This window comes from Biomphalaria glabrata, chromosome 1 (genome assembly GCF_947242115.1).
Source record: "Biomphalaria glabrata chromosome 1, xgBioGlab47.1, whole genome shotgun sequence".
Taxonomy (NCBI): Eukaryota; Metazoa; Mollusca; class Gastropoda; family Planorbidae; genus Biomphalaria; species Biomphalaria glabrata.
The window spans coordinates 75,515,332-75,587,420 of NC_074711.1; the positions used below are offsets into that span (position 1 = coordinate 75,515,332).

Below are 72,089 nucleotides of genomic sequence, written 5' to 3' on the forward strand. Positions count from 1 at the left end.
TACTCTAGATAATTTTTAATTCATAGTTACACTGTATTATAATCACGTTTCTTTTTTTCCACACTCCACGTTAAGGAATTACAAGAAATGTTAGCAATTTTTGAAATCAATTAATATTTTTTTAATAGCTGTTGTCTTTTTATATTACAAAAACCCCATTAATATACAGTTGTACTTAATGTGCAGTATTTTACTTTTTACACTCGTGCATAATGTTCCGGAACTGTGGAACTAGCCTTGTGACTGCTGTCAAATTACAGTCAGTCAAAATCAACCAGTAATTATACTTGTTTAGTTTCCCCCCACCCAAAATATAATGCTTGTTCACTGGATGAGACAATATATGTTCCGGAAGTTAAATGTCGGGACGAGCGAAACTTGCCATTTTGGGGCATCACCAGAGAATGCTGACCATGTCCTTCAATGGTGCATACTAAATCAGAGACCGGAACAGGACTCTGGCCCCAAAACCCTCCTATAGAACCAAAGCTATTCGGAGAACTGCCTGATCCGGAAAACATTGCGCGGTTCATCTTAGATACTGTTCTGAACCCTCCAACATGTAAAATGAGAATAAAGAAGAAGAAGAACAGATGTATGTGTACACAAATAGTGTGAACAGCAGCACATTTTGTAAAGTGTTGACATACAGATTCTGGCACTCATTAGACTCCTGTGCTGTGGAAGTAATGACTGGAAATTCTCTTTACTCGGAGTTATGTCCTCTGGAGCTTAATCAGCTTCTGCGCTAAATGGTGAGGTAATTGTATTGAAAACCGGTTCTTGACGTCTTAAAATTTGCTTTTATAAATTGCAAAATTAAGGAATATTAATAAGTGTTGTACTTTTAATCATTTCACTAGAAATAATTTCACCTTTCAGCAAAGGAAAATGACAAAAACTATTTTCTTTTGCTTGCTTGTAGAAATGGGAAAGCCTTGTTTGAAAAGATTTAACATCCATTTACATTTCATATGCAAAAGACTCATTGCATTGGTAATTATGAAACATGAAATCTGTCTTCCACACTTCATTAGAAATATTGGTAACAAAGTCACAGTCAATGTCCTTCAAGTAACAGAACAATTTCTTCCCTCAGATTTTATCTTGTCTTCGTTTACCTTGCCCATGCTAAGATGGCGGATATATTGGATTATTACTATGTTCATAATCGAAACTACCTGTGGTTAATACACCCTAAGATCTAATAAGTTTGATTGTAATTTTGTTCTGCATTCTGAAATAGAAATTTAATGCAGCTTTGTGCAAACTTTCCTGTTTAAAGTTTATGGTTGGGGTATTAAAAACAACAACACCATTTTACTCAGTCAAAGATCGAGCTGCACCAGTTGTCACCCTTGCCATCTTGTTCCAAGCATACCCAACATTCAACACAGTTCTTCATAGCATCGAATAAATACTGATCAGAGATTGTGTTTTGAATTGAGTGTATTGATGTATATCCAATAAGCATAGTCTTCGTTTGCTTTAAATTTTTTATAATGACAGTTTCAATAATTTATATTTATATTATTTTTAACATATTTGCATTTTTATAAGTATATACTGTGGGCACACCTGACTTCTGTAGGTGTCGGCGGGCCGCATAAAACACCCTGGCGGGCCGCATGTGGCCCGCGGCTCGTAATTTGCCCACCCCTGCTTTATATAGAGGAGATATAATTAATATTCAAACTAAAAAAATGTTAATGACATGACAATCACAAAGAAATATTTAAAATCTTATAGTAAAGTAATAAATAAATACAAAATTGAAGCTTAGACTATATTCCTTTTTTACTGTATTGTGCACAAACAAATTTGATAAACATTCACATTTATTTGATGAAAAAGAATTCAAACCTGGTGTGCATCTCCAGTAGGTATTATATATGCATGTAATGGTTGGCTGACATGAGCTGGGTTGTGCATCAAAGCACGAAGTTTATTCAGAACACTACTTCGATTCATTTCTTCCGACTGAGGGTTACTCCTGTAAAAAACAAACCAACAATGAATTAAAAAATATGAAATGAAACAATTTTCGTTACTACACTATATACAATTTGGAAAACTTACATTTCTAAAATGTACTATTAATGTCTATTAAACCACAGCAGAACATATCATCTAAGAAGCTCAGCCACAATACTTGGTCTAATTTTTTTGTTTGTTTTGCTGATGATAATTATTTTATCTTGCTTATAATAAAAATGCTAAAAAAGCACTCAAGGCAAAACAAGTATTTATCTTAATAAATGCCATATGGTAAAAAAAAAACAGGGCAAAGAAAAAAAAATGTGTTATACTATGTAATGACTATCTACACAAGCCAAAGCAAAGAGTGTATTTAATATGCATTTCAGATACTGGTATGAGAATTCTTGAAAAATTATAAAAAGCAATGGCTAGGTAATTTAAATTATATAATATAAGCTACTTTAATAACAATGAAGCTAATAATTGCACATTTTAATTTAAAAGGCACTCTATTAAAATATACAGATGTAGACAGTTTATACATTGTGGCATACAGCTATGGTGAGTTTAGACTTGTTCAGAGTTATTTCTAAAGAATCAATATCCGTTACTGTTGGCACACAGAATTGATCTATATATTGATTTGAAATTCTCAATAAACTCAGCTGGTACTGCCTAATGTGACCTGTAAATGACCAAATCAGCTTCTTCTCCCTCCTCCCCCATGAAAGAGTTTCAGACATTAGGATAAAATGTAAAGATATATCAAAATAGACTAAAAAAGACCTCAGTAAGATTATGTCTAGTAGTAAATTTATTCAAGATTATTCATTAGACTAATTAGAGCAGTGCTATTACTAGATTTCTACATATTATCAAATAGGTTACAGTAATGATAAAGAGCTGATGGAAGAATAAATATATAATAAATCTATAGTATTATATAGACTTAATTTAGATTAGATCTAAAAATCCCTGTCTTCACTCTAAAGAGCACACAATTGTTTGCAACATGCCTTACAGCTTACACATGCTTCTTGAAGATCTACCAGTAAAATCATGATTATGTTATTGCACATACTATAGATAGGCACCTACTTTTGTCCATGCCAATACATGTTACTGCGCTTATTTACAACATACAGTCTGAAATTGCATTTGTGTATAACATTATTGAAAAGCGCAAAGGACCAAACCATGTTAGATCTGGACATGGTTAAGATTTTATTTCAGTTTTCTCAGCCTCGGCAGAGTGAGTAGCATAAGTCGAAACTAGATCTAGATCGATCTATACAAGAAATGAAATAACATTAATAAATATCTTTCATAAGTTATAATTCTTTACTTATTAAGTTAAGATGTAGATATATCGTGTTAAAGTTAAAGAAACAATAATTTTATAACATTATTCTAGATCTAGACTTAGTCCGACTTTAACTAGCTAGAGTATAGTGACTATAGTACTATACTATAGAGTCTAGATAGTGTATTATGTATAGTCACTATACTATACTGACTATGACTATAGACTATAGAGGTATAGTCAGTGACCAGTCAGTAGAGTTTGAGTAGAGATAATCATAATATAGTCTTAACACATTATCACTATTCCACTAACAAATAACAGGCCTATTGTTTACAAGTCTTTACTGCGACGGATTTAATGTAGATTATCTTCTACAAAAAGTTGGGGCGATTCATTGACAATGCGGTTATTACGCACAGGTTCAGAAGTTCAGGATAAAGGAGACAGAGAGTGTCAGAATCAGAGGTTGATGATCTATTGTGAAGGGTTGAAGGGAGGCTATTCTATGAATTCTTAGTTGTGAAAAGTCCACTGACTAAGGCCACTAAGGTTGACAAGACAGGAAAAAGGCTAGAGCAATTTTGAATGCTGATCTGGATACTTTAACTTATACTACTTATAGTATAGTCTAGTTTTATACTGTTATACTTATAGAGTCTAGATCTACTTATTTATACCTAGATCTAGATGATTGATCTAGTCGTAGATCATCTAGCCTAGATTTAATTTAATTAATTATTTAAATAAAAGTTAATTAAAACTTGGATCTAGATTTACATCTATACTATATTAACTATATATATATATATTATATTAATATATCTAGTCTAGAATTAGATTTAGCTAGATCACAGAGATGTGCATAGTCACTAAGTCAGTCCAGACATGATTTTTTAAATTTTTGATTACACCCTACTTCACTGAGTACTTCTTATTAGATCTAGCAGTTCTAGCTAGATATCTAATACTAGATCTTCTAGAGTCTAGATATCTAGATCTATCCCTAGGCCTAGCCCAAATCTCCTGCATGACGATGGGGATGTTAGCAGGCAGAGTTTGTTGATAAAAAAGTTCTATAAGTTGGGACTCCTCAAGAGGCTCAACTCAAGAAAACTTTAAGAAACTGGAGCAGACACAAAATAGAGCAGTGAGATTCATAACAAACGAATAATCACATTTAACTAGAGTAACACCTTTAGTAAAATCACTAAATTTAGAAAGCCTTCAGGATAGAAGACTTAAAAGTAAAGTAGCAATTATACTGAACCATCATCTTCATATACAAAAATTTAAAAAAATTTAATAAAATACTCAGAAAGACACAAAGAAAAAGGCACATTCCTCGTTCCATAATGATATGCTAGGACAGGACAAATTTGTACAAATGCTCCATCTTCCCTAGCGCTATTAAGGAGCATGGAATGGGTTGCCTGAGCTAGCCAGGAAAACCAGTGACTTGGCAGAATTTAGGTCATTGATTAATATGCATGACTAAATGACACATAGGACGTAATCATCTTCTCTTTTGAAGTAACGTCTGTATTATATAAGATAAGATATAAGTAATCCAATTGGCCACAGTCATAAAAGATGTGGCAGGGGGTAGTTTGTTGATTGGGATCTTAACAAGATTTGTCTGTGAATATCATGTACATGTATATGCTATGTCGGCCTGAATGGTAGCAGGATTTTTTTCACATCAATGTCATTCATTGTCATCAAGAAGATTTTAATTTCAAGTGTAATACTTTACTTATTTAGAAATATGAAACAGTTTCAAAAGTCTTTAAATTAATTATTCATTTAGCTCAAGGGTGGGCAACCTTTTCATATCGAGTGCGCATTACAAAAAGTTAGGGAATGGGTGGAATATATACACATATATAAGTACTTAAAACTTAGAAAAATACATTATCTAATTGTATGTCTTTTAATTCATATATATACTATATTATACACAGACTTTTCCTTTTTCACACTCCCATTTGAGGAATTACAACAAGAGTTAGCAATTTCTGAAACAAATTTTACGATTTTTTTTTTACAAAATTTGCTATGGTTTTTTACATCACAGCATTTTACCACAAATGTACAGTTGTACTTAATGTAAAGTATTTGACTGTTTACACTCGTGCGTAATGTCTTTTTATCTTATATAATACAGACGTTACTTCAAAAAAGAAGATGATTACGTCCTACGTGTCATGCATTTCCAGAATTGTGGAACTAGCTTATTAGTTGTTATCTTTGTGACTGCTGTCAAATTAGAGCCATCGCCATCGACCTGTGATTACACTTGTTTATTTTCAACAACAAAAAAATACTTGTTCACATATGTATAACCCAAATAATGTTAAAGCTTAGCAGCAAAGTTTTTTAAGTGTGGAAATACAGCTTCTGGCACCCATTAAACTACCGCAGAAGAACTGACTTGAACTTCTCTTTCAGGTCATAATTTGCATGGATCGCATGTGGCCTGCGGGCCGTAATTAGCCCACCCCTGATTTAGCTAACCAGGCTACCTAATCGTACAAATACATTATGTTATGTAAAGCCAGTTTTCGATACATTATCAAAAATTAACAAAATAATTTTGAGGATATGCATAATAAATAATTAAATTCCCATCATATGTGAGCTGGATCGTATAGTAGTGCCCAGGTCGATTTTGACACTTAATCCAGTGTTTAATTGATGACTTTTCAAAGGACTTTTGTGGGTAATAATAAGCAAATAGATCAGATGTCATTTTATTAGATTCTCCAAGGCAATTAACAAAGTTCACCACCATAGCTTGCTAAAAATAAACATTTTGGCATTACTGGTTCATTACACCTATGTATTCAGGATTTCCTAAAGTTAAAGGTAGACAACAAACTGTAATAGTAAATTATAAATGGCTCCAAAATCAACCACAATAACAGTAAAATCAGGTCATAGAACGCTCTTAGGCTCACTAATTTACTTCTTATTTACATAAATGGTATACCAGTACCTAATTGCATAAGTTCAGGATCAAACATTAGTCTTCTTGCAGATGATTGGATAATATATGAAACAATAAAAGCAAACACAAGATACTGAAATTTTACAAATAGAATTAGAATAACTACAAAAATGAGATTTTAAAATTTATTTGCTATTTAACCAGATTGTCTACAAGGCAGTATTGATTTGACACTTGCATAAGTGAAGCATCTTCTGAATTTTAAGCAACCTATCTAAATCTGGCTTATAAAGAAATCTAAACATAAAGAAAGAAGATTAATAGTAAATTCAAATAGTTCTTTGTTCTTTTTTTAAATAGATTGTAATAAAGATTTGAAATTAAACTTTGTTTTATTTGCAGATGTTAAAGTTCAGTTAAAATGGCCAAGGCAGGACTCCTTATTTTGACTCAACCATTGTCTCACCTGCACTCCCTCATTTTACCAATCATTAAGCAGGCTTCTGTGGTTGTCAGTGACACATTGTATGTATTTTTACAGCCTGCATTACAAAATCAGCAGCTGTCAAAAAGCACTTTTCTTTACCCTTTGGGCTTTACAAAAGAGTTGCAGTCCTTTGTAAAAGAGTTCTATCTCAACAGTTCCAGGCTTTGTCACAATCTTGATATTAGGATACTACTGTCTCACATAAGTTCTAACCCATCAGCCCACATTGCTGTTCCTTATTCTTTAAAAAAAGAAGTCTCTGTCCTACTGTCTGATTCAGTTAAATTCCAGGATTCTTGGATGCAAGGAAAAAACTCTTTAACAGATATATTAAAAACCTCTTTTAGTAATATAAAATCAGATCTAAGTTTTAGTTTACTCAGCATTGGAAGTGCAGAATCATCCAGTAGCTCTGAGTCTGAAGTGCTTGAGCTTCTGCAAACCTATCCTAATGTTGTTCTGGGAGGAACATTTGACCAGCTGCATACTGGGCATAAGGTCCTACTAACAGAAAGCTGCTTAAGATGTGATAAGAAGCTAACAGTTGGTATAACAGATGGAGAGAGGAATAAAAGTGAGTAATAAACTACTAGAAGATAAAGTACAAATAATTACAGCAAACACTTTGAATTTTTCATCTGTATGCTCAGGGTATTTGGTACATTGCTATGTAGCCTACCTATAATGTAGGATACAATTTTTCAGATCTAAAAGGCATCCTTTTAAGCCATGGCACTTGTTTGAGTTCTGTATTTTATTTATTCTTCTTGAGAGCACAGTTATATTTAGGATGCAGTAGTCTTATTCTTTTTTTTAAGGAATGTCAATGTGTTATCAATTATATGAATTGTGGATATTAACATAACTTTATGATTCAATTGCACTGAAAACTGTTGAACTCTTAATTTAGCATGATATGCTTAAAAATTTATCTTTTTGCTGATTTAATTTTAAAAATTGAAATCAAAATTGTCACAACAGAAAAAGTTTTGTGGGAATTAATGGAGCCATATGAAGTCAGATGGCAGAAAGTTGACAACTTTGTCAAGGAAGTCAAACCAAATATAGTCTTAGAGGCTGTTAAAATATTTGACCCATTTGGACCAACAATAACTGACCCAGACTTGCAATGCATTGTTGTTAGTGATGAGACAAAAGCTGGTGGTGCAAGTGTTAATGAAGAGAGGATCAAACGAGTAGGTACTACTACTACTACTATCATGTATGTTTCTTAGTTGAGACTAAAGGTAAAAAATCAACCTATTTTTTGTGGTATTTTTCATTGAAAGGTATAGTGTCATCAACACATTGACCAAACTACTTTACACTCATTAAAAATGTCTTGTCCTTTTGATAATAATGCATTATGTGTCCTAAAGCATAAATAGAATGGGAGATATTTTCTATTTTTAACAAGCTCATTTCTTATTTCTGATCATTGACTAAGACACTTAACATTTTGGAAAGAAGGTTAATTCCATTTAAACTGATCTATGTCATTCCTTTTTTTAAAACTTAAATTTTCAGAGTTTTGCCTTCACCTCTATCTTGATCTTTTTTCTTTTTTTTTCCCTCCAGGAGTCAAACTTAATTTTTTGTTGTTTCTGATTTAATATAATGCATATAAGTAAAAATGTGAAGGCAAAAAATTATGATTGGCAGGGATTTTCAAGCCTAGATATGGTGACTATTGAATTAATAGAGGACTCTTGTCATGCTGAAGATGAAGAAAGCAAAATCAGCTCATCTTCCTATAGAAAAAGGCTGTTGGGAACATTATTGACACAAGTGCCAGTAAGACTTACAAAAAATATTATCAATTAATAGCTTACAAACTTGTTTTCTAACAAATTTTTTATAATGAAAATATGAAATAGTATTTGGATTATCCCTATCTCTATTTCTTCTTCTGATCTAATCTTAGGTCAAACAACATCTAGATAAATGTCCTTACAGGTTGGCCATTACTGGTGGAATTGCAAGTGGAAAGTCCAATGTTTGTTCTGAATTGGAGAAACTTGGTGCTAAAATTGTCAATTGTGATTTATTAGGTAAATCATCCATTTTCAATAATCCATTTAGTCATAGCTAGGTAAATTAGCAAATTTGTATTTTTAAAAATCATTTTTAGGGATAATGTTTATACAAATAGAAAGTAAACTGTGACTGCAATGCTTAGAAGGTTTGGGGATTTACCTTTAAGAAAAAAAATCAGAGGTGGAGCCTCTTAGGCGTTGGAACTCTAATGACAGCTCCTGCAATAGAGTTGGTGCATAGCATTCCTTAGTATCCCACCAGCAAGTTAGATATCGGTACAAGGACCGTTACCCACTGTTTTGCTTTTTTAATCTAGAGCTTAGGAATGTTTTCTAAAGAAAATAAAGGTGGTGCTACAGAACATCTGGGCCAGTTGTTCCTCTGGTTGCATTGATTATTTCTTGAGATAGAAAGATTCATTATACTCAAGTATAGATACAGAAGTAAAGATCTGTGATAACTGTTTGGATGCACTGAATTGCTTCTATTTTATAGGTCATAAAGCTTATGCCAAAGGTATGCCTGCTTACCACAAAATCATTCAAGAATTTGGAAATTCTGTACTGGGAGAAGATGAAGAAATAGCTAGACCAAAGTTAGGACAAATAGTTTTCAATGATAAGGTATTGGCTCTTAACTAGCAATAATTACTTTATATATATATAAACTAATCAATATAAAAATATATTAATAAATTTACATTTCTAAATAAGTTTGAATAAGAATTCACTCAGCAATAAGAAAGATTATTACTATGACCTTTGTGTTTGTTGGAATTAATACAAATGTGCGTCTAAAATATTTTTGTTGAAATATTTTTGTATCTTAAATAGTCTTGTTTCTAACTTGACATTGAAAATTGTGAATTTTCAGAGTAAACTTGAAAAGTTAAACAGTATTGTTTGGCCTGCCATCCGACAACTTGCTGAAGAAGAAATCTCTGGCTATAAAAAAGGTGTGTAAAATAGACAAACAAGAACTGAAAACCTGTTGCCAGTTAAAAAATTTTAATTATTGAGGCTGTTTCAAGATCTTGAGATTCATAGGGCTTATTTCCAAAGAGTGACTTTGTGTTTCCAACACTGCTAAATAAGTGCAACAATGCAATCATCAAGCATTTACAGAAAAATTTCTATATAGAAATTCCAAAGTCTTAACAAGTCTGACAGGCAAGGTGTCAAATTGTTGATTTAACATCTTTGTTCTCTACTAGTCTTACAATAACCCATTCAAAACTTTAAAGAAAATGTTATTCAGCTTTACCATTTATTAAAATATTTCTTTAACATTATTGTACAAAATTGGTAGCTTTGCCATTTTCCCCCATGCAGCTGGTGCCAAGGTTGTGGTATTAGAGGCAGCAGTTCTCTTGGAAGCTGGATGGGATGATATGGTACATGAAGTGTGGACAACTTTTGTCTCTGCTGAGGAGGTAAGATTTCACAAACAACTTTTACATTAAATGTACACAAATGGCTTGCATTTAAACATTATCCAGACTAACTCTTGTAGATAAACTTTAGGATGGATAAAAACAGTTTATTATCTACAGTTACTCATTTTGTTAGTGACCATTAATATTTGTTAGTTATTATACTTAACTTTCATAAATCAATAGGTTTGGTTTAAAAAAAAAAGTTTTATTTGGCCTGAACTTTTTATCCTGCCACAGCTGGATTGCACTGAATAGTAAAATAAAATATTCAACCTGAGCTGGTTACTTTCTCTAAGTATCGTATTAAATATCTTGTAGTTCTGAACATTTTGCTCAACTTGTGAGTAAAATACCTATGTGAATATTTTTTTATCTTTTTTTTTTAACCTAATTGTTTTACATTCTATCACAGATTGATGAATTAAAGTAGATTAGCATTTATTAATACCACACAATAATACATGTAACATACAGCAGTTTTTGTGCCTCAAATGTAATGGGTGTGCATGGGTTGATTGATGTAGAATATATATATATATATGTATATTGAAAGGTTAAGCTCAATCTGAGTTGTGTAGTGGGTAGATGTATGTGTTCATGTATTTCAGACAATCATTTGTTTTAAAAGGTCACTGACTGCTTCTGGTCCTGACATCAAATGGCATATACTGATAATGGCTAAGTGCATATCCTGGGTAATATTGAGGAGTTACTTGACACTTCTAAATTATTAAGTTGAATATGGTTAAAAAATCAAGACACTCAAAGCAGGAGTAAGATTCAAATTTAACAGAAAGTAACAGAAGTAACTCAACAGTAATATTTATTTGCAATATAATGCACATATATAAAAATATATGCCTTAAATATCCAATAGTGAACATCAAAATTAGTTATCAGACTATGAAATATACTGTCCACATACAAAAGGCTCATAAAATTAGTGTACTCTGATATCCATTATGGCAGGCTTTATTTAATTACTTATATCAGCCTAAACAAATTATCAATATTATCATAGAAAATTACCAATAATTACTTATAACAGCAAACTACAATAATACTCCATATCACTATAGAGGAAACAACCCTAAAAAATCCATGACCAGGTCTGCTACTGATATCTGAACCAGCAGACATTACCTCCCATGAACACCAGAGTCTGATTCCCATGTCCTCACAGCTCTCAACATTAAAACTTTCATACAACTCTTAACACCTTACAGCCCTACAACCCCCACTGCTAACAATCTGAGAGGGCTAGAACTAAGTAAACAAAGATTTGACCTCCAGACAGTGTCAGCATGTTGTCTTAACATAATACCTTAATCCCTTCTGACTGAATGTTTATCTAGAAACATAATAAACTCAATGTGATGGACTAAAAAAATAAAGGAGGGGGAGGAGTTCAGCTCTCCCCATGGAGATAGCTCCGCACTGTTAGACAGATGTTTGGTCAGTGTCACTAAGTTAAGGTCAAGACACACAAAGTAAAAAAAAACAATGTGGGCACTCAAGTATAATTTTACCTTTTCCAGCCAACTATCTTGTAATGATATGATAATCTGTCCAGAGCCAAATATGGCCAAATATCTGACCAGAGCTCAGCTCCGGTGCAACCCTAAGACACACACACTCTTAATAGATAGCCTTTTTCATAATGGTTGCAGAATTTTCAAAAGGGCAGATGGCTTTTAACAATTTTTCTCATTTATTTTGAATTATCCTTAGGCTATAAGACGTTTGATCACACGAAATAAGTTCAACAAAGAAGATGCTCAGAAAAGACTGGACTCTCAGATTTCTAACGTTGACAGGATAGCTAGGTCGAATGTTGCCATTTGTCCAGAGTGGGAGTTTGAAGTCACCAGAAAGCAGGTGAAATATATTTTAATATTGCTCTTTTTTCTGCTTTCATTTTTTTCACTATTCTCTATTAAACTATAATATTATGCTTTTACATGTCTAGCTATTAAAAAGTTATTACAAAATAATTTTTTTTTTTCACAGGTCGAAAAGGCTTGGTCCTTATTACAGAAAAGAATTACTCAGGCATAATACAAAAACTTTTCACAAGACTTCCATGTCAAATTCTTCAATTTTGTCTTGGCTTCGCATTTTAAGCTTCCACCAACAATAAGGTCAAACCAAAATGGTTTGATTGAATTGATATCTGTTAAATGTATGATTTAGTTAAATCCTGAAATTTGACTACCTGATGTTATAATCTTCAAAAGAGGTTGAATGATTTAGATTCTATAAGTAATACCTTCAGTTATATTAGTTTTGTAAGGGAAAAGTAAAATCATTAATGAAACTTTTGAAAATTCCACAAGAAAAAAAGGATACAGTTATTTAGCTAGTAAAAAATCAAATCTTTTTTTTTTGTTGAAATGTTGAACAACAATTAATGTTGGAAAAGTCCAAATTGAAATGAAGATGTTCTAGGATGTAAATCAAGAAACTAACTTGCTTTAAATATTTTTTTCTGGGCTAACCGATTTTTTTCTTGTTAAAACTGCCTTTTAAAATCCATTCTTATTAGCAGATGATGTAATGATTATATTTCTAAATCAGTCAATAATCATATTATCAATCAATCCAAACTGTGATAATTTAATTGTTAAATGTTGGGTATAGAGTATACAAACTTTGAACTTCACCAAGAAAAAAAAATTGCTGTCACCACTACATAGTAATAATGCGTTTTATAATCCCATAGGATTAAAAAAAAACAATGCCAGTGTATCTGTCAATTAGGAATGGCAAACATAGTAATACAAATAAAATTAGATGAAACTTTGCAGAATTTCCATTGCTCTAAAAGCTTAATGTGAACCACACTTTTTTGACACAAATAAAATTGAATTTTTTGGATTAATGTTTATTTCAGTAATGAAGTTTCATTGAGGGTAGTTTATATTTGGGTATCAAATCATGTAAATAGTTCTTCAGCTGTTCCATTCACTTGCCCATTGATGTCAGGTTTTCTTAATGCCAGTGGAAGCCAGTTCATGTCTTTACTGGTCTATTAAGTGCATTCTTATGTAACCTGGTCATCTCCCCTTGATGGTATGCCACTCGCAGGCCAATTGCAATTATTGTTACCTTATGTGAGTAAAAAAAAATAGCAACCCTTACTCTAGCAAATGTTTCTTACTCTCTGGGAAACAGTTTCTTACTCTCTGGGAAACAGTTTATGACAAAGTTGGGACACAATTTTATTTCATAACTAATTTTTGTAATTGATGATTTTTACAATTTTCTCTGTGAAAGTAAAATAGTAAACTTGAGTTTTAGAAAATGCTTTTGTTACAGTTTGTTTAGTGTTTTTTTTTCTAAAAGAAATATTATAGATTTTTAGTGCAATCAATGATTTGAAAAGGAGCCTTTAAATTGTTGAAATTTATTTGCATTTTGCAGTATTTAAGAATGTAAAATCAAAGGCAATGCAAGAGAAATTTTAATATCCTGTACATCATTCCTTTGGCAACAAGAGTCACATATAATTTAATTTGTTCTACAATGTTTTAATCCAGCAAAGATCTAACTTTTTTTCCTATTTTTTTGGTAAAGAAAATTATTTTTTTCATAATATTCTGAATAAACTTAACTTTAACAGAATATATTGCCTTATTGTACCCTGCAATGATTCCTGTACAAATGACTGCAGTAATTACATATGTGTACCTTAGTTTGTTTGCAAATGTTTCTTTATTCATGGTATAATTTGAACAAACGATTACATTTACTTGTTTGTTATTAAGAAGCATTATACTTAACATTATGCAGATTACATATAAATGATGTAATGCACATTAGTCTGACTATTATGTTTTATCTATGCAACACATTTTTTTTTCTGTCTATTCATTTTCCTTTTTTTTTAATATCACATTATACTAAAAGTATATACAAGTTCTTGTATATTGATATTTTTGGAATATCAAACAAAAATAGACAATCAAAATAAATATATTTCAACTTGATATGTTGTTGTTGTTTTTTCATTAGGAAATGAAATAATAGATTTGAGAGAAATTATTTCATTCCCTTACATTAATTGTTTGGTGCTGCTTGTAGATGTACTCCCACCCTTCACAGAGCTGTTCAAGGGAAGAGTCTGACAGAAGGAACATGGGAGAGAGATGGTCACTCAGGGAGAAGAATGTACCGGTACACAAAATATGGTTATGTCAACATTTCAGTGTCTTTGTTTGCTATTACTTTTTGATTTGGTGATACTGTGACAAATGTTTGTACAATTTAATATAATTAGTAGGAACTTTTCTTTTGACATTTTACATTCAGAATGAACGTATAGTTACATTCTACTGTTCATTAGATTATGACATTATTTAATTCAACCCTTTAATTGACTTTCATTATTTCCCTAAAACTGCAATTTCTTAGTAAAAAAAAACAAAGCTTTGTGCAACATTGTAATTTTAAAACAATAATTATCAATTTGTTGTTCACAGATGCATTTCAATGTTACAAATACAGATTAAACATACATTATAACATGTTTTGTTCAATACTTAGATGACAAAACAAAAGTTCGTTTTAAAAAAAGATGCTACATTCAGTTTCTCAAGTAATAAACAAATAATTTAATAAAATGTAGGACTGATTTTGAAAGGCGTATACACATGGGAACATTAGAATTATGTCCAATTGTTCAAGAACAGTTATCTCCCTCTTTCTACATTTTAGTACATGAATTAAAAAAAAAAAGCAAATCTCCTTTGGTGAGAAATTTTAATTGAACTAGAACTAATTTTTGTTTAGAAATATTATTCTAATGCTAGTAACTTCTACAGGTTGATATATGACTATCTTATTTTGAACCAATTATTCCAATGAAAAGGAGGAACACTCAGCTAAACCGATTAATTTATGCTACAGCTTCTCGGGACGTCACGTTTTGGTGCGAGCCCTTATGATGCAAGAAGTGCTGACGATAATTAAAAGCTCCTCAAAGTTTTTATAATTAACATTTATTTTTTCACTCCCCCCCCCCCCCCCAAGTTATAATAATTATAAAGGTTTAGACTATTTCATGACTATGATTGTTCACACTACTAGCATAATTCACTGCCCCCCCCCCCTGAAATTGTAGGTGAACTGTAGTATTTCATGATTTTTCATCTTTCATTTCCTCTCTGCCCGTGGTTCCATCAAAGGCGTATGCCGCCAACAAGCTTCTTCCAGGCGTCTCGGTTCCCCACATCTTGCCAATCTGCTTGGCATATTCCAAATCTCGGCGTCATGTATTTCTGAGCCGTCCCCTCTGGCTTGTCTAGTGAGGTTGCAGTTGAGGACTTGCCCGGGTATGCTATTCTGCCTCAACGTGGCACTCTGGTGGAAACGATCATTTGAGGAAGTGATTAGGCTAAATGAATTGCTAAACAAACTCCTGTGGGAGTGTCCAAGGGAATGCGAGAGCTTTCCCATTGCACGGAGAGGAGTTCAAAGAGAGTTCCCACGTCCCTGTCGATAATCCATGCACCGTTCCTCAGGGGACCGTTACACTAATGGCAAGACATGCACAGTTAGCTTGGTACAACATAGGAAAATGGCGGAGGTTCCTGGTGTACTCGGCCTTAGGCCATGCATTCTAGTCCATGCGCCCGGAGTGCCAGATATATCAGAAATGCTTTACATAGCCATTGACTTGGATCTCTTCCAGACAGAACGGTTGTTCAGGCAGGCTTACATGCCTAGAGCTCGAAGAGCCTTCAGCTCAGCCCTTTTGACAATCACACGGTGAGGATTTGTGATGTTGGATGCAGGCTTGCGAAGAGTTTATCCTTTCCATGGCCTGTGACTCTGAAGGATATCTACTTCAATAGTCTGCTGCTTAGTTCTTTGCCATAGCTCCTCATTTGTGATCTTGTCCGTGTAATATTTAGTTATAGAAAGAACAAATTGTATGGATTTTTTCTAGCATTTCACTTTGGTTTTGTACACTAATGAAACCCACACGCAATTATGATTTTAAGGGACATGACAGAAATTACAAACTTGAATCCAAAGTATAATAGACAAAAATAACTATTCTTCTTCAGATCAAAATACGTCTCGATACAAAGACACTTAGATATGTGTCATTAGTTTTTTTTAAAGACGTAACGAAATGAATAGATATAAAGTATCAACAACATATAGCGCCAAAATGTCAGGCGCCAAAACGACCGCTGCGTCAAAATGTCGAGTTGACAAGAGTCCTGATTCAACAGCCTCCTATAGATCTACTGCTTTATTAACAAAACTCTGGACCTTGAAAGCTGTTATTGCTGTACAAACACTTGTTAAAAAATATTTTTGACGCTCGTTGAGGACAATCTTAGAATGCGGACTTGAGTATTTTAATTGGCTACTTTTGTTTTGTTTTACCTCCCTTTGATAAAGGCAGTTGCACCTTTTTTACCGACTCCGACTTCTCGTTTAGACTTCAGGTGATATCGACTTCTTATCTCAAATTCCGACTCCAGCCCCACATCCCTGGTCGAATCTTTAGACTGTATGCTATGGTTTGGAAAATGTGATATTTTAAGTTCAGTTCTTGCATTAGAAGGCTTACGTCTAATAATTTCAGTGTCTTTCTTTGTCACGGACTCAAGTTCTTCGTAATAATTACTCTTTCTTCTTCTTCCTATCAAATCTGTCTGACTTCTACTCAATTTGTCATTCGACTCTTCCCCTTGGTTGTCTGAAGTAAAAGTCTCAGTAACTGTGTCTGTTTTGTCTGCAGAAGAAAGGGGGTGTTTGTCACCGTCCAAATCATTGGTGACCTTTTGTTTTCGATTGTCTTTTATTTTAGAGGAATGTTTTCTGTTCTGTATAGGTTGACAATAGTCTGGTCTTTTCACAATGGACTGTACCAAACGTGATTTGAACGAATCCCATTTAAGTTGAATCTTGTAAGAGGTCAAAATATTCTGCTGAGATGGGCTCCTAAAGATATAAAGAATTAAAAACTAAGCAGCTTTATATACTAATTAATTAAATATGAAATTACAATAAAAGCTATTGATGAAGTACCCATTGAAATATCTAGATTTTAAATTAACAAGGGTAGAAAATTCGTTGAATTCTGTGGTCAAAAGTTTCGTGCAACCAGTGCAATAACGTTTGACCAAGAAGCTTAAATATAACCCTTTTATCTTTAAAAGGTGAACTGTGGAAGAATTCTAAATGTCGAACATACAATTTTACTTAACTAGGTTTGAATCTTGTAAAAAATTATTTGGCAACCTTTTCAATCCAAAGTTAATTGTTGATGTTTTACAATGCTCATTTTACTTTGTAGTCAGGTTGTGAAAGACATTGCTAAAATATCACCGATAGGCTTGAAAGGTTAGCATCACAACCTACCTTTGTTTACCCAAGGATTGTCTTATACAAAACTTTTTGTTTACTTGTCAGTGTCTAAGTATTGTCCAATACAAAATCCTTTATTTACTGGCTAGTGAACATGTATTATCCAATTCACTTACCTTTGTTTACTGGCTAGTGTTCGAGTATTGTCCAATGCGGCTGGAGTAGCTTGGTCAAAGAAAGCTGCTTTCTTAATGCGTAGTATCTTTGCTCCACTGCTGACTAGCATTAACGTACTTGCGGACTCAGATTCTGGATTCTCCAACAAGCATGGAAGATCCTGCAAAAATATCAAATCATTTTAGTCACTTCGACAATAAAATCAATTCTCAGATAATTCTAATTTTACATTTTTTTTTGTAAAAACAAAAAATAAGGACAGTATGAGTGGAGTTTCAAGAAAAAAAAAACATATGGTTAATACAATATCTTTTTTACTTATAGATCTACATATTTTATCAAGCAAACAAAAAGATATTCTAATCTAATAGACACTTGTATGGTTCTAGTCGCTTATATAAATATGAAATGTATATCGTTAACCAAGGCACAAGGGAATACACCGCACCTAACAAGTACTCACAAAAATCTCTCCTGACTCGATAACTCCAACGTCAAGAAAGACAACCTCCTTCTTCGATTCCATTTCTTTCTTAATGAGCGACGTAAGTGTGGTGGTCTCATTAAGACCAAGGACGGCCCGCTTCCTTTCCCTGGCATCAGTGTTGTCTAGGTACAGCTTCTGAAAAATGTCATTACAAGACAGACTAAGGTTTATGTAGTGCTGGTATAAACCATAATAATGCAGAGTATTGATAAACTCTTCGAGTGTCTGGAGAACAGTTTTCAATTCATTGAACAGTAGAACAAATATCAATCTATTGGGTAAGAGATTGACTAGTTAAACTACATATACATATTATTCACAGGGTGTTTGGGATGTGTAATTATATTGTTGAAAAATAAAATTTAGTGTTTAAACAATTTGATAGCAAACATTCATTTATCAGTCAATGTTAAGTTTTCTGTATGGCTCTCTATTTCATAAAAAAAATGTCCATGTCTTGGTAATTAAAAGATAAGCTTACTGAATTAAAAACATTATTTAACATAGACAAAAAAAAGTAAGCAATAATTAGGACCACACGACCCAAATATTGTTTTAAAGAAAAATGCAAAAGAATAAATTGCCTTATGTTGATTACCAAGGGCCCCATATCTCAAGAGCGTAGAACCTTTACCAAGGGCCCCATATCTCAAGAACATAGAGCCTTTACCAAGGGCCCCATATCTCAAGAACATAGAGCCTTTACCAAGGGCCCCATATCTCAAGAGCGTAGAACCTTTACCAAGGGCCCCATATCTCAAGAACATAGAGCCTTTACCAAGGGCCCCATATCTCAAGAACATAGAGCCTTTACCAAGGGCCCCATATCTCAAGAACATAGAGCCTTTACCAAGGGCCCCATATCTCAAGAACATAGAGCCTTTACCAAGGGCCCCATATCTCAAGAGCGTAGAGCCTTTACCAAGGGCCCCATATCTCAAGAGCGTAGAGCCTTTACCAAGGGCCCCATATCTCAAGAACATAGAGCCTTTACCAAGGGCCCCATATCTCAAGAGCGTAGAGCCTTTACCAAGGGCCCCATATCTCAAGAACATAGAGCCTTTACCAAGGGCCCATATCTAAAGAGCATAGAGCCTTTACCAAGGGCCCCATATCTCAAGAGCGTAGAGCCTTTACCAAGGGCCCCATATCTCAAGAACATAGAGCCTTTACCAAGGGCCCCATATCTCAAGAGCGTAGAGCCTTTACCAAGGGCCCCATATCTCAAGAGCGTAGAGCCTTTACCAAGGGACCCATATCTCAAGAGCGTAGAGCCTTTACCAAGGGCCCCATATCTCAAGAACATAGAGCCTTTACCAAGGGACCCATATCTCAAGAGCGTAGAGCCTTTACCAAGGGCCCCATATCTCAAGAGCGTAGAGCCTTTACCAAGGGCCCATATCTCAAGAGCGTAGAACCTTTACCAAGGGCCCCATATCTCAAGTGCCTAGAACCTTTACCAAGGGTCCCATATCTCAAGAGCGTAGAGCCTTAGCAAGTCTAAATCCAACACTGTTAACCAATAAATAATTATAATTAAGATTTCAATTGAATCAAGAAATTATTAAGTCTAGTTCAGATAAATCAGTTTCTACTTTAAACCCCGGAGAAAATATCTAGTTCTTGTCTGTTTTTTTTTTTAACTTTTTTATTTCTAATTATTATTGATACGTATAAATATAATTACTGACGGATAGATTAAATGGTGGAAAGAACTAAAAAAATTATTTCTGTATTTCTGTGATGTAAAAACTGATGTATAAAACCCAAAATTTGACAGACCATTTGACAGGCGACCATTACATCTGAATGACAGCAAAAGCAAGGGACTAAATCTATCTGGGAAAGAGACCCGGTGGTTGAGCGGTAAAGCGCTTGGCTTCCGACGCAGTGTCCTTGGTTCAAATCCTTGCGAAGACTGGGATTTTGAATTTCGGTATCTTAAGGGCGCGTCCACCCATCTCTAATGGGTACCAGACATTAGTTGGAGATAAGTAAAAGGCGGTTGGCTGTTGTGATGGCCACATGCCACCCTCGTTAACCGTGGGCCACAGAAACAGATGCCCTATACAATATCTAGCGCAAGGTCTAAAAGGGGGAATTGTAGATCTACTTTTGACTCTGATTTTTGCTGGAACCCACGCACTATGTAAACAAACATTTGTACATATATTTGTAAATATCTTCAGATATTAGTGATTAAACCATAAACCAAGTCTTCCCCCCCCCCCCCATCCCAAAAAAAAATGAAGTTCTTGTTTTGTGATTTGAATGAAATGGCTTGCGCAGATCATATTAAGTGCTCCCGTGGCATTAGATCTTATTTTTAAATTACAGACATTCCTTTATTAACAAAAGATAATAAAGCGTATCAATGTGTCAATCTAGTCGTGCATGCTAATTAGAGACTTAACTAAGTCATTGATTTATCCTGGCTGATTCAGCCAAGCCGTTCCATACAATAAAACTTGCACTAGCATACCTTACTAGTCTGAACGTAATCCAGTCCTAAAGATGTTAGCAAATTCTCTTTCATATCGCCTTCATCTGCAGCATGGCTTCCGTGCTGGTCTGTAACATAGCATGAAACAATTCAAAGTAAACAAATCTAGAATGTGACAACAAATGGGCTGTTTAGCGACGCACTTGCCTTTAATTAATAAAAAAAAAATGATCAGAAGAGAGAATATCATGTTGAGAAAATTAAAAGTGTTTGATAAATAATTAAATATAGATACAGAAAGTGGCGCGGTGGCTGAGCGGTAAAGCGCTGGGCTTCCGAACCGGGGACGGGGTTCGAATCCTGGGATTTTTAATTTCCGGATCTTCGGGCGCCTCTGAGTCCACCCAGCTCTAATGGGTACCTGACATTAGTTAGGGAAAAGTAAAGGCGGTTGGTCATTGTGCTGGCCGCATGACAACGTTGTTAACCGTAGGCCACAGAAACAGATGACCTTTACATTATCTGCCCTATAGACTACAAGGTCTGAAAGGGGAACTTTTTTTTTTTTTACAGAAAGATCAATATATACATATAAATGAGTATATGGCACTTATAAATGTCGATTTCTTTTTCTGTGGCATTCTTATGTATTCTTGAATATCATTCATCAACTAGATCCAGGTTAGCCGATATTTGTTTTTATCCAGTGTTTTATGTACAATTTTAAATAAAGGGAAATAATTAAACAAAATAATATAGGGCATTTCGCCCTATTAAGAAATTTCATCCGCTTTTCAATATTGAATCTCTTGTGGCGTAATATTTTTAGTTCGAATTTCTTTCGGTTTTGCAGTATACCATGTGGGCATCTTTCTGCCTCTATTTTTTATTCCAACAGTAGGCATAGTTTTTTTTTTTTTTTTAGGTTTCAGCAATGTTAATTAAATTGCACTTAATTTATTACTGCAAACACACACACACAATAATTTATTAGAAAAGCATTATCTTTCGGCAGCATTCTGTACCAGGAGATGAAAGAATGGTATATTGAAAAACAAAGAAGAGGACGGTTGAGATAAAAACAAACTAACTCGCCCCCCCCCCTTTCCTAACTTTGCAAACTTATTCTCAACTGACTTTTCCTGTGTCCTTATTGTACAGTGCCATGATAGTCATTTTGGTATCTTTCCAATTTTTTTTTTCAAAATGAAAAAAAAAAAGGAAATATTGATTAACATGGCAACAAAGGCTATCTCATATCATTTATTAGTTGATAACTCATTGTGAATTTTGCAGCAGAAATGTGTTTTTATTCTTGTTGATAATATTTTAATATTTTTGTGTGGACGTAAGCTGAAAAATTCAAGGAAAATTGAAATCAAGTCATAAAACAATCTATTAAATAACTAAAATAAATTAAATTTCAGTCAGATGACAGAGTCTAGTTGTTCAAATTAGTTTCGATCATATTCTATGTCACGTGTCTAAGCTGTATTGAATAGAAACTAAAAAAGAATCTTGCTTTCAATGAAAAATCTAGTAGCTTAGCCCACATAAAATAATTGACTAATAACTAGATCTAGTTTTATACAAGTGTATTCCTTTTCTTTTTTGAATCAGTTGATATTGCTCTTATGTGCAAGTAAGTGTGTAGCTATTTCATCCAATTCGACGAAGACCACTTGTCATTCAGGGAGCGGAAGGCTTGGCTCTGCAGTTTTGTGCCTTTTAAAGAGCTGGTGAGATCAAGATCTATATGACACAGGATGAATCTGCTGCACACTGGTCATGCTATTGCTGGAGTTTGTGTGCATTTTGTTTTTCGAGACTATTCTTCCAGAGAGGCGCCACGATGTTTTATCCTTTGCTCCTCTCACCAGAGGTAAAAAGCTCTCATGGACGCTTTGAAGGTGTCTTAGATCCTTGTTCACATTGAGCTCGTTAGCTGGAAGCAAAAGAAACCTTTTTGGGATGGAGAAGTCATTCACGTGATCCAACCATCTCAATTTAGACTACATCAGGATTGTGTGGATGCCTTGCTGCCCCGCTCCATGTTAGACTTTTGTTTCAGATACAATGTCTTGCCACTTTATGTTCAGGTCATGTGGAGGTTGTTAATTAAGCAGATGTATATTTTCTAGTCACATTTTATGGTTCAGTAGTTTGATAAAAATTCTTATGAGTTTTTTTATAAGTTGAATGCACAATTTTAGATTTGTCTATAGAAGAATTACAAATCAATGTAACCAACAAAACAAGTATCAGCTTTCAGCCATTATGATTCAAAGCATCAGCGTCTGTCACGAATGTCGTAATTAATGAATGCCTTTTGTGAATTGTCTACATCAGACTGACCAGACCTGTTTTTTCTTCAAATAATTAAAACGACCACAGTCAGCCGTGATTAGCAGAAACATTCAGGGATCAAATGTGTTATAAAAATGTTTCACTTATGCACAATTTTGTAGAAAAAGAAAGAAGTACTAAAGTAGTGCTCGCATTTTCCTCTCTTCCCTTTGTGCCAGTAGCCAGAGCAGTCCAGACAATTTCGCTGAATGAAATCTCGCCTGAAATTGTATTAGGAACTTCCCTCTAGAATTGAACTAAGAGTAAAATTCTGTAACACCTAATGGAGTTCATCAGCGTCTCACCTCCCCCCACTCCCCCTAACTTTCATTATCTCTTATTCCAGAATCCCCTCTCCTCTTCTCTCGCCCCTCTCAATCACATTCTCCTCCGAGATCTGACTTCTTAATGGACCCGGGAGATATTGTTCTAAGAAGTAAATCTAATTCGTCAATGTACGTGTCGTGTGTGTGTGTGTGTGCGAGCAAATGATTATTTTAATTAATAAATCTAATAAGTGGGGAAAAAACACAAAACACTATAACTAAAAACAACCAACCAACCCCCCCCCCCCCAAAAAAAAAAACCTAGTAAAATAAAAAAATCGGTGTAGTTCACTTTAAGGGTTGGATGAGTTTCACTTCAACTCCGTTATTTATTAATAATAGGTCTAACAGAACTGACATGACATATTGCTATTTATTATATTAAATCTTTTACTAGGTACATTATGAAGCAAATATCTATAAATAGTGCAAATTGTGGCATTTATAAGCAGCACGAATAGTCTGAGACTTCACTTTCAAAGTTCACATTATATCTTGTTACTGGAAGGTTCATTGTTTTAACATTAAACTTTTGTTTTCTTTTTTGACAGAGATTCTTTAGAGCTCAACTATACTAAATAAGACTATTAACCATATATGGATCTCAATCCCGACCCTTAAACTAAACTTTTTCTTAATGATAAACTTGAGCATGACTCTTACCCTAAACCTAACCCTTGCGCAATGCTTTAAACTAAGCATCGTACTAAGCACAAATGACAACGGGCAAGTTGTACTCACTGCGTGACACACAAAAGGCGCGTTCATAACAGTCTACAAGTCATCCTAATTTCTATTATAGCGAGTGTTTTTTATCTATATACCTGTAGCAGCTGCCAGAAGCTGTAGAATTTCCTCCGACAACACAACATCCGACTGTTTTCTTTTGTCTGAGCCTTCATTTGGAGGAGCATCTAAGGACACACATCTTATGATACGACACTTACCCTGCAAAGACGTTTTTGATGGTTTGTGTAATTTGTGCATTTTTATGTCAGGATTAATGTGGGTGTGAAAAATTGTGCATGTGTTGTAATATGTAGGGCGAGAGGTGTGTGTGTGTGGGGGGGGGGATGGTGGTTGAGTGTGTGAGTGTACAAGTATTTGTGTGTGATAATGTTGATGTGTGTATGCGATTTGTAGTTGTGTGGTGTGTAGATGTGTGTGGTTGATTGGATGGAAGAAATGAAAGTAATTTGTTATTGTAATTATAATTGTTATTTTATAGAAAGCTTATCTTAATTTTCAAATTCAAATGTAGGGTTTTATTAGTTATAAAAAAAACTGCCACTAAAACCTATTCATGATGCCATTACAACAACTTCAAATTTTCTTTTTATAATAACTTGTTTAGTCACACATTTTCCCCTACAAAGTCAATTTTGTTAAAAATTGCTAACATTGTACATTTTACTCAAAAAATAAAAATCGAATACAGAACAAGAATAACAACTGCAATGAGCTTCTAGCCTTTCATTGAGGTAAGTACACAGTATTCTGGTGGAATAATTATGGCGCAGTTGTTTTAGTGCGACAGGTTCTGATGATAATTTATAAAACAAATCTTTTATAATAAACATTGTTTTTACACTATACTATAGTAGGCTATATATACTATACATTCTCCTCTTCCATCTCCCCACGAAAAAAAAAGCACTATAGATGGCTGCTTGGTCGTGTGGAATGTGCTCAGGACATGTCGTTTGAACATTGCCTCCCCCGCCATCCTGTGGGCTGTTAGGGTTAATTTTAATAATGTAGTAATCTTCAATCCAGATAACACATATAAATTATGAAATGTTAGATTCCTAGCTGGGACCATAATGTTGACATTCTTACCCCATCCCCATAAAATGTTGGGAAGCTGTGCGAAACAGGATAACATTCATCAGTTTTCTCTTATTTTTAGTTGGAGCTACTTTAAATGAATCATTTACGTGTGCATTGCAGCAGCATCGATTTTTTTCTTTCATTGTTTCAATTTGTTTTAGGACACTATAAAACTCCCACACACACATTATAATGTTAGTGATGTAAGAATAATTACACAACAAACTTAAACCTAGTGGACAAAAATAACTTTTGTTCTTAACATGAAAAATATGTTTAAAACACAAACACAGAAAACATATATGGGCCTATGCATCATTCTTTTTAAAGACATAATCAAATGAACATATATGATGTGACTAAAACATTTTGCGTTAAAACGTCCCATTCCGAAACGTCCATCGCACCACAACAACTGCGCCAAAACGTCTCGCTTCGATTGAGATAAGATAATTTCATAAAATAATATTTCTGCATCGCAACTCACCTCCATACATGCGTAGATCCAGTCTTCAATACAACTGTTAGCAACAATAACTTTATTAATTTTGTACTGAAATAAAAATAATCCATTCTTAACACAGAAAGTGCAGAGTATTCCAACATCTACGATTTATTTTCTAAGTCTTTAAACCTCGATGCCAAGTTGTTTCAGGATGTCTTAACATTATTTTCTAAATACATGTTGGCTCTAAGCACACATTCACCCCAAATACATAATATGTAAGTACACTTCCACCACCAATACATATATGTAAGTACACTTCCACCACCAATACATAACATGTAAGTACACTTCCACCACCAATACATAACATGTAAGTACACTTCCACCACCAATACATAACATGTAAGTACACTTCCACCACCAATACATAACATGTAAGTACACTTCCACCACCAATACATAACATGTAAGTACACATCCACCACCAATACATAACATGTAAGTACACTTCCACCACCAATACATAACATGTAAGTACACTTCCACCACCAATACATAACATGTAAGTACACCTTCAATACATTTACGCACACTCCCACTATCAAAACTAAACATTTAGTTGTAAGTCACATGAAACTTACATACTGCTGTTAGTATCTTTATTTTGTTAAACACATACTATTTAACTATTGGAACCATTGTGTTGATTTTGAAAGTTCAAACAGACCCATTATTATTGATTGAGATTTCAAACGTATCTCAATTTATATTATTAATTTACGTTTATAGTGGAGTCTTATCAGATCTGTATTCATTTTTTTAAAAGTACCGTTCATATTATTCAAGATTCATAGTATTTCAAATATGATTCAAATAGTTTTTTTCCCTTCCTTTTTTTTCCTAAAAAATATTATACACACAAATGCATAAAAACAAATAAGCCTACATCAAGGGAGAAAACCAACACTACGAGGTTATTGTAGATGTTATTACGGAAAATGAAATTAGAGACCGGAGATGAATCCAGTGAGGAAGATCTATTTCAGCAAGATTGTGTTGTTTTTTCACTCAAATTCAAATTAAAATTCTCAACAAACTAAAAAAAAATAAATAATTCACTTTATTGCACCGGTCAGTCATAGAATAATTCCATTGACTTATGCGTGGACATAAAGAAAAAAAGAATTTAGCATTCTAAAACCATTAATATACAATCCCGGGATGCAGAGTAGTTAAGAAAAAGAACAAGAACTATAATGAGGAGGCATGGGGTGGAGAGAGAGAGAGAGGGAGAGAGAGAGAGAGAGAGAGATGGAGAGAGAGAGAGAGAGAGGGACAGAGAGAGAGATTGTTATGATGAGGATGCATACTTATATAGATAAGCAGATTTAGAAAATATTAATTTACATCTGATTTTCTCCTCTAAGTCACACAACCACAACCACACCACCTATTTTGTAGGACTACAAATGTTAGTACTAAAATATTTGTATCAAACTAAACTACTGATTGCAACTACAGTGATGATAGACATTCTCAAAGAAATGCTTTTACCTCTTGTATTTGAGCATTCATACAAAGTGAGTGTAGAGCTTCTGGACTCCAGAAACTGGACGAGAACAGATCCAGAGTGCTGTAGAATGAAAACATGCAATAAACCATGAAGTTCAAAGAGGTAATTTGAAGAGTTAATAAATTAACAAACCTTTTGAGCACACACATTGAATTCCTACTATTAACTCACAATTTCGATATGTTTAAAGTAACAAAAAAGAGAATAATTTGTTGTGACAACTTTTCACTATCTGCCAAATGTGGAGAGAAAGGAAAAGGTTTGAACCTGGGGCTAGCTACTTCATCCTGAAAGCTACAATTGAGGGAAACTATGACCATAATGATAATATAATATGTGACGAGGACGGCCGATTTTCGATGACGGCGTTAGACCGAATTTGACATGAATTCCAGGAATAAGTGGCATTGTCATCAGCGGTCTTAGGACAGACGACTCCATAACGTTAGACTGAAAAGTGTTATTGTAGAGAGCTAGATTTTGTTTAGAATACCATTTTATATTATTACTAAAGTCTACTACATTGAATTCATTTTATCTCAAGTTGAATTTGTTTATATTGTAATAAAAGTGATTTCAAGTTGTATAAGTTAAGTTATAATACGTCTACAGCGGTTTAGTTGTCTACCAGCAGTTTGGTGCTACAAGCCAACCACCGGCAATAACACCGACACGAACAAAAAAAGTCCAATAGGGAATCGAAGCGTCTGTGGGTCCCATTATTTCGTTGACCAGCGTCACATCGAATTTGGAACTGTGCCCGTTGGTTCTAGAACGCGTATTCTTCTGACTTGTAGTGATGTGCTTAGGTCGTTACGTAAAGTTCACATCACTTATATGTGCATATAGGACAGTACAGTGATCGTTTAAATACACAGAGTAAAGTTTCAGACATTAAGTTTATTCATACATAAAAATGATAAAATAAAATTATGTTTGCATGAACTCCAGCCATAGGTGCTGGGTATATATATATATAGTAGCTCATAAAATAGTATACTAACACAAAAGCATGATGAATATTATAATTCAACAGCAATCATAAGATACTATCCTCAAATATACAATACTTAGAAAATACCACAAGGCGTATATTAAACATGCGTCTACTCTCTATCTAGTAAGATCAAATAACAACTGCCCAATGCATTCATTTCACTTCCTTTCTAAAAGTTCAAAGGTTATCTCGTGATTTGCCACAGATTAAAGTTAGTAACCAAATGTCACAACATGCCACAAAGAGGCTGTGATAACCAGTAGGAAGGATTTCTCCAAACAGACAAGCGTGGAACGGCAGCTCTTCACTCCAAGTCGTAGTCGTAAGACCAATTTTCTATTGGACCATGGGGGTTGCGTTGGAAAAAACAACAACAAACAAACTATTCAATTCAGAGTGTGTTACGACCTATGGCACATGAATCAGATTAAAATATTCGATATTTTGATTTCAGTGTCACGCAGACGATTAGAAAATGTTCTGTGTATTCACTTACCTAATGAAATTTTGTTTTTCCTGTAGTTCCTTCTCGAAAATTTTCGGACACACGCTGGCGAAGACATCTTTGTCAACTACTAACAGCTCGCACTTTTCTCTGACAGAGATGGTCGCTGTCCTTCGGATGTCTTGTAGCAGAGCCAACTCCTAGTATGTGAATTCATGGTTTTTAACTCCTAATACAGATCACATGGGTACGGTGGTTTTATAGTATAGTATCTCTTAATTGTGATAAAGATAATGAATCATATACTAATGACTCAAAAAAAACAACTGTGTATAATGTATTGCATTAACAGGTGGGCTTTATAAACAATCATTCATTAGTTTAACAAAAAAAAATACATAAAATTATTTACTACAATTTATTTACAGGCTAAAACTAAAACAAAATAAATGTTATAGAAAAATAAGATTTATTTCATGTATATACCACAATAAATATGTAAGTTATAAAGTATATTTTCCCCTATTGGCCTAACGAGCAGATGAGGTAAAGAAGAGGATGTTATAGTGATGTTATGAAGATGCCATTTGTTACTACTTGCTAAATATTTAAATATCGTCTGGTTAATTGATGCTATTTAAAGCTGCAAGGAACGAGTGTACAACCCATTTCACCAATAAAAACTGCCCCCAACTGATCTGCCAGTTAAGCAATTGTACTTATCTTTAATTTCAGCAAACAGAATTTAAACAAAACATACTTTACCCTGTTATGGATGGTGATTACTTTATTAGTACAAGCGTTGTTTAGATAAAAAGTATTTATACAGTCCACTTGCATGATTACTAAGTACTACTTGCCCCAAAGGAATCGCCTCTGCACAGTAAGGCAACAGTTCTCATAAACCTATTACCATCCACAGTGACGTCTTCTGAGTTGACAAACACGGAACCAGAGTAAATGAAGTAAAAGTTGATGCCTACATGCCCACTTTTGAGAACCACTCTTCCTTCTTCAACCCTGTATTTAGATAAGTTGCAATACACTCTCATGGGATCTATCAATATTTAGTCATCATTCAATGTCATCAATTATATCACATATATCAGTCCTGATATTCTTTTATCTTTTGATCTTTTCTATAATCGATAAATCGTCTTGGTACTTAATTATTAAGTCGTAAATAGTTATGGTCGATTTAGCTACCAGTTATTTAAAAAAAAAATTAAAATGTGAATCAATAAATTCAACAATTTATCTAATGATGAATAAACGAATTTAATGTGATGTAATTCCCAACATTATAAAATCACTATAAGCTTATATTGAAACAAGTATTGTTGGGAACCATTGCTCTGTAGTATATCAATTCAAAGCTATTTATTTTTAATCTGTACTATACAATATATTCTATAGTCATGAAAATGTTCTCGGGATGTAAAAGTTCTTTTAACCAATAGTTCTAAATAGCCATAGAAATAGTGCACCTGGTAAAGACGAAAAACCATAGAACATGAAATCAATTCTTATTTTATGTTCAAATAATAAAAGTATACATTCATTGTCTCTTTTGTCAATCTGATCGAATCCGCAAAATTCGTGGTAATAACGCGAGGCTATATCACCTTAGCTATCCAGCCACAATACCATAAATGATCACACATTTTATTGAGTCTTTGACCAACTTCCACCTTCCTTAGTGTCACGTACTAATAAGTGTCTAGCAGGATCAGTGGATAAGTTTCATGCATGTAAAGTTTACTTTTTGTAAATCTATTATCTGGTATCTCCGACGAGATGTTATACGTCTTCATAGTTTCATAAGTGAAATCGGAAATCCGATAACCCAAACCTCAATGTATGCTGGGATACCTTATTTAGTTAATGAATTAACAGTTTTCCTCTTTACCAAATCAAACAATTTAGTTCTGCAAGGTGAAATTATCAAAATACTGAGCACATTATTAACTCACAATATAAGTTTATTTCAATAATAGATTCACAAAAGTAGACTCAACATGAAGCTTGAAACTTGTTGACTTATCCGGCTTATTGTCTTCTCTTATATATATATATATATACCTCCTAGAATTAGCTTTTCTAATGAATCCAGCTTATTTTTAAACCACTTTGCATTTTTTTGTAGTTATTTTGGAAAATTACAGTTGTTTCTAGAAATGTACACATGCTATTTGTTGTTTATACAATAAAAAAACAACAACTTTCAACTTGACCCAATGACCCTTAATTACTACGTGACTTTTAGCTATAAATAGTAATGGACTAAGAAGTGTCATGTCCCCACATCGTGAGATGATTGAATCAAAGACAAATAAAGAATCGAACCTCTCCAGTGTGAACGCCCTGCATAACGACATCTGCATTTCTTCCGTGAACTTGTCGAAGCTTCTCAATCCTCTGAGCAGAGCGTGCAGACGTCTGCAGTGCTGCTCAGTGCGTTCTTCCGGCGGTAAGTTAAATATGCTTAACGCCCAGTCCGGTACATGAGTACTGACCTGAACACAGAGAACAATGCATGATTATATTATGTAATCTAATAATGTATGAATCACTAAATCTTATTAGTAATGGAGATTAAGATATAATAATATTAATAATAATAATCTTTGTTATCCTTGAGGTTATTTTATAATTTACAATTGCAATTTTACAATCGTGCATTACAAAATGCAATACATGATTAGAGCAAACATTTGCACAACGGCACACAAGATATACGTCCATACCTCAGTTTCTCTTTAACATGACATGCGAAATTTACATCAGTAAGTGACAGTTTGTTCAACGATTTAATTGCTAAAAGAACAAAAGAGTTTTTGTATCAATTTGTTTTTATCAGTGTCTTCTATCTTCTTTGTGATGGTCAAATGTTAAAATCATGAAGAAGAGGGTTTTAGATGACACAGTGACAGCGCTGGTTTTAAATAATTTTTAGATCTGTAAAAAGAACATAAAAGAAACAATCTGAAGTCCAAATCTTAGTACAAGAGTACAAGAACACTCTCTGCACAGCTTATCAGATATAAGAACGCACTTGGTGCAAAAAAACAATAATTAAAAACTTTTTTTTTCAAGGATAATTAAAAACGCTTCCTCTTCCCTTCTTGAACAAGGAACCGTAATCAACGGGTTGCCTTTGTCCGACTGTAAGTCCAAGGAACAAGATCACTAAAAAAAAAATTTATTCTGGTGTTGGAGAGAAAAACGTACTCTGAAAACTGTCTCTTAAAGTGTACGTGATCAGACCATCTGAGATCTGCTTGATAGAGACGAGCTCTCAGAGGATCAATTGTCCTTAATGCAATCTAATCCCCGTCTCTGTGTGCAATAAATCAGACGTTGCTGTAATATTTCACTCCTTATAGAAAACATTCTACTACGGGGAGCAAAGCTTTGCGGGCGTCAAGCCATTGTTCTAGCCTTCCTTTACAAGCGACCGATACAACAGGAAACATGAATACAATCCCAAGGGGCGAGAACTCGGTGTCGGCAGCGAGGGAGCTCTTTTGAATTGAAATTAGATTACACTTCTTCAAGAAAGAAAAAACAAACATGTCTATGTAATCTTAAAGCGAGATATTGATTTCCCCTCCCCCCCTCCCTTTTTTTTACTTATAGTCCCATCAAAACATAATGGCGTTGATTGAAGCTCATAATAGGTACAGTCATAAATCGGCAATTGATATTCTTACTGTGAGGTCTCCTAATCAGCCACACAACGATGATAAATTCTTTACAATATTTATAGAACACGAAAGTACAAAGTGGTTGTATCAGAATTACACAGTTAAATAGTATAGCTAAAACTTATAGAATGTTAAATAAGCTTATAGAATGTTAAATATTACAAAAGTAAAAAGCAATGTTCCCCATTCCGACCTCGCGGTCTAGTATCTATAGTCTATAGGGTAGATGATGTAAAGATCGTCTGTTTCGATTGCCAACGGTTAGCGAGGGTGTCATGTGGCAAGAACGAGTATGACCAACCGCCTTTACTTACCACAACTAAAGTTAGGTGCCCATTAGAGTTGGGTGGACTCAGGGGCGTTCTAAAAAATTCCGAAATTCAAAATCCTATTTTTCATTACGAGGAAAGCGCAAACAGTGACACCCTAGTACAACTTGGCACCACACTTTCATGCAGGTCCACAGAGCAGGTGGGAAGAGGCTTCAGACATTGCCAGTGACAGATTTTCGTGGAAGCAAACCCGGGACATCTCGGCTCGAAAACCAAGCGCTTTACCATTCAGCAATAATGCACATGTTAAGCTTTATTATTATTATTATAACTGTCAAGTATTATAACTAACACGTATGTTAAGTATTATAGCTAACCCTTATAAGTAAGTTAACAATCAAACAAAAACCATACACGAGTTTATTATCGGAGTAGATAACAGCTTTTAAAAGAGATAAAAAAGATAACAAGGAGACTACCACTTATCCGATTAGCAACAGCTTAAAAGACTAGCGCCAACTCACACCCACAAGTTGTATCTTTGAACGGACATGTTTGACATTAGCCGGACATATAAAAAAAATAAAGTTCTCATATATTGTTTACTCGGTTGCCATGGTAGCTGCCACCATTTCTCTCTTTCTTTTTTTTTTTGCATTTAAATTTAAAATCTACTCGCCTTACACTTTTTTCCCCCGGAAACACCGAAGGTTTTGTTCAATGCGCTGGAAAGACTGTTTATAGGATTTCCAGTTACGTATAGGTGTAGACTAATTTCTGCTGTTTATATTTTGCTTTAAATGTCAACAATGCAAACGCCATGACACATTTGATGAAATGTTTTTAATTCAATGAAAAACTTTTTAAATTTCACAATTAATAATTAATCATTATTATTGACGTGGTTGTGGTTTATTTTTACTTCTGAATGAATCATCAAACTAGGACTGGCGTAGAGGACGAAAAGACAATGAAGATAGACATCCCGGCGGACAAGGACATTCATCTACGTACTCGAAGTCAATGTTGGACAAGGACACATTCATCTACGTACTCGAAGTCAATGTTGGACAAGGACATTCATCTACGTACTCTAAGTCAATGTTGGACAAGGACATTCATCTACGTACTCTAAGTCAATGTTGGACAAGGAAAAGTAGATTTCAAGATCAAGTGTCAACATGTTGGAACCTTTCAAACTTTGTTGTCACTTTTTCGAATAAACATTTCTTATTTCAAAGTACGCAGTAACATAATTTGTTTTCAAGTACGCAGCAACATATCTTTTTTAAAGTAAAAAGTAAAATATCTTACTTTAAAGTACGCAGTAACATATCTTACTTAAAAGTACTCAGTAACATACCTCTCTTAAAAATATGCAGCAACATACCATACTTTACAGTATGCAGTAACATACCTTATTTAAAAGTACGCAGTACATTATCTTATTTAAAATTACGCAGTAACATATCGTACTTTATGGTAATCAGTAACATATCTTGCTAAAAAGTACGAAGTAATATGCCTTACTTAAAAGTACGCAGTAACATGCCTTACTTAAAGTACGCAGAAACATACCTTACTTAAAGTGCTCAGTAATATCCCTTACTTAAAGTGCTCAGTAACAACCCTTACTTAAAGTGCTCAGTAACTTACCTTACTTAAAGTGCTCGGTAACATACCATACTTAAAGTGCTCAGTAACATCCCTTACTTAAAGTGCTCAGTAACATCCCTTACTTAAAGTACTCTGTAACATCCCTTACTTCAAAGTACTCAGTAACATCCCTTAATTAAAGTGCTCAGTAACATACTTTACTTCAAAGTGCCCAGTAACATCCCTTAATTAAAGTGCTCGGTAAGATCCCATACTTAAAGTGCTCAGTAACATCCCTTACTTAAAGTACTCAGTAACATCCCTTACTTCAAAGTACTCAGTATTTTGCTCACCCTGTCCCTTGAATAGAGATGTTTATTGAAGGCCAGACTCTCGTCGTGGTTCTCCGAGTAAACAGCCATCCACTGCAGCTCGGTGGCTGACCGCTGGGTAGTGCTGCACGTGTTGCTCGTGATGTCCTGCATGATACGCCGGAAGTAGATAGCCAGCCTGCCAACTTGTCGAAACTTGGCCAAAAGCTGTGGAATACATTCACTTTAGACTAAGACAAGACCAAGACAAGACAAAGACAAGACTAAGACAAGACAAGACAAGACTAAGACAAGACTAAGACAAGACCAAGACAAGACTAAGACTAAGACTAAGACTAAGACAAGACTAAGACAAGACCAAGTTAAGACAAAGACAAGACTAAGACAAGACTAAGACAAAGACAAGCTAAAACAAGATTTAAAAAATAAAATATAGAGCAGACTTAAGACAAGTGTAGACACATCTATGATAAGATTAATTTTCATTTCTTCTTCTTCTTCATCGTTCTCATTGTTATGTTGGAGTGTTCATATGACTAGACCAATACATTAGATGAACTGCGCAGTGGTTTCCAAATCAGGGAGCTCTCCATATAGTTTTCTTTCTATTGAGGTGATTTGGGGCCAATGTCTTATACGGGCCTCTTGGTAGAGAGAGCAGTTTTGGAGGACGTGGTCGGCATTTTCTTTTCTTTTCATTAATATGCTTTATTTTCATTGACTTTTACAAAGTAAAAAAGTATTTCAAATAATGAACTGTATTCGTGAGTAAGCCTGAGTGAGTGTGTGTGTGTGCGTATATATCTGTGTGTGTGACAACATATTCATGAGCTTACTTTGATGTTGACGGTCTACAATAGTTGTCTATTGTTTCTAGAAGGCTACAACAAGTTAATTATGTTACACCCTTTTCCAAGGTTAGGGGCACCTGAAATCTTTGGGCCCATTGTTAACTGTGAATTTATGTGCAAAGCTGGGCACTAGGAAGCTTATAGAGTTGGATTTCTTCCATACCTTCACTTTTGATTCCCACTTCTATTGTGACAGGAACCTTATCTACTTCATAGTTTACCAGTTCAGAAGATCACAGGAACAGTCTCAAATAATAGTCTATACTGTGAGAGTTACAATCTTTAATCCGGTGGCACTATGGGAATATTTTTCATTTTCCCGACAGGCTAGTTTTTAAAGCACTGTCAGGGTTATGTTAAGGCCTTAGCTCGTTTGCCCGGGCCCCTGACATTTAACCAGGCACCTTCGTGCTTACAATAAATAAATGACTCACTGGTAACAATGTAAATATTTAATGATATAAATATAAGTATGATGACAAACTAATGGAGTAATGACATTGAATTTGGAACATTTTAATGCTTTGAATTTATTAATTAAATAATAATTCTACCCCTTGCTGTCCCACAACGTACACATTAATGTTCGAAAACACAACACACTCTGACACTGCTGTCTTTAGTCACCAGCGTAGACTTCCAATCCCAAGCTAACTCCCTGTAAAGACAAAGTAAAGACAAACTAGAAAGGTCTAGTAGACTATCACTATGGCATCGAAACAACTGCGAAACGCAGTTATGCCTTAGATACTCACCCTAAACAGGGGAACACAGAAGAATCTCAACAAACGTTACACCAGCAGAACAAAAACACTCCATTAACTTACAAGCAAGGCAACAAAAAGAAAGTGCGTTCAAAAATAGTGCACTTAATACACATTGGTGCTAGAATGCCATAATCTACGCACCGACAAGCACAAACCGCAATAATCAAATAAATCTTGCTGCATTGTTCCTTACATGAAACTACAAGCAGCAGGGCTCCTCCATTTATTTTTGCTCTTGTTTCTCTTTCAAATCAATGTTAACAAATAGCACACTTTTGTTAATTTCTGTTATCATAGTATTTAAAAAAAAAAACAGTTGACCCTTAAAACGCGTGTGGTAGTTTAGCCCCTAATCATCAGAATTGTAATTCCATTTTTATGCCCTTTTTGTTAAACAGCTCAGCACTTTAAGGGTTTAAAAAAAAAGCAAGATTTTAAAAATATTAACACAACTATAAACAAAACAGGAAATTACTTTGGGATAAGACCCAATAAAAACACTACTCATTTCTTTTAAATTAACCCACAACAATTCTAAGAGCAGACGTCTCCTGCCGCCATTGTTTATTCCGTGTTCCTTACTTGCGCTCCAAGTAAACAGGAAACGGAGCAGACGACACTCTGAAGCCAGAAAATGTTTGAAAGATTAGCACAGATTTCCGTACTGAGAAACAGTCTTTAAATCTTCCCCCCCCCCCTTAAGAAATGAGATAAAACGATCGCTGATAAAAACATCACACAATTCAATTGTTAGTTCTTTGTTTCAGATTTTCTCTTTCTTTTGATTTCATTCCAATTTGTATTGCCGCGAACTTTTGTAAACGTTTCTTTACCAACTCCCTGTCTTTGTAATGGCATAGACAAATCTAAGCAAATACCTTTAACCTGTAAACTGGGAGGAAAATGCAGACTTAAAATCTAACAGTATTGACTTTAAAAATAGTGCAAAAGTTACTATAGTTAATGTTTCAATTAACGGTTAAGTTTACTAATCTAAACTTAAGTTTTGTTGTTTGACATGTTTCGGATTGGTCACGTGATGTTTCTGCATTCTTATAACTTGTCAAATTCAATGAATTTCAAGACTTCTACTTTCTATTCCAACCAAATCTTTGGGTATTTCCTCATGTAGATATTATTCATTGAAGAGTTTAATAAATTAATATTCAGGAACATTTTACGCATCATCTTCTTAGTCTAGTAGATGTAGGCCCTATATAACATATGCAGAACCACGAGTCTTTCTTGAAAAAGACGGGGGGATGTGACGGGGTAATAAATGTTTCCTTATTTGAAAATCTAACAATCACTAGTGACTCCTGTATACGTTGTTTAAAGAAAGTATCTTTTAAACACAAACACAAACACAAACAAAACGTTGGTGAAAAAACACTTTAGGTCATCTACTCTCCTGACTTGTTCACTTTGAAAAACTTTGGTAGGAGCTTCCTAGCCACTTTTGTCAACTATCTTTTTTTATAAAGCATATATCAACTCCCTCTGTCTGGTACAACTCTTGTACACGTCATTTCTCCCACTTCATATTCTCGGATCAAGTTAAAACGTTGCATAATTTTCAATTTTCGATGACAACACACGAATCATTTAATTAAAAAAAAAGATTAGTTAATAAATAAGTGGTAGTTTTGTTTGTATCTATAAAGGAGATAACTATTGAAGTATTGAAAGATAAAGCATTAGCTACGCGGTTCTTTCCCTTCCATAAACTAGCCGGTTTTTAAAAAAACTTTCCCATAATTATTCAATGCACGATGTGCAAGGCGTAAAGTCAAGGTCAAGGGTGACGTTTCCAGCTTGCGGTGTTACTCGATCGACCCAATGTTTACTTTCGATGTCTAAAACCAGGCATTCAGTATACCAATTAATGCCTGCTGGATGTTATTTGGTCAGGTCTTTTCAATATGCCCCCCCCCCCTTTTCTTTCTATTTCCCCAGGAAATGAATAATAGAAATTAAACGCTACACAAAAATTTAAATTTTAAAGACATTCTTTAAAACTGCTTAGTTTCTTTCTATAAGGCAAATTCTGGTGTAAGAAAACTATGTCGTTTTGTTTGAAGATTATATAATTCCATTTAAGAGATCTCACAAAATAAAGCCACTATAAATGTACAATATATTTGAATAATTGAAGCCAACTGATTATTGGAAAGCCAGCAATGTCAAAGAAATAGTGCTTGAAAGTTTATAAATTACTTTGTTCTTTCAAATAGTAAAATTCCTTGAACCTAAACATTATCGGCATCTTGATGAACTAAAATAATGAAAGCATGCCCACTGGCCAGTCGCCGACTGTCAGAGACGCAAAAGTCAGGTAAGACAAGAACCAACAGAAGCAATATGACAAGACAACCCTGCAATGCGCATAGACAACCCTGCAATGGACCAAGACAACCCTGCAATGCGCATAGACAACCCTGCAATGGACCAAGACAACCCTGCAATGCGCATAGACAACCCTGCAATGGACCAAGACAACCCTGCAATGGACCAAGACAACCCTGCAATGGGCCAAGACAATCCTGCAATGGGCATAGACAACCCTGCAATGGGCATAGACAACCCTGCAATGGGCATAGACAACCCTTCAATGGGCCTAGTTAAAAACAAGTAACGTTCCCCTTTCAGACCATGCGGTCTATAAGGCAGAAGATTCTGTTTCTTTGGCCAATGGTTAAAGTGCAGGGTTTCATGTGGGCAGCACAACGACCAACCGCCTTTACTTTCCTCAACTTAAGTCAGGTACCCATTTAAGTTGGGTGGACTCAGGGGCTCCCTAAAAATTCTGAAATGCAAAATCCAAATCTTCACCGAGATTCGAACAGAGGACCCCAGGTTCGGAAGCCAAGCGCTCAACCACTCAGCCATGGCAATGGGCAAAGACAACCCTGCTATGGGCCAAGACAACCCTGCTATGGGCCAAGACAACCCTGCAATGGGCCAAGACAGCTTTAAAATGAGCACCATAAGAAAGCAACGATTTCAAGGTAGAGCAGAGCAAAGAAGATGGTTGTCTGGTCATGTGATGTCCGCTCTGGGCTCTCGTCTCAATGGGCCGCCACCATACCCCGCCCTGGTGCTAAGATGAGATAATCTTCAATTTTGAAGGAAGATTCGAATTATGTAAAAAAAAATCTGGAGGGAACTTTCAAAATATGTAAAATAAAAACCAAATAAACAGACGGAACACTCGATGACATAGAAAGGTCAAGAGCTGCTGAAATGGCGCGTGGTTGTTGATGTCCCCTACGCCACATGCACATGTTAAGGAGAGCACGCTATCATGGATGAAACAAGGAAAACAATTTCCACTGTTATTTATATATTTTTTTATGGTATAGACATTTACAAATCGTTTTTGGAAACTTTTTGTTTGCTTGTACTGGGGATAAATAGTTGGCTCCTTCTCTACAATCCATTGCTCAACTTGATACAAGAGATACTGAATGACAGTGTTGATTCTGTGACAATGTTGATTCTGTGACGTTGTTCGTGACACATCAAATTTACAACAGCAAACACGATAGCGAGGCTATAAATTGGCTTCCTTGATTGGTTTGGTGTTGCGACTCCATTAATTGCTTGCTTTTCTATCCATACAAGACAATAGTATTAATAAACGTGTCAGCCCAAGGAGCCAGGGGGTGACATCATTACCAGTAGGGATTGAAAATATCGATAGACTTCGTGCAGGCCTGGATCGCAGAGGCGTCATTTTGAATAGAACTTGGCCCATGGCAATATCATTTCTACTATGAACTGATTTTATTTCAACCATTATCTCCCTTGAAACTTAGACCCACGGAGGCTACTTTAATGGTGGCAGGAAAAAGTTCAGTGTGGCACAAGGAGGAGGGGAAGAAGAGGGTAAAGGGATAAAGCGAAGTTGCAATTAAGATCTTCAATCATGATTGAATTACTGCCATATCCAAATGTTATTACAGTGCTTTTTATGTATATAGTTTGCCCATCGAGTTGGATGTATGTGATGATGTATATAGTTTGTCCATCGAGTTGGATGTATGTGATGATGTATATAGTTTGCCCATCGAGTTGGATGTATGTGATCATGTATATAGTTTGTCCATCGAGTTAGATGTATGTGATGATGTATATAGTTTGTCCATCGAGTTGGATGTATGTGATGATGTATATAGTTTGTCCATCGAGTTGGATGTATGTGATGATGTATATAGTTTGTCCATCGAGTTGGATGTATGTGATGATGTATATAGTTTGCCCATCGAGTTGGATGTATGTGATGATGTATATAGTTTGTCCATCGAGTTGGATGTATGTGATCATGTATATAGTTTGTCCATCGAGTTGGATGTATGTGATGATGTATATAGTTTGTCCATCTTGATACGGGAAAGATATAGAACACTAAGGTGTAATATAGTTGAAGGCACACCATAGAATACTCCATACAGCTGATTATACACAACAAACAAGGTGTCAACTTAGCCTTAAAAACTATCAAGTAAAACGCATTTGGTTTGTCCATATATAATGTATCTCTACCATGTATAGATTGTATCAAAATCATTTAACTTCAATCAGAGATACATACAAAAAAAAATCACTCCTACACAATTTATTTCTTTTCTTCGCGTATTGATTTCACGACTCACTCCACACCATTACATTTAGTTTTGATGAAATAATTAAAATCATTTTTTAATTACACTATCCACGTAGTTTATACAAACCGATAAAGCCGCAAAAACGTCTGGTAAAAAATTGATGTCTGGCATTTAATCATATTATATTACGTCAGTAATCAGAAAAAGGGAAATAATTGTCATGTAAAAAAAATGAGTGTCTGGAAACTGATGAAATTAGTACTCACACGTCTGGGGGTCAGTCCTTCACATGAGTTTTGGAAACGATCGGTTGCAGACGAACTCGGTTGGCGTCCAGTAGAATACCGCCAGTTTTGAATCCTGCTGACGGCAGACGTTGCACGTCTCTGACGATATATTGTCTTAAGTCTTTCCTCCAAAAACCTAAAGTTGAAATAGAAGGAAATGAACAAAATGTACATTTCACCGATATAATTATTAAGCGATCATGCGAGATCTCTAGCTAGTCACGTGATATGCGTCTTGCAATGTAGTATCGATGGCTCCACTCTAGAACCCTAACCCACCTCTATCCGCCGCCATCTTGTGGGAGGTCTGGGCTAGGATGTAATGATCTTCAAATCTGAAGGAATACCAGGAACATAAAATAGACAATAATACCTAGACTTAGTAAGGCATAACATACAGTATTTTTAAAATCTTGTTATTACATACGTGTCGTACTGTTATGGAATATTGTATCTAGGCTAAACTAATATTTTGGTTTCATTTTGAATTAGTTTTGACAGACTTCGAACAAGAAAGTTTTTCTTCTGTTGTGGTAAATTTGTTTGTTGAGCAATTCACTGCATAAGGACACACATACACACATACATACATGAGGGCATTGCATTGCTTTGATTTTAAAAAAAATCACATTGAAAGCAAACAATGAAGGAGAGAACTGTTAAAGTTCTAAATCAAAAGTACACAGGGAAAAACAAGCAGAATATGTTATAAAACATAGCTTCTCTAAGGGGAAGAACCTCAGAAACTACTACTATATATATATATATATATATATATATATATATATATATATATATATATATATATATATATATATATATATATATATATATATCAATACTGCATGAATAAGCTCCCCTTTTTATTTTAAAAAATAATTTATTACCACTAGCAGATGAACTAATTGGTTAATTTAATTTTATTGACTGATGTATTGTCATCAACTGAATAATTATGCGAAAGTTCAACTTGATTCGAGGACTGGAAGTGGGAGGAAAAAACCTGTACAATTCGTGATAAGGGGACTAATCCACATCTCTAAATAAGAAGTATATCTTTCCTTTATTCAGTACCAAACAAAATAATTAATAACCACTAATTAAACTAATTGTTTAATTTTTTTTATTGATTCATGTTTTGTTAGTTAAAATAAATAATTGTAGAAAGTTTCAACTTGATCCGAGATTGAGTGTGGAAGAAATAACGTGTACAAATTGTACAGAGTTGCTATAAACTATAAATTAAATAAACGCTCTACCTTTTGGCTTTGACAGTGTTGTAGACTGCAGTAATTGGACGAATAATTGTCTTTCTGGTTGTAGGCAAATCTAAGGTTATTGGTGTGGACATATCAACATCTTCATTCTTGCTTTCAGTTTCGTGTACTCCAGGCAACATCTCCTCTTGGCGAACACTCCCTCGACTTCGGGCTCTTGAGATGGATGTCTTAGGTCTAGAGCCTGAGGACAAAAATGCTGATTCTACTCGCTGTGACAACGGAGTGTAGTTTCTCAGCACTATTTGACTTGTTTTTTGGTTGTTGTTTGTTATGTCTGGCATGCTGTAATCTGAACAGTGATCACTGGATGTCGCTGGCCTCCCAGAAGAAAACGCGACGGCTCGGTGCTTGTTCCTGTCAAGTCCAGGCTCGCTTTGTGTCTGCAATGAAGTCTGGCTCCTGAGTGGAAGTTTTGAAAAAGAATCCACTGGCAGCAAGCGGCTTTCTTTTCCATCGGAGTCGCTGTTTGAAGTTACCTCCCTACCCGGGATGACATTACCGTAGTGGTCAATGTAGGCGGGCGGACGGTGGTTCTGAAACAGGTCGTCAGAGCTGATGGTTCTCAAATTCCGGTTGATGCGCCTGTGCCGATGTGAGACGCTCTGTCTGACGTTGTGGCTCCTAGAAGCTTCAGACAAGTCACGTGATCCGTGTGGATTACGCAATCGTCCACTTGTTATCCACACGTAGTTCTCTTGATCCATCATTGGATAACTTTTCCCTGTTGATAAGAAATGAATTCAGTTTCAATGTATTTCAAAATAAACCATTGAACATTTCAATGCGAAGTTAATAAATCTCATTGGGTTGAATATTTAATTCTGTTTGGATTACCAGCAGACGATTACACAAAACGTTGTAGAGATCAAATTCTGCTATACTGAAAATTGTCTACCGAACGAATACAAAGATGACATTTGCACCGGAACTTCGTCATGCCTCCCCCCCCCCCCCCCAATGATGGTCCTGGGCTAGAATCCTGGCCGCCGCCACCCCAGTGATGGTCCTGCGCTTGAATCTTGCCTGCTACCACCCCATGACTTAAAAGAGATTTAGGCTCTGTCGTAAAAATCTTTCTTTCTGATAGAAAGTCTGAAACTTAAAAGTCAAATGACAATCTCCTTAAAAATATTTTATTTATTAATCAATTTGTTTTGTTTTTTTTTTTAGAAGAATTCCTTTAACTTGTTTGTTTGTTCGGTATCACTTTTTCTTTTTTGGGAAACTTCGAGAAATCTTTTTGTCTTCTCTTGTTTTTGAACTACGATGGTCAAGCCACATATTTTTCATCTCAGTACACACATTGTTGACCACTGGCCTGATAAGAAGCTGAGTCTATTTCTAGAACGTAGGCCTACATTAGGAAAAATAAGAATGATACCAAGTGTTATGGCCCGATTTGTTTCGGAAATAGGGGGAAAGTTTTTACTTAGTGACAATGACGTCAGAGATCTTTAAAAAGACAGAAAAGACAAAAAGACTTATAACGAAATAGAAGTCGGACAGAAACAAGACGCTTTCTTAACAACTTAGAAAGAAGGAGCATTTTATAAACGGTTAGAAGTAGATGACATTCGACGGTTCCCTTCATGATTATTAAACGTGTTTAATGTTCAACACCAGAGTCGACTACCTTTATTGATTGTTCGGCCTTTCACCGGTGCTATCGGTTTCATTCAGTGTTACCTCCATTTGGGTTTGTTTTCATCCGACACCGCGGTAGCGCTTAACACAAGAAGCACTTGATCTCCCAAGACGTGATAGTAGATCTTTACAATTTGATCAAGAAAATAGTAATTCTGAGCCGATGTGAGAAATGTGTGCCAGCTCTAGAGCTAGTGATTGCAACATAATGTTTTGTGAGATCCGAGCTTAAAGCTTTCCATCTCCTCACACTAGAGAGTGCTGCTCTTCTCAAACTAATCTTACACCTAATAGTTCAACTTGTCAGTTAAAACACGAGCCGCTGCAAAACTAGGACAGTTAAAAGAAAAGAAGCGAAACGAAATCAATACCAGCATTAAGATATATATGTATTTCAAGAGATAAGCCAGCCTGGAGAGCTCTGATCAAATATTTGATTTTTGTTTTCTTTTTGAACGCAGACTTAGCTTCTAAGGAACTTAAGGATTTTACTTTCTGGAGTGTTCGTCTTAGCACTTGTCAACAATCTTCTTATCTTTATCTTTTATGTTTTAGCCCACTCACTTAGTAACTTAAGTTACTTGCGAGATAACTTGTGGAATTAAACATTTCAATTTAAAATTGACAAACAAACAAGTGACATATTTTTGTTTAAATACAATTCCTCCTTCACGAAGCGGATGTCTCTTTGTACAAGCGATTACTTTGTACTTCATAAATGATAAGAAGGGCAGATAAAAAAGGAATTTTTTTTTGCTTCGCCCTATTCCTTCTATTCCCCCCCCCCCTTCCCGAATAAAAAAATTCTATTAAATAAAAATAAATGTCTAATGCTAGGACTATAGATCCAGACTTAGAAGACGGTGCGCAAAATTTACTTTACTTTAATCCATGCTTTAATTTACTCTTTAATGTATATACGCGAGAATACCCCCTGGCGTATGTATGTTCAACATAGAGATTGTCTTGACCTCATGACAAATTTTAAATCTAGATTTTATGTTAAAAATTATACTTTGAAAAGTCATAACAATCAAACAAGAGTTCTCCCAGTGCAGCCAATTAGTAATTTTTTTCCCCAGTGATATACATTAGCTTTCAAATTACTAGGAAAATCATTAGAGCCGTTTTCGAGAACCGTGTCCAGGTTTTTGAGCTCATCCACCCAGAAGGTTCCATGAATGTGTGACTTGAACAGAGGTATTGTAAAAACGTATAGCCAATTCATGTTACAGTGACTATCTTTGTTACTGGTAAAAGACCACAAAAATATTGGTCTAGGGTGGCAGAACCAAAATTGATCTATCTAGGACTAAGAAAGCAGACAACAAATATCTAGGTCTTGAGATGGCAGACCATATATATCTAGGTCTTGACATAACAGTCTACAAATATGTTGGTCTTGAGATCGAAGAACACAAATATATATGTTTTGAGATAGCAGAGCAAAGATATGTAGATCTTGAGATGGCAGACCATAGATTTGTAGGAATAGATAATATTTAAGCTTATGTAAGACCACAGATAAAATGCTTTAATTTCAAACTGATATTTGAAATAAAACTTAGACATTAAAATGAAATAAGATTGAGTTTTAGGTAGCCCCATTCTTCACCCACAATGTTGCGCCGTAACTAAATATGTAACTCTAAAAACAAAAGCTGAAAAATGATATATTTAATATGAAAATAGAAAAATAATTTATTTAATGTTAAAATTAGTTTTGTCATAAAAAGTAGCTACTTTTTAATTAAGAAAAAAAAATGTGTCTGGTATCTACAGCTATTAGTAAAACAAAACAATAGCTTGTCTGATAGCTACAGTCATTAGTACATCAAAATACTACCACTGTGTATTGTATCATTAGTTCATAAAAAATGTTCTTTAATGTTAAGTAATACAACGTAAAGGACGTTAGGCCTCGTGAACATCGGAATAGTTTATACTTTAAAATGTTAGGCCTCGAGAACATCGGAATAGTTTATACTTTAAAATGTTAGGCCTCGAGAACATCGGAATAGTTTATACTTTAAAATGTTAGGCCTCGAGAACATCGGAATAGTTTATACTTTAAAATGTTAGGCCTCGAGAACATCGGAATAGTTTATACTTTAAAATGTTAGGCCTCGTGAAAGTCTGAATAGTTTATACTTTAAAATGTTAAAAAATATTAGTTTTTTTTTTTTAATTTGTGTGTTCCATGTATCAAATAAACAAAATCTGCCATTCTATGAATCAACAGTGTCACATAAATTATTAAATACTCCATAACAATTAAATTTACAGTCACGAATACACACACATATACACACAAAAGAGAGAAAAAATGCATTTAATGAAATCATATGTAGATGTCAACATTAAAAAAAAACTCAGCTGAATGTTTCATTGTATGTTTACTTCTATGTTTACTTCTATGAACTGGTAAACAAATATCATGTGACTATCATTACAATAAGAAACATTGAAATAAATACGTTTCAAACTGAGAAGTACATCTTTCTTGCTAATTACTATCAATCATTGTCAGTGAAATATCTAACATTTTTCTAATTCACTTTACTTATGGCATATACAAAAAAAAAAATATCCTACAACTATTATTGTGGCGCTTAATTTTGCAAGCTTAGCATCACTGTAAAGTCTCCAACATTTTAACATAAACACTTATTGAGACTAAGATATTTAATGACGAATTTAATTATTTGTCATGAAACTCAAACGTTTACCTTGAACGAGGCGAAGTTTATCTAGCTATAAGGGCAACAACTCTCCGAAACACGGTGACATTTTGTTCCGTGTCAAGGCATTGTACTGGCACAGCCATTCACAACATTCTCTTTTTCATAAACATGCAACGAACTAGACTTTCCGTCTTCCTCTCTTAATAAAAAAAAACCCCGTCAGAGAGAACGTTGAACGTTGACTGTGCCGCAATGGCACCCGCTATCGTAAACCCCTAAACGACAAAGAAACATAAGTCCATATCATAAGAATTTATGACAGGGTTTTCATGATCGATTGAAAAATAGATTATTGAAATCATTCAAACCAAGAACAGTGAGGCCATTGAAATCTACACAGGGTTTGAGAAAACTTGGAGAACTCTCAATAAGTGTTCAAGTATTTACAGCACACAGCAAGAATTGCAGTTTGGCTAACGGACTGTGAATGACCTACGTTTGTTTGGTTTATTGATTTTTAAAAGTGTATATGACATAGAAGTTTGTGTATACAGGCTTGGAGGTTTTATAACCAGCCCTAAAGTTAAACGACCATAAACCACTTCTTCTCTTATACCTAGATTCGCTTCCAACTCGACGACGATACCATCTTTCACTTTAGTTTACAAAAGCCTACACATATAATGATCTCTATTAGTTGTCGAGAAACAATTAAACGCTTGATTAGAGCTAGCAACGCATTCTGACCATTTCACATGAAAGTCGCTTCGACTCTAAAAATCCAAGTACTTATCACAACCCTTTTGAATTGCTCCGAGGTGGGGTGTGAAATATATAATGATTTAGCTTTAGGGACTCGAAATGGTAAATCTACGAAGTAGTGCGAAGAAATAATCTGGCGTTCTGGTGAAATGTAATATGGATTGAATTGAGGCATTGCTTGCTGTTTGATCGTCTGTTTCTATGCCACACGGTTAACGGAGTGTCATGTGGCCAGCACAACGGTCAACCGCCTTTGCATCATCTGCCCCATAGATAGCATGGTCTGAAAGGGGAACTTTTTTGTTGTTTGAAAGCTGCGCTTGATGAAACACTATCTCCAATTTCGTTTCGATGATAAGCACATGTGAATTTGTTTACCAGAAGCTCAAATTAGGATGCAGAACTAAGACAAGACATTCTGCTCACTCTGATTACAAGGACAAAACAAAACAACAACAACAACCCAAAACAAATGCCAGGTAATCAAGTCACCAAGTTACCAAACGTAAGCTACATGTCACGATATTCAAGACAAAATGACCAAAAACACAAGCTTAAGTCACATAAAAAATAACCACAATGCATTTGTTACATTGGCCATTAAATAATAAAACCAAACATCTCTACCCATTCTGTGCATCTGCACATTGTTATATATATTTTCATAGATGCTATATATTTGTATAGGCTGAACATGAATTCTAATGAGTACCTGACATGAGTGGCGGAAAAGTAAAGGCAATGTGTCGTTGTGCTGGCCACATGACACCCTCATTAACCGTGGACCATAGAAACAGATGACGTTAACATCATCTGCCCCATAGATCCCTAGGTCTGACAGGGGAACTAACTTTATACTTTTGATGAGTCATTTCATTTTCTTTACAAAATATCGTACAGTGGCGTATATAAATTTGTGTCGGTATCAAACATGTATTATCATTATTATTTGTTTATATGGACCATCAGAGCAAAGCTCAAAATAATAGAATAAAAGAAAAGGTTGAAGTCGATAAAAAAAAAGAAAGTGTCTGTGCTACTTTCCATGCCTAGTTCACCCCAGCATGTCATGTGTACCATGTCTGGCAGTGTCAAGTGTCACTGTCTTTGATGTCACTGTTATATCAAGTCCCAGGTTGCATTCGTATGCACACAGCCATGACAAGACGCAATGAATGACGACAATAACACTTCAATAATTTATTGCATACTCAATTTCAGCCTGTACAGGACGTCACAGCACTGACGGGAGATAGGCCCAATAAAAATTTAATTGCACAAGTTAAAATTTATAGACACCAACGGCAATTTAAAATTTAATATGTTCGTAGGTTGTAGAAAGAATGAAAGCAGGCCATGGTGACTTTATTTAATTATTCAGACTCTCAGATCATAAAAATATGTTCTATTGAAGGAAGAGTTGCAGATTAAAAACAACTTCAATGTGCTGGGTAGGCTGCCTTGAAGACATCTCAATACATAGATCACTAGTGACCAACCTAGAAAAAGGGGAGATACACTTTGCAATATTGAGGCCTATGCCAGCTATTGGGCGGTCCTCCCATGTTACTCAATGTAGGCTTTTTAAATTTTTTTAAGTATTTAAAAAATCTTTTTCTTGTTTTAAAGTAACCGTTGCACTTACTTCAAACTCACTGAAAGTGTAAGTGAAATCTGATTTTTAACAGTGTTTTAGTTTGTCATATCTAAGTGTGACAGACAGCGTGTCAATAAAGCTTTAGCTTACAACACTATAGACACAGGCTCAGTACAATGGTCTATGTGTATGTAGTCTAGTCAACATAGAACGCATGTTTGCTTACTATTCAATCTACCCACACGAAAGTTAGAGCGAGCTTTTCAACGGAATCAATTACCTTGAACTAGCGTCTACCCTTGTTGGCTGTGTTTGGAGTGGACGTGACCTAGGAAGTAAAAGCGAAGCTAAAAATGCTTCTCATAATGGTAGCATTTAAAGTTCTAAATTTCTTTGTTATTTTTAAAAATATACTCCCTAAAGAAGACGCGTCAGATTTAGAACAACTTTCTAGTAAGATTTCTACCCTAAAAGCATTTGGTTTACTTGTTACTTGTTTTTATTTTACAGCCTAATTTATTTCAAACATTTATTTACATAATTCTTGTTGTAAATTTTTAGCACTTTGTTAATATTGGGACATGAGCTTTAGGTTTACCTTATTTTAATCCTAGACATTTTTTACTCTAATTAATTCGAAATTAAAACACAATTAACCAAGTTGAAGCAATACAACAAAACATTACTGTCACAGTTTTCCAATTATATTTATAATAATAACTCGATAGAATCTACCTTAGGTCTCGATACGTCTAGGTGTCCCTGGTTCAGTTCTAGTTAACGAAATAAAACAATGAAACCACTAGATCAAACACATAAACTTTAATCAGCTTTACTGCATATCACACACGCTGGTCTCTCTCTGAAAACAAAACACACTTCCGGTCATTTGCGCAGAATGTAAAAATAGATTATACATACATGCACACATTCATCCGTGACAATTACAATAGGAATTTCGTTTTCTTGAAAAGAATGAAAGTTTTTATTTTACTCAAAGCAACTCAAGCACCTCATTCTGCAAATATTTTTTTGTTTTGTATATTTCAGAAACAAGAAATCCTTTTTGGATTTCCCAAAAATTGTTCATTTGTACACCACAGACCTTTCTATAAATTAGACCTAGACTGGAAAACGGAAACAAATGCTTATCCAAACGTGATGTATGTAACTCTTTTTTCAAGCTGTACACATCACAGCCCTCTCTACGTCCAATTGATGTGTGACATTTACATTAGGTCATCTTTAAGGTTTTTTGTATGAGGTATCCTGACCTAGTTAATTTAAGAATTCTAAAATACCACAAGGTAAAAGTTTTAAGCGAACTAGAGTTCAAAGAAAATAAATGATGAATCCATTGCATTCTTGAAATGATTAGGGGGGGGGGGGGCTTATCTGTACATTAAAGACCATACTTCTAGATAGATCAACTCAAGATGCTATTACATGTATGAGACTAACTAGACTGATCAAGTAAGGTGGACACAATTGGTTTGGTCATGGGGCACTTTGCTGATATAAGTCTTAAAAGTGAAGCCAAAAAAGTGAAGCCAGACTTTGACACCAAGACATAATTTAGACATAGATTGATCTAGACAAAATGTTTTCATACTTTTATATCTCCTTAAAACAAAGTACATGAGGGTTTTTAAAAATTATTCTTTTGAAAAAAAACTCTCTCTCTTTCCATCTTTATCTTCTCTCTGTCTCTCTTTATCTCTCTCTTCTCTCTCTTTATATCTCTCTCTTTATCGCTCTCTCTTTCTCTCTCTCTTTATCTCTCTCTCTTTATGTATCTATCTTCTCTCTCTTTATTTCTCTCATTTTCTATCTTTTTCTCTCTCTTTATCTCTCTCTTCTGTCCTATATCTTGCTCTTTCCTCTTTTTTTCTCTCTCTCCCCTCTCTCTCTTTCCATCTTTCTCTTCGTTCTCTTTCTCTCTCGCTCTTTATCTCTCACTTCTCTCTCTTGCTTTCCCTTTTTATTCATCTAGATATCTTTAAACAATTGGAAATAAAATAAAAGAATGTTAGATTAAAAAATGTTACATAAGCTTTAATGTGTTGGAGATGTAGCGCCAGTGGCGATAAAGTGTATATCTCACTCCATCATTCATTCAATTAGAAATAAGAAATGACTTTTTATAGAAATGTATAATTAGTAAGAAATGGCAGGAATAAAAAAACTGTTATTAAAGTTTGAGTCTTTTTAAATACTTTTTTTAAAAACCAACTTAAAGGATATTTATTGTATTTGAGTAGACTGGAACCAAAATATTTGAATGATTCATACGTTTAATAGCAGTTTTATAACTGCCACCTGAGCTGGCGGCTCATACGGAAGCCTCTTCAATCCTCTTGAAAATAAGACAGTTTGGAGAAGTTTTATTCCTTTTAAAAAAAAATTCTTGTCATAATCCAAAAATATATAGGTAAGTGTAAAGTTAGTTCAGGGAATGGAGACTAGTCTCAGAGACACGAAAACGCCAAATATTTCAATTGCTTTTACAGTCACAGGGAAACTTAAAGTTAAACATTGAGATAAAACTTTGAATTTTCTTTTGAATTCAAGTAGTTTTTTAAAAATGTGAATGGACATATGTTACATTGAAAGAAAAAGTAAACAAAAATATATTTTGAATCAACTCTTACTAGGAAATGGTCAAACTACTTGTCCATCATTTCTCAATGTATTTATTCCTTACACTATTTCATCATTTCAAGAAGTGTTCCGACTTAACGTTTTGTTTCGTTGGTTTCATTTTGAACAATTTCATGACGTAAAGCCAAATTTGATTTCTCGAGACTGAAATAAATCTGAAAGATTAGGACGATCAAACCAGAGTTTTCACTGGAAGATCAATTACCTAGTGATTTTTTTCCCCAAACTGTTTCTTGGAAAATCTTCCAAGCCCCATTAGCAAACAATAACTTCTCCCTTCTAGCGAGAATTGAAACAATTAAACTCTTGTTTTAGCTATTGCAGTTTTTAAATGTATCTCAGTAGACATCGATTATAGGGACTCACTAACAATGTGAAACATAGACTCCTTTCTCTTCTTTCTCTTCCCCACCTCTATATCTCTCTCTACTGTTGCTCTCTTCCTCACCTCTATATCTCTCTCTACCATTGCTCTCTTCCTCACCTCTATATCTCTCTCTACCATTGCTCTCTTCCTCACCTCTATATCTCTCTCTACCATTGCTCTCTTCCTCACCTCTATATCTCTCTCTACCATTGCTCTCTTCCTCACCTCTATATCTCTCTCTACCATTGCTCTCTTCCTCACCTCTATATCTCTCTCTACCATTGCTCTCTTCCTCACCTCTATATCTCTCTCTACCATTGCTCTCTTCCTCACCTCTATATCTCTCTCTACCATTGCTCTCTTCCTCACTTCTATATCTCACTCTACCATTGCTCTCTTCCTCACCTCTATATCTCTACCATTGCTCTCTCCCTCACCTCTATATCTCTCTCTACCGTTGCTCTCTTCCTCACCTCTCTCTCTCTCTCTACCATTGCTCTCTTCCTCACCTCTATATCTCTCTCTACCATTGCTCTCTTCCTCACCTCTCTCTCTCTCTCTACCATTGCTCTCTTCCTCACCTCTATATCTCTCTCTACCATTGCTCTCTTCCTCACCTCTCTCTCTCTCTCTACCATTGCTCTCTTCCTCACCTCTATATCTCTCTTTACCATTGCTCTCTTCTTCACCTCTCTCTCTCTCTCTACCATTGCTCTCTTCCTCACCTCTATATCTCTCTTTACTATTGCTCTCTTCCTCACCTCTCTCTCTCTCTCTACCATTGCTCTCTCCCTCACCTCTATATCTCTCTCTACCGTTGCTCTCTTCCTCACTTCTATATCTCTCTCTACCATTGCTCTCTTCCTCACCTCTCTCTCTCTCTCTACCATTGCTCTCTTCCTCACCTCTCTCTCTCTACCATTGCTCTCTCCCTCACCTCTATATCTCTCTCTACCATTGCTCTCTTCCTCACTTCTATATCTCTCTCTACCATTGCTCTCTTCCTCACCTCTCTCTCTCTCTCTACCATTGCTCTCTTCCTCACCTCTCTCTCTCTCTCTACCATTGCTCTCTTCCTCACCTCTATATCTCTCTCTACCATTGCTCTCTTCCTCACCTCTCTCTCTCTCTCTCTACCATTGCTCTCTTCCTCACCTCTCTCTCTCTCTCTACCATTGCTCTCTTCCTCACCTCTATATCTCTCTCTACCATTGCTCTCTTCCTCACCTCTATATCTCACTCTACCATTGCTCTCTTCCTCACTTCTATATCTCTCTCTACCATTGCTCTCTTCCTCACCTCTATATCTCTCTCTACCATTGCTCTCTTCCTCACCTCTCTCTCTCTCTCTACAATTGCTCTCTTCCTCACTTCTATATCTCACTCTACCATTGCTCTCTTCCTCACCTCTATATCTCTCTTTACCATTGCTCTCTTCCTCACCTCTCTCTCTCTCTCTACCATTGCTCTCTTCCTCACTTCTATATCTCACTCTACCATTGCTCTCTTCCTCACCTCTATATCTCTACCATTGCTCTCTCCCTCACCTCTATATCTCTCTCTACCGTTGCTCTCTTCCTCACCTCTCTCTCTCTCTCTACCATTGCTCTCTTCCTCACCTCTATATCTCTCTCTACCATTGCTCTCTTCCTCACCTCTCTCTCTCTCTCTACCATTGCTCTCTTCCTCACCTCTATATCTCTCTCTACCATTGCTCTCTTCCTCACCTCTCTCTCTCTCTCTACCATTGCTCTCTTCCTCACCTCTATATCTCTCTTTACCATTGCTCTCTTCTTCACCTCTCTCTCTCTCTCTACCATTGCTCTCTTCCTCACCTCTATATCTCTCTTTACCATTGCTCTCTTCCTCACCTCTCTCTCTCTCTCTACCATTGCTCTCTCCCTCACCTCTATATCTCTCTCTACCGTTGCTCTCTTCCTCACTTCTATATCTCTCTCTACCATTGCTCTCTTCCTCACCTCTCTCTCTCTCTCTACCATTGCTCTCTTCCTCACCTCTCTCTCTCTACCATTGCTCTCTCCCTCACCTCTATATCTCTCTCTACCGTTGCTCTCTTCCTCACTTCTATATCTCTCTCTACCATTGCTCTCTTCCTCACCTCTCTCTCTCTCTCTACCATTGCTCTCTTCCTCACCTCTCTCTCTCTACCATTGCTCTCTTCCTCACCTCTATATCTCTCTCTACCATTGCTCTCTTCCTCACCTCTCTCTCTCTCTCTACCATTGCTCTCTTCCTCACCTCTCTCTCTCTCTCTCTACCATTGCTCTCTTCCTCACCTCTATATCTCTCTCTACCATTGCTCTCTTCCTCACCTCTATATCTCACTCTACCATTGCTCTCTTCCTCACCTCTATATCTCTCTCTACCATTGCTCTCTTCCTCAGTTTTTTTAATTAGCTTTTTTTTCTCGTCTTCTTTCTTTTTAACACTTCTCTCATTTTCTCTCTGGTTTCTGTTTTTCTCTTCTCTTTCCAAGTCTTCTCTCTCTAGTCTCTCTTTTCTCTCTTTGATTTATTTTACTCTTCTCTCTTTGTTTCTTTTGTGTCTTCTTTCTTTCTTTCTTTCTCTTGTCTTTTTCCTATTTCTCTAACTTTTCTTTTTATTTTCTCTCTTTCGATCACATCTCTATTTCTCTCTTTATAAAACTAAAATGTTATTTAACCTTGTTTAGGCCAATAATAGAATATGCATCCTCCGTTTGGGACCCCTCAACTCAAGAAAACATTAAAAAAACTGGAACAGACACAAAATAGAGCAGTGAGATTCATAACAAACGAATATTCACATTTGACTAGAGTAACACCTTTAGTAAAATCACTAAATGTAGAAAGCCTTCAGGACAGAAGGCTCAAAAGTAAAGTAGCAATTATGCATAAAACACTGAACCATAATCTTCAAATACAAAAACAAAATTTAATAAAAATCCTCAGAAAGACACAAAGATAAAGGCACATTCCTCGTCCCATATGCTAGGACAAATTTGTACAAATACTCCTTCTTTCCTAGTGCTATTAGAGCATGGAATGGGTTGCCTGAGCTAGCCAGGAAAACCAGTGACTTGGCAGAATTTAAGTCATTGGTTAATATGCATGACTAAATGCATGACGCGTAGGACGTAATCATCTTCTTTTTTGAAGTAACGTCTGTATTATATAAGATATAAGATTTCTTCTCTCCTGAAATTTCATTAAAAATGATCACGTCAATATTATTATTATTATTATTTGTTGCTAAAATTTAAGTCTCAAGCAAGTCTCGTCGGTGATAATGGAATTCAGATTTGTATTTTCACTTCTTACAGCTACAAGGTTGGCCTTTCAATAGATCATCAAGTCGAACTTATTTAGGGAAGTTCCCTATTAGTTATAAACTATTTTTAGGCTGTTTATTTGTTAAGCATACTACCAAATGTTTATTTGTTAAAGCATACTACCAAATGTTTATTGATGGAATGTTGTGAACTTGATAGAAAAAGAAATCTGACAAAACTTATGGTGTTTAAAATTCATCTTTTATTATATGTAGATGTTTGCATAAATAAGTGTGAATAAATTGCTAAACAAAATAAATAATGACCAAGAATATGATACATGAAGCCTCACATGATGTTTTTAATTCACAAGGTTTTCTTTGATTTCAGTAAAGATGACTTTCAAACATATTAAAAAATAAATTAAGAAGCTAATACAATTCTTTCTTAAGTTATACTTTCATTGAAATAATAAAATAAAAATCATTTAAATAACAAACAGATAACTTTAAAACATATTGAAATAGGATAGTTTGGCAACTCCTTTCAACTAGAAATGAAACACCACCATACACAATTCAAAAGCAGACAAGAAATCAAGACGTCACAATTTCTTTGTACTTAGAATACTTTCTACATTTAGAACTTAACATACATCAAAGGAAATGAAAACTGAACAATGACGTGAAAGTCAACCCAGACAGTAGCTAAATACTCTACTACGAGTGAATCTTACTGCCTCTATGCTAGAATATTCTGATAAGAATTCAGTTGTAGAAACATTTTCATTGTAAAATCTTAAGAAAATATTAGCTTGGTCGATCACCAAAATGAAAGAACTTTTTTTTTAGCCCTACTTATTTTAAAACACATTTTATGTGTCAAAAACTGGATATGGTTAATCTTTATAAATGAGCATTGCATAGATGTTTGGGTACTTGACATTAGTTGGGGAAATTAATTGCAGTTGGTCGTTGTGCTGGCCTTATGACACCCTTGTAAGCCGTTGGCCACAGAAACAGATAACCTTTACAACATATGTCCTATAGACCACTAGATCTGATAAGGGGAACTATACATTACAAAATTATCTCTATAAACAAGTCTGTAAGTTAACGCTCAGAATATAAAAGTGAATCCCAGAGATATTTTAAATCTTTAGCCGAAGAAAATGTAGAAAACTCTACAGATCTATAACACTCGAGATTGATTTGATAACGTTCGAGGTCTCTTGGAATTTTTCAAATAATGATGTGATGTGATGATGTGATGTGATGAATGTGATGTGATGAATATGATGTGACATGGAAGACGTCTAGGGGAGTACAAGCCATCCGTTGAAGTTTCAACACCTCCACATATACATACCCATAAACACCCACGCACAATGACAACAGAGAAACACACTTTTAGTCATTGAGCTAAAGACCCTCTCACGCGAACACTAAACTGTGGTGTTAAAATTGATTGACACATGGAAGGAGTGGTCTGCTTGTTCGGGAGCAGACAATGTCGGGACAGGCAGCTGGGGCATTACGATTCGTCATAAATACTAATGAACAACTCTATCGCCGTTGTTAACGCGGGGCAAATTTATGTCTACAAAATATATTTGAGGGAAGCGATTTATGTTGAGCATATGGAAAGGTATTTTAAGTCTAGTTTATCACCGCTACCTAATTAATAAACAAACACAATGAGATCCTATGTCTTTGGTAATGAACAATTGACTTTCGCCTGAACATGTGCTTTTCCTACTATAGAGAACCATAAGGTGTGGTAAAGTTATTAAAAAACTTAAACATGCATTCTATAATGCAGAAAAATAGGTCTTCACCTATATAGCAATTATAGACATTTTTTTTATCCATACTCTTAAACACCCAGATTTATGCATATTTATTCTATCTGACGAAATACGCAATAACCTAAGTCTAGGCAATAGTCTTTAAGATTACACTAAGACTGGAGAAAAAAGACTAAGATAGCAGCATAACCTACATAGCATTCACCAAATTAGATATATTCCTTATTGTCTATGTGCCAGTAACGTGACGTTGTCCATGACGATAGCACGACCAAGTCCATGACGACAGATCTTGGTATGGCTTACATTGACCTTTGTTGACCTGTAATTTAGTCATAAGTTTTTTTCTTCTTCCAATGAGTAAAAAAAAAATCACTTTAAAGCTACTAGAGCTTGCTAGATGTGTTGGTCTATGTTTCACTTTAAAGCTACTAGAGCTTGCTAGATGTATTGGTCTATGTTTCACTTTAAAGCTACTAGAGCTTGCTAGATGTATTGGTCTATGTTTCACTTTAAAGCTACTAGAGCTTGCTAGATGTGTTGGTCTATGTTTCACTTTAAAGCTACTAGAGCTTGCTAGATGTATTGGTCTATGTTTCACTTTAAAGCTACTAGAGCTTGCTAGATGTATTGGTCTATGTTTCACTTTAAAGCTACTAGAGCTTGCTAGATGTGTTGGTCTATGTTTCACTTTAAAGCTACTAGAGCTTGCTAGATGTATTGGTCTATGTTTCACTTTAAAGCTACTAGAGCTTGCTAGATGTATTGGTCTATGTTTCACTTTAAAGCTACTAGAGCTTGCTAGATGTATTGGTCTATGTTTCACTTTAAAGCTACTAGAGCTTGCTAGATGTGTTGGTCTATGTTTCACTTTAAAGCTACTAGAGCTTGCTAGATGTATTGGTCTATGTTTCACTTTAAAGCTACTAGAGCTTGCTAGATGTGTTGGTCTATGTTTCACTTTAAAGCTACTAGAGCTTGCTAGATGTATTGGTCTATGTTTCACTTTAAAGCTACTAGAGCTTGCTAGATGTATTGGTCTATGTTTCACTTTAAAGCTACTAGAGCTTGCTAGATGTATTGGTCTATGTTTCACTTTAAAGCTACTAGAGCTTGCTAGATGTATTGGTCTATGTTTCACTTTAAAGCTACTAGAGCTTGCTAGATGTATTGGTCTATGTTTCACTTTAAAGCTACTAGAGCTTGCTAGATGTATTGGTCTATGTTTCACTTTAAAGCTACTAGAGCTTGCTAGATGTGTTGGTCTATGTTTCACTTTAAAGCTACTAGAGCTTGCTAGATGTGTTGGTCTATGTTTCACTTTAAAGCTACTAGAGCTTGCTAGATGTGTTGGTCTATGTTTCACATTAAAGCTACTAGAGCTTGCTAGATGTGTTGGTCTATGTTTCACTTTAAAGCTACTAGAGCTTGCTAGATGTATTGGTCTATGTTTCACTTTAAAGCTACTAGAGCTTGCTAGATGTATTGGTCTATGTTTCACTTTAAAGCTACTAGAGCTTGCTAGATGTATTGGTCTATGTTTCACTTTAAAGCTACTAGAGCTTGCTAGATGTATTGGTCTATGTTTCACTTTAAAGCTACTAGAGCTTGCTAGATGTATTGGTCTATGTTTCACTTTAAAGCTACTAGAGCTTGCTAGATGTATTGGTCTATGTTTCACTTTAAAGCTACTAGAGCTTGCTAGATGTATTGGTCTATGTTTCACTTTAAAGCTACTAGAGCTTGCTAGATGTGTTGGTCTATGTTTCACTTTAAAGCTACTAGAGCTTGCTAGATGTGTTGGTCTATGTTTCACTTTAAAGCTACTAGAGCTTGCTAGATGTATTGGTCTATGTTTCACTTTAAAGCTACTAGAGCTTGCTAGATGTATTGGTCTATGTTTCACTTTAAAGCTACTAGAGCTTGCTAGATGTATTGGTCTATGTTTCACTTTAAAGCTACTAGAGCTTGCTAGATGTATTGGTCTATGTTTCACTTTAAATTGAAATTCTGAAATTCTCCACTGTTGACACGTCTCTGGCAGCAAACGTATTGATTGAACTTTTTTTTTCTTGCAATCAATTTACTTTGCCTCGAGTTGCCTAAAATACGCGAGTTTTATGGCAACGAAACAAATCTAGTTGGATTTACAGAACGTAGCAGATGGAACTTTGACATACAATCTTGTTACTGGTTTACATGCTATGGACTGACTACGCATGACAGACTTCTCTAAATGCTGAAATGAATTGGACGTTGATGGGTCAATATTCATCAGGTTTTTGTTGTAAGCTGTCAAGAAAAAAAAAGGAACAGATAAAATGGATGCATTTATTCCATCCACGTGACACTCAAATTGACTCAATCATCCATTTAGTCAGTAACAAATAAAGTAACAATTCATCTCTAGGGTCTACATCAATCATTCTATCCATCCGTCCATCTTTTAACCCATTTATCTTTCTTTCTAGTCATCCATTCATCAATCCAGTTCTCTCTATCCATTTGTCAGCATTCAAAGCCTGTCTACATCTGCCTGGTAGTGCGATATGCGCACTGGGCTGTCGTTCTATCGTCTTGATGGTCCGGGGTTCATACTCTCCCATCCCCCGTCTGACTGCTGGAGGTTTGAACTAGGATGTACATCATATTCAACTGGAACATCCGAAACATGTCAACTATGTTACAAACAACGCATAACACAATTTTAACATTATTTGGTCTCTTCTAGTAGAAAGAATCCCTACATACCTAACCCTAACCCTATCCCTAGTGTGCAGTCTACTTGTGCTATGTAATGGTTAAGTATAGAAGACTAAGTTCGTATGTCCAATAATCTCTTATGTAGATATATACACCATACTAGATCTTGTAAACTGACTGGTTCTTGCAAATTATGTAATGTATAACTGTTACAGATTCCCATTGGTGGTAGTAAATAGCTAACCAGAAAACTTGTTGGTCTATCCGGTACACATTATAAGGGAACTGGTGACCAGCTTTTTAAAAAAAATTATATAATTTTATGGTGGCACTTTTTAGCAGTGCAAAATCCAATACTACAGGCTCTTCCGTTTGTCTCAATTTCGTTTTCTTTTTAAGTTGGCAAGATTGAAGTTCGATTCAGCGTCCTTGACATTGTTTAATTGAACGCGAAAATAAACGAAACCAACTAAAAAAATCAACCCGAAACACATTTAAAATAAATCACTACTTATCTCTCTTTGCTTCCGACTGAAAACCTAACTTATAATAAACACTTTTTTTTTTTAAACTGTTGCTAGTTCCAACTAATAGCTCTACCAATGAGATCATAACTCACCCTAGCCCACCTTCTGGATCCTCTGGAATCAATTATTGAGAAGTAGGTCTAATTATTTCCGGTTAGGCGGCGTCACACAACAATGTTATGCGCATGCCTTCTAGTTGTGTGCTATATTTGTAAATCTAATTATCTTATGTTAAAATGGCCGCCGGAAGCTTTGACTTATTTTTATTTCTCTCCTCTTTTAAAATTCTCTTCAGAGAATCAGACGTCAATTGAAAGACAAATATCTGTAATAAGCCTCCGCCAATATCAACAAGTCTCTACGGCTATTTATTTACTTGTTTTATATAAAATGGCTGTGCCTGTGTGAGTCGTTTTTGACTAGATATTCAATTCACACATATTGGCTCCATATTTGCCTTTAAAGTCATGTCCTCATATTTGACCTAGATCTAGTTCTAATAGTACTCAATGTTAACACTGAAGATTAACTAAAACAACTGCTATTCGACCTTTGGGCACATTGGGTTCAATAGGCTTGGTCGGCTGCCAGTCTGGGAAATGGAAACTCCGAATTAAAAGCTACAACTATCTGTTGTTCACAGCCGTTTCAGACTTGTGTGCCACCGTGGACGGCATTCAGTGAAGAGTAACATTGACATACCTTACCCTAACCCTAGCCAATTATCACTTTAAAATGCTCATCGCAGGCTGGAAGCAATACTGTATTTTATATAACTAGCCACCAAAATGAGTAGCTGAAAAAAAAATGGATGCCTCTGCAGGACAGGGAAAAAGTGAATGCCCTCAACGGAGGTGTGCACTGGTGGCATTGGAGTTGGCCCGGCTAGATAGCAACCATTAGTGAAGTGCGCATGGCATGATTTTATTTTTGGGAAGGAATCTAGCTGACGTCTCAATGTCGCTTCTAATGGTGATGGGAGTTAAATGTCGCAAAGATTTTAATTTATAACTTTTTTTTTTAGGTTATACAGTATTATACAGTATACAGTCACATTTATATTTAGATATTTAGGAAAAATAACTAGATTCTAATTTTAAAGATTTTGTGTATGGTTGGAGCTTTAATTGCATAAGAAAACAACAGCATCAACAAAAAAAAAAGCATCAATAACAAACTATCTGGCAATTAATTCAAACCATTGTTTGAGCACTTACATACCACATTGCGAGGAGTTACATTTCAATATGTTTCCGTACCAATAGACACTGATTTTAGACTTTATGAAAGTTTGGAATGCATGATGCTGACTCTATGCTCAAATAGTCCATTAGACGCTATACAGCACACATTGAAAACAGTTCTACGCAAATAAACCAAAATAAATAAAACATTCAATCAACAATCACCAATCACACGTTGCTTGAACACGTGGCTTTGAGAAATGGAAGTCGTTACGCATCAAGGCCATCTTAAAATGGCGTTCAATTATTCAAAAGAAGAATCTTTAAGACTAGCTACTTCACATTAGACTTGTTTAAAAGTCTGTCAACTCAGAAGAAAGTATTTATAGCTTAATGAAGTTATTTTTTTTTCTTCATTGATAATAGTCGGAGAAATTGGACGCTAGAATCAATGGGAACACTAAATACAAAGACAATTATCTATAGACCTATTTTAGACCTATTTTAGACATTTTCTTCCCGCAAAAAGCCGACACGTGATTTCGAATGCCCTGTTGCGAGCCTCATTTTCTGTCCTTTTGTTTTGATGTTTATCGACATTAAGACAAATGTGCGAAATTCAAACTTAAAAAAAAACAAAACTACAAAGAATCTTAGTGAGTTAAAAACTGTGATGTTACATTAAAGTGAAATAGATTAAATACATTTTAGAGGTCAATGACACTTGTAGAGAGTAAAATTAATGACTTAGTTTTGTATTTGTATAAAAAGTGTAGCATGTACAATAAACGAAAATGGTCGTTTATTTTAGCCTCATTTATCTCTATTGCAAATAAGTTGCTGATACTAATTGATATTAAATTGAATATACATTTCTGTATTCTGGCAAGAAGTGTTCTTATTTCTAATCACGCAAAGAACTTCTTTTAAGGTGCATAAAATATAAGATTACATATAGATGTATTAACAAACAGCCTGTTACTGTCAGTCCATACATATAGATGTATCCACAAACAGCCTGTTACTGTCAATCCATACATATAGATGTATCCACAAACAGCCTGTTAATGTCAGTCCATATATATAGATATATCAACAAACAGCCTGTTACTGTCAGTCCATACATATAGATGTATCAAGAAACAGCCTGTTAATGTCAGTCCATACACATAGATGTATCAACAAACAGCCTGTTACTGTCAGTCCATACATATAGATGTATCCACAAACAGGCTGTTACTGTCAGGCCATACATATAGATGTATCAACAAACAGCCTGTTACTGTCAGGCCATACATATAGATGTATCCACAAACAGCCTGTTACTGTCAGTCCATACATATAGATGTATCCACAAACAGCCTGTTACTGTCAGGCCATACATATAGATGTATCAACAAACAGCCTGTTACTGTCAGGCCATACATATAGATGTATCAACAAACAGCCTGTTACTGTTAGGCCATACATATAGATGTATCCACAAACAGCCTGTTAATGTCAGTCCATATATATAGATGTATCAACAAACAGCCTGTTACTGTCAGGCCATACATATAGATGTATCAACAAATAGCCTGTTACTGTCAATCCATACATATAGATGTATCAACAAAGAGCCTGTTACTGTCAGTCCATACATATAGATGTATCAACAAAGACCCTGTTACTGTCAGGCCATACATATAGATGTATCAACAAAGAGCCTGTTACTGTCAGGCCATACATATAGATGTATCCACAAACAGCCTGTTACTGTCAATCCATACATATAGATGTATCAACAAACAGCCTGTTTAATGTCAGTCCATACATATAGATGTATCAACAAAGAGCCTGTTACTGTCAGTCCATACATATAGATGTATCAACAAACAGCCTGTTACTGTCAGGCCATACATATAGATGTATCAACAAACAGCCTGTTACTGTCAGTCCATACATATAGATGTATCAACAAACAGCCTGTTACTGTCAGGCCATACATATAGATGTATCAACAAACAGCCTGTTTAATGTCAGTCCATACATATAGATGTATCAACAAAGAGCCTGTTACTGTCAGTCCATACATATAGATGTATCAACAAACAGCCTGTTACTGTCAGGCCATACATATAGATGTATCAACAAACAGCCTGTTTAATGTCAGTCCATACATATAGATGTATCAACAAAGAGCCTGTTACTGTCAGTCCATACATATAGATGTATCAACAAACAGCCTGTTACTGTCAGGCCATACATATAGATGTATCAACAAACAGCCTGTTTAATGTCAGTCCATTGTTCTCATCACAGATATTGGAAAGAGGAATAATGCGTAAAACGATTCAGAATCACAAGTAATGGGAAACAATTCTGTACACATACATACACATTTAAGAATGTTGAAGATTATCTCTTTTGGTAGCTACGTTATAATCACGTCAGCATAGGTAACATAGCTCGCTCATCTTTAATACAAATCTTTCAAAAATGCTTGTTGAAAAAATCGTAGATATTGTTAAATGAATGCTGTAGAAATGTCAGTTTGGAATCCAGAAAAAAACAGAATTCACATTGAAATATTTACAACAATTTTGTGGAGAGGAAGCAACGTGGGGATTTAGAGGATCTTTTGGTTTTGTTCACTTGTGAAACCTGGATGAAATGAACGCAGAAGAAAGATAAATAATTCTGAGTCATTGGGAACAAATAAACCCAGAAAGATGCATGTCTTAAGTTATCCAAAATAATGATCCATTTCTTCGTAGTCCCCTGGGCCAATGTCACGCTTCACAACTGCAGAGTCCTCGTCGTCTGAGAACTCGTCCGGGACGACCTCATCCTTTCTGTCCGCGTAGCCCAGGAAAAGGCGGACGACGAACTTATACGAGGCTATCAGCACCACGGCCGTGACGACCAGTAAAAGCGTAATTTTAGCAATAATTGTTCCATCATCAATATTTGTGTCCAGCTCATTGGAAGAAGACGTTTCTGTTGAGGTGGCGCTGCTATTCACCGCTGAGTCCGTTTCGTTAAAAACGTTTGTGACATTGTCCCGGAAATCCACCAGGAAAATCCCAGTGACGTTGAACGGAGAGTCCGTTAATTGGATGGAACTGAAATTAGTTGGCAGGAACATTCTTCTTGGTCCTGCTTTTAATCTAGTTGAAAGGAGAGCGTCTGGCTCAGCCCTCGTTAAGTGTCAGCTCAGGGGAACATGGGCGCATTTTTCTCCAGCAGTTGACAACTAAAATACGTTCCAAGCACACACAACGTCTGAAAGAAAGAGGGGAAAAAATCTCAAAATTAAGTTTGAAAGATATACTGAACATTGAAACAAAAAGTCACAATCGGAAATATTTAGTTTGGTCAATGAAACAATTATTGTTCTCCTTTAACTATTTATTACTAGAGTGGAAAACACAATATTCGTTAAAGAATTGGGTACGTTTGCTCTTTCCCCAAAACAAGTGATTTTCAGTTTTGAAAAATCTAAATACTATACTAACATAATTAACAAATTTCTAAGATTCTGCATCCATATATAAAAAAAGAATTAAAATATAAAGTTTTATACAAATATTTTTTTTTGCTCTATGATTTCCGGAATAATTGTAATTTTCAAATGGCGGAAACAATTTTTAAAAAAAATCTGGGTTTCATACAGTATGTGACAGGTGGGGAAATGTGACGTGTGTTTGGCACGTTTTATGTCTAGGGGATGATTATTTTTAATGCTATCACACCCCCACTTATCAGCATATGAATCGGGAGCAGGCACGCAACGAGACAAAGCAATGAAAGATAGATACAAAAGTTAAAAATGAAGAATATTTATTTACATAAATATACATATAAGAATAAAAAGAGGGAGGGTTTGCATCTATCTCTAATTAGTAAGGTATTTTGATCATCACTCTTGCACCTATTAAGAGAGTATGTCACTTTGTCCTCTGACTTAGCTGGTATTCCTGTTGATGTCGCAGCTGGCTGTGTCCTGGCTTGAGGTTTTGCAGCTGGAGGTGGCGCTCTAGCGGATAGAGGGACGCCGGTGATATAGTTCTTGTGGAGTCTCAATCCCCAAAATCTAATATCTGTAGTGGGCACAGTAGGGCGGGTGGCCGGCTACCGTGGGCACAAGGTTACTGCGGGCAGAGCTGATCTGCCGTGGGCAGCGTAGTTGACAGGATATGTCCAGTGAGTTGCAGAGGGTTGGCGTAGCTATGACGTCTCGCACAGACCTGAGTCCATAGGGACGTCGCACCTAATAAGATGACAGGTGGGCTGTCGAATAGGCGGGCAATGCCGATAGCGCCAAGTAGTAGAGTTGAGTAGTGTCGTGTAGACACTGAACAGCAACAGCAAATAGGCAGATCTCAGTAGGAAAGTGCAGTGCTGAAAAGCACTAAGCACAACTGCAGGTAAATGGATCGTTGATCCAGTAACTAGGCAATAGGTGATTCTTGATAGCAACTAGGCAAGTGCAGCGCTGATTAGCACTAAGCACATAGATAGGCCAGTAGGCAAATAGGCAGGTAAGTGATCCAATAAATAGGCAGACACCTGAGGGAGGCTGCGGATAAATAAAGACAAGTTAGGACACGTCTCTCATGCATCTTATCGATGCCCTCGACTGAGGTGCATTCGTCAGATTGGTAAAATTGCTTTAGAGCATAAAGGGGAGATGATGACAAATGGGATTTGGAAAATAGATGGCTGATAGTAGCAATATAAAAATGTACATAAGAGGGAAAGTAATAATATAAAAATGTACATAGAAGGGGAAATAATAATCTCAAATCAACACCACAGGTGGATGGAGAAAGAAATGGGGGGGGGGGGGTGAATTGGGAAGGGGTCAGCGACCCAGACAGTTTGTTTACATATGACCGTAGGTCGAGAACAATGGAGCGTGCTTGAATGTCCCTTCAAGCGGCGCAACTCTCATTAGGGTAAAATGAGTAAAGGGGAGATAATTCATATCTCCTTTCTAAGCGCAGTATTAGTGCGATAGTAAAATCATCAAGGCGATCAACCGAGATAAAGGAAATAAAATAAGGTGTACAAATATATACATGGTTGCATCAATGATCAATTGAGCAACGTAGCATTAATAGATTAATGCAGTCCATGATTAAATATATAGGACATGTTTATGTTTTCTACTTACGCCAGTGAGAAATACACAATGCACTAATTAAATATAAATGAACTAAGCAAAATACACATGATAAAAATCCAATTGAAATATACACAGAGTAATTAAGATGGAACTTGTGATTAAGTTCGGCTTACCACCAGGTATTCCTCTAGGAGGGAGAATAAATGATATAGTCCAGACTCGATCGACAGCGATAGAGGAGTGAAAGGGTCTGGCTTGATTTGAATCTACTTATATATGCCTGGGAAATGTGGGCGGACACAGGAAACGTCCTAGGCTAAGAATTAGCTTACACGTGGGTGAAGTCCGACAAGCGTCACACCTTGGAGTACCACGCGGTGTATTGACCCGTGTAATCTCTTAGATCAAAGAGAGACGTGGGGGGGAAGAGTGACCTACATTCCACCCAAGGGGGGGGGGTGTCAATCGCGGCGGACATCCGCGGATAAGACAAAAGAGATTGTGTGTCTACCTTTCCCCGATCAAGGGCAGATAAATGAAAGGACGCGCCTTAGCTATCTCCAATGTGGTCAACTAAGTCTAGCCTGGAGAGGAAAAGGTGGCGCGGGTGAAGAAATTGGGGTTAGGACGGGGAAATAATTAAAATAAAATAAATAAATGATGAAAAATAATAATTAATGCTGTGATAATTTTGAGTGACTCTGACAGCGAGTTTTTGACTTGTCACACAGTAGCGTAGTTAGGGTGTGTGTGGGGGAGGGGGGTCCAAATTTGAAAATCCCACTGGGCCCCTACTTGAGAGGTCCCCCAAATGAGTGTCCAATTATTTTTTTACATTAAATATTAAGCCAATGCCACGTTGTTATTTTAATTAGTGACCATGTTAGGTGTTCTCCACACTTATATATTCATTAAGTACATTATCTCATGTCACGGTGTCGAATGTCAAAATCCACGGGCTCTATAAAGAGGCCAAGCCCCGACGGGGCCCCCAAAACCCTTGCTAAACCACTGGTTTCCAAGGCTATTCATTTTTAACAATGGTATAAAAGTCAAGATTTGGATATAGACATCTTAATCTAGTTACTCTAGCAGAAATACTTTGTTTTCTAAATAGCCTATGTCTTTTTGAGAATGATTGAACCCTGCTATAACCGCTCGCTCCACAGTGTACAAAATCCTCGTTAAGTATATCAATTACTTTTATTTTAAAGTCCTCTCAAAGTCTTGTTTCTACTCATAAGTACTTTTTTTTTAAATAAACGAGACAACCTGCTAACTGACACATTTCTAATATGCCAATGGCTGAGTGGACGCTAAAGATCACATTCGTGTTTCTCTCTTCACACTTCGATCAATAGAACGTGCTGGGGAACAAATAGTCTCCCTTGAAAATCATTCATTTGAAGAAAAGTTTTAGCTTTAAGAATTTGGGAGACAAAAAAAGCTTATTTTTAATTAAGATTGTATTGAAAGTTATTCTAAACATTAAAAAGATATATTGATAAAAGAAAAAAGAAATCGAAAAAAAACAAGGTTACAAAAGACAGTTTGTGTGGAAACACAAACTCAAAATCGGCCCCGAAGTAAAATGTTTTACATAATTCGGATAATCCTTCAGAGTTGAAGATAGTTTACTTCCTAGTCCAAACCTCCCGCAGGACGACGGGGGATGGGAGCAGGCAGGGTTTGAACATTCGATCGTCGATAAATCCAAACGACAGTCCAGCGCGCAAACCGCACGACCAATGGTCCACCCAGGTAGGCTTCAATATTTTCAGAAAGAACATCCGAATGAAATTATATCAAAGACAAATGAGAGATAAGAATGGAGAAAGAAGGTTAACAGATCTTGTGTAGTGCCCCAACCGTCCCACAGATCAAAGGATACGTGAAAGTGAATGTAAAGTTAGATGTGAACGTGGCCTAACTAGTTTGTGGTCTTTAGGGCAGATGATGTAAAGTTCATCTGTTTTTGTGGCCTACGGTTAACGAGGGTGTCATGTAGCCAGCACAACGACCAACCGCCTTTGCTTTTCCCCAACTAATGTCAGGTACCCATTAGAGCTGGGTACCTTCGGTTCGAATTAAATAAGTTAATTGTTTTGAACAGGCTCAATCTCATTTTCGAATCCTCAAAAAAAAAAAAAAAAAAAAAAAATTCCGCTATATAGAAAAATGTTCACGAAAATGATGTTTATAAGATTACTATTCGTCTTAAATTAGGTCTAACATATAATGCATACTAATTAGCTTTTTCTTATAACAAAACTGCTTGCATAATTGATTTTAAAAATTAGTATTTTCGCTTTCAGGAAAAAAAAAGTAGCCGTTGCATCAGAACTTTGAATGGTCTAAAATATTGTGAAGTCGGATTTTCAATATCTCTTCTAGTTTACGAGATCTAAACGGGACGGACGGACAGACGGACAGACGGACAGACATTTCGCACAAAACTAATAGCGTCTTTTTCCCTTTCGGGGGCCGCTAAAAATGTAGACATGATTTTGGCTGTAAATGTTCTAATGTAGTCATGATTAATCGGTTTTAATGTTAAAAAGTAAAAAAAAGGACCCAATCATCTTTAAATCAATTTAAGACCCAACAAGACTAGGAAAACCAATGATTTAGCAGAGTTTCATTCTTTAATTAACAACGCATGACTAGATTAATAGAAGGACGTAGTTATCTTCTATTTTAAAAAACAAACGTCTGTAATGTATAAGATAAGACTAGCAGTACACACGTCAGTTGATTTGTTCTCAGGTTTTATATTGTTTCGTTATTAATTTTTTTTTAAATTTCAATAATCATCAACCTAACCTACTTCTCCAGCCCGTGAATGAGTGTAGATCTTACCATTTCACTTCCAGCTCTCTCTTTCCTAAACACCACCCCACCCCTTTCTTGTCTTAAAATTATTTTTAAAAAAATATTAATAATCGGGCCTCATTTTAACAATCATGAGGGGCCTGTTAATTCTAGTAACAATTTCACTTAACCAGGACAAAAACAAGTTAGTCCTATGTACACTCTATGACTTTTCTTTGGTCATTCAATTAAATATATATATACCCCCCCCTCCCCGTTTGGTTACTTTTACTTTTTTTTTTGCAACCTTTAATCCTAATACACGCAACCTTTAATCTTACTGCAAGCTATGTACGGTATTAGACACAGTATACATCTCTTCATACCATCAGTTTCAGGCCTAGAGAAACAAAAGGATTTTCTGAAGGCCTCAATGGAATGCCACATTCCCGTTCCCCTTTCTATGTTAATTTTTTTTTAAATTTAGTTCTCTAAATAAATTTTATTAATCTATAATAAATTGGATATTCCGCTTCATAAAGCCCTCCCCCCCCCCCCCCCCCGACAAATCCACGCTCTAATATTTTGGACCGTTAATTTTAGTAGCACTTTGACTTAAGCGCTCCTTCCTCGCCCCACCAAAAACAAAAAGTTGGTCCTTCGTACACATTCCCGTTCCCGTTCCCATGTCTCCATTTCTCTTGGTATTTTGTTCTCTACATACAAAGCAATATCAATTCGGTTTTATTAATTGTAATCTTTTTTTTTGTCCCATTAGAATGTAGCGAAATGACAATAGATCTAGATTTTTTAAATTTTATTTAGACCGCGTCCAAAAGGAAGTGGAAATGACGAAAAAAAAAAAAGGAGACTTACAGAAAAAGAAAACAAAAAGCTTTAAAAATACGGAATTCCTCATATTTTAAATTTCTTTTTTTTTAAATTATACTAGAGCCTTTTGAGGAAATACTGAAAATAAAATACAAAGGTTCGATATAGCTTGCATTTTTTATTTGTTTGCGGCGGTCAGGTTACGTATTTGTCAAATAGCGTTCTTTAGGAGTACTTAGGAGGTAACATGAACCTGTGTACGAAATTTGATGCGGATACTTATGATAGTTTAAGACACCTCGTGATAGATCTGTGCTAGTTTGGCTTACATATGGTAGATAAGAAAACTAAGGTGTTTACGGAGAGCTGAAACGTAAATCTTATGAAAACAGTTTTTGGAAGTTTCAAAACATCTATTGAGATGTACACGTAACGCCATGTAGTTTTTAAGATGGAAGGCAGAGGTAAGTGCCATTTAAGTAAATTACGAGATTCATTTGGTTCATAATTAGATAACCGTTTCATCAGATTCTCGTTGGCCTTGATCTGTGTGTGTGTGTGTGTCTTGTTTGACTTTTAGCTCTGAGAAAAGAGAAATTAGCCTATCGTCCTGATCTGGAAGATTTAGTGGCCTTGGTTCAGGGTGCGAGCAACATTCTTTAATCTCTCGGCAGCTTCACGTTGGCCCTCCTGGCAACAGCGTTCATCTATCAGCTAATGACGAGTCCCATACACGGATCGATACTACGAAAGTCTGGCAAAAAAAATTGTCTGGCTGTCGGTGGTGGTGTTATCGCACACATACAATCTCCAATCTAATCTGAAGGGGAGGGGGGGATCTGATTATTGCACCCAGTCCTTAGTAGGCACTTATAAGAAACTGAATGAAATGGGGGGGGGGGGAGGTTTTTCAGGTTCTCTTTCTCTCTCTCGCTTTCTCTCTCTCTCTCGCTTTCTCTCTCTCTAAATATACATATACATATATAAAGTATAAATATAGATAGATAGATTAGATAGATAGGTAGATAGATAAATAGATAGATAGATAGATAGATAGATAGATAGATAGATAGATAGATAGATAGATAGATAGATAGATAGATAGATAGATAGATAGATAGATAGAATGCCAGTAGGTCGACTTCCACAAGACATTCTGTATGACGATCTAATAGAAGGCAGGAGGGTGGCCCACTTTTACGGTATACGGATGTATGCAAACGCGACTTGCAGCTCTTCAAAATCGACACTAGCAGATGGGGAACAGTGGCACTGGATAGGTCCACATGGAGAGAGAGCATAAAGGAAGGATCTCGGATTGCAGATGTCATACACAGAAACAGAAAGAAGGGGGAAATCGCAACGGCGCCTGGTGATTACTTATGCCCAACTTGCAACCGCAGATGTGCATCAAGGATTGGCCTCTTTAGCCACACAAGTTGCAAAGGGAAAAGATCGTAAAATGCCACAGCGAAGATAGATATTATATGACAAAACTTTTTCCATGTCTCATGTATCCTGACGAAAAGTTGTTGTTTTTAGAAACCTCTATTCAGGGGAAAAAAGGGCGGGCCCCCTGGGTAAAAAATCTACCATTGTTTTTTAATCTGACATTTGTTAGTTATAAAGAGAAAAACAATCGATCGATAAGTTGTATAAAGGATGTATTGTCTATAAAAAAAGTATTTTTAATGTTTTTATTGTTTTAATTTCCTGACACAAATATATTTTATTTTATTTCGAAGCCTAATATCCTCTTCAATCAAAAAACGTATGTCCAGTAGGCCATTACATAAACTAGTGTCCAGTAGGCCATTACATAAACTAGTGTCCAGTAGGCC

At 35.5% G+C, this 72,089-nt stretch overlaps 3 protein-coding genes and 1 long non-coding RNA gene across 15 annotated transcripts in view; 1 reads left to right on the forward strand and 3 right to left on the reverse strand.

The window, feature by feature from the left end:
- Positions 1-3,827, reverse strand: part of LOC106072611 (xaa-Pro aminopeptidase 1-like) — a 12,761-nt gene extending 8,934 nt beyond the window's left edge. Inside the window, exons 1-2 of one of the 9 annotated variants that reach the window (XM_056014618.1) lie at positions 3,704-3,827; positions 1,864-1,993 (exon numbers count right to left, since the gene is read on the reverse strand). In XM_056014618.1, coding sequence (XP_055870593.1) covers positions 1,864-1,971 — 108 coding nt within the window. In that variant the 5' untranslated portion in view covers positions 1,972-1,993; positions 3,704-3,827. Of the gene's footprint in view, positions 1-1,863; positions 1,994-2,079; positions 2,231-2,469; positions 2,489-2,522; positions 2,542-3,078; positions 3,220-3,598 lie in introns of those variants that run through there. The other 8 variants (XM_013233010.2, XM_013233011.2, XM_013233004.2 and 5 more) reach the window with 8 other exon arrangements.
- Positions 3,098-14,181, forward strand: LOC106072612 (bifunctional coenzyme A synthase-like). Of its 4 annotated transcripts, none has more exons than XM_056014715.1 (10): positions 3,098-3,232; positions 6,636-7,294; positions 7,702-7,916; positions 8,383-8,514; positions 8,645-8,771; positions 9,253-9,380; positions 9,631-9,712; positions 10,089-10,189; positions 11,924-12,070; positions 12,203-14,181. In XM_056014715.1, the coding sequence occupies exons 2-10, from the start codon at positions 6,655-6,657 to the stop codon at positions 12,248-12,250; spliced, it is 1,620 nt and encodes a 539-aa protein (XP_055870690.1). In that variant the 5' UTR covers positions 3,098-3,232; positions 6,636-6,654; the 3' UTR covers positions 12,251-14,181. The 4 variants fall into 4 exon arrangements, with proteins under 4 accessions (XP_055870690.1, XP_055870685.1, XP_055870679.1 ...); XM_056014710.1 differs by lacking the exon at positions 3,098-3,232 and adding an exon at positions 3,735-3,855; XM_056014704.1 differs by lacking the exon at positions 3,098-3,232 and adding an exon at positions 3,775-3,907.
- Positions 14,182-14,939: 758 nt separating this feature from the next.
- LOC106072610 (uncharacterized) lies at positions 14,940-46,989 on the reverse strand. Its single transcript, XM_013233001.2, has 14 exons — positions 46,663-46,989; positions 42,269-43,010; positions 40,989-41,145; positions 34,519-34,704; positions 30,937-31,106; positions 29,451-29,610; positions 28,642-28,790; positions 27,130-27,208; positions 25,615-25,680; positions 24,122-24,245; positions 20,665-20,753; positions 18,159-18,317; positions 17,695-17,855; positions 14,940-17,152 (listed from the first exon to the last, which is right to left on the reverse strand). Exons 2-14 carry the CDS (start codon positions 42,994-42,996, stop codon positions 16,588-16,590), a joined length of 2,793 nt encoding a protein of 930 aa, XP_013088455.2. The 5' UTR covers positions 42,997-43,010; positions 46,663-46,989; the 3' UTR covers positions 14,940-16,587.
- Positions 35,786-36,255, reverse strand: LOC129923498 (uncharacterized). Its single transcript, XR_008775463.1, has 2 exons — positions 36,104-36,255; positions 35,786-36,006 (listed from the first exon to the last, which is right to left on the reverse strand). It is a non-coding gene; the product is annotated as an uncharacterized LOC129923498 (long non-coding RNA).
- Positions 46,990-72,089: the final 25,100 nt, after the last annotated feature.

Bases quoted from the DNA above. Each gene is read 5' to 3' on its own strand.
- LOC106072612 (XM_056014715.1), top strand. From the start codon at position 6,655: ATGGCCAAGGCAGGACTCCTTATTTTGACTCAACCATTGTCTCACCTG. The intron at 8,515-8,644 runs GTAAGACTTACA...ATCTAATCTTAG, and splicing joins CATTATTGACACAAGTGCCA to GTCAAACAACATCTAGATAA. The intron at 10,190-11,923 runs GTAAGATTTCAC...AATTATCCTTAG, and splicing joins CTTTTGTCTCTGCTGAGGAG to GCTATAAGACGTTTGATCAC.
- LOC106072610 (XM_013233001.2), bottom strand. From the start codon at position 42,996: ATGATGGATCAAGAGAACTACGTGTGGATAACAAGTGGACGATTGCGT. The intron at 20,754-24,121 runs GTATATAGATAA...GCTATGTTACAG, and splicing joins GCTTCTGGCAGCTGCTACAG to ACCAGCACGGAAGCCATGCT. The intron at 18,318-20,664 runs GTATGCTAGTGC...GACATTTTTCAG, and splicing joins ATTACGTTCAGACTAGTAAG to AAGCTGTACCTAGACAACAC.